Source organism: Balaenoptera acutorostrata, unplaced genomic scaffold, assembly GCF_949987535.1.
Source record: "Balaenoptera acutorostrata unplaced genomic scaffold, mBalAcu1.1 scaffold_818, whole genome shotgun sequence".
NCBI classification, from domain to species: domain Eukaryota; kingdom Metazoa; phylum Chordata; class Mammalia; order Artiodactyla; family Balaenopteridae; genus Balaenoptera; species Balaenoptera acutorostrata.
This window is the reverse complement of record NW_026645613.1, coordinates 49,722-121,136: the sequence shown is the minus strand read 5'-3', so window position 1 is coordinate 121,136 and position 71,415 is coordinate 49,722. Positions and strand designations below refer to the sequence as shown.

The 71,415-nt window shown below is 44.7% G+C and overlaps 11 pseudogenes; all 11 read right to left on the bottom strand.

Annotated features, from left to right (window-relative positions):
• Window positions 1-417: 417 nt before the first annotated feature.
• LOC130706653 (E3 ubiquitin-protein ligase makorin-1-like) lies at window positions 418-1,899 on the bottom strand (annotated as a pseudogene).
• A 5,274-nt stretch (window positions 1,900-7,173) lies between these two features.
• Window positions 7,174-8,601, bottom strand: LOC130706652 (E3 ubiquitin-protein ligase makorin-1-like; annotated as a pseudogene).
• Window positions 8,602-13,880: 5,279 nt separating this feature from the next.
• On the bottom strand, window positions 13,881-15,308 carry LOC130706643 (E3 ubiquitin-protein ligase makorin-1-like; annotated as a pseudogene).
• Window positions 15,309-20,230: 4,922 nt separating this feature from the next.
• LOC130706641 (E3 ubiquitin-protein ligase makorin-1-like) lies at window positions 20,231-21,658 on the bottom strand (annotated as a pseudogene).
• Window positions 21,659-26,938: 5,280 nt separating this feature from the next.
• LOC130706655 (E3 ubiquitin-protein ligase makorin-1-like) lies at window positions 26,939-28,366 on the bottom strand (annotated as a pseudogene).
• Window positions 28,367-33,639: 5,273 nt separating this feature from the next.
• Window positions 33,640-35,067, bottom strand: LOC130706637 (E3 ubiquitin-protein ligase makorin-1-like; annotated as a pseudogene).
• A 4,922-nt stretch (window positions 35,068-39,989) lies between these two features.
• LOC130706642 (E3 ubiquitin-protein ligase makorin-1-like) lies at window positions 39,990-41,417 on the bottom strand (annotated as a pseudogene).
• Window positions 41,418-46,696: 5,279 nt separating this feature from the next.
• Window positions 46,697-48,124, bottom strand: LOC130706640 (E3 ubiquitin-protein ligase makorin-1-like; annotated as a pseudogene).
• Window positions 48,125-53,752: 5,628 nt separating this feature from the next.
• LOC130706638 (E3 ubiquitin-protein ligase makorin-1-like) lies at window positions 53,753-55,180 on the bottom strand (annotated as a pseudogene).
• A 4,921-nt stretch (window positions 55,181-60,101) lies between these two features.
• Window positions 60,102-61,529, bottom strand: LOC130706654 (E3 ubiquitin-protein ligase makorin-1-like; annotated as a pseudogene).
• A 5,276-nt stretch (window positions 61,530-66,805) lies between these two features.
• Window positions 66,806-68,233, bottom strand: LOC130706645 (E3 ubiquitin-protein ligase makorin-1-like; annotated as a pseudogene).
• Between the last annotated feature and the right edge of the window lie 3,182 nt (window positions 68,234-71,415).

Below are 71,415 nucleotides of genomic sequence, written 5' to 3'. Positions count from 1 at the left end.
CCAGAAACCTCAAGCATCCGCCTAAGTCTATAGCAGAAGGCTACATGCCACAGTTCAGATCCTTCACCTAACACCCCAATTCTTGGACCCAAAAGCGGGGCCAATGCTGTTACTTTTGAACCTGGGGTCCTCAAAAATGAGTACTGGAAATCCAGAAATGCTCCCCTTGAACTGTGTGAATCTGGCTGAAAACAGATGACGCAGCAAACCTACACTCTGTCTGACCCTTAAATTCATGTTACAAGAAAACTAACTTTAAGATTCATTTTTGTAACTTTTTTAAACAGAGAAAACAACATACTCCTTGGGGAAAGGTGAGGGATTGAGAAGACAGGCCCTGGGTAAAAATTATTACGACAGCACCTGGAGTTGAGAGGCCTGCCTAGAAGAGAACCACGGGCACTGCTGCCACCAGCGGGGAGGGCTGCCGTCTGAGGCTCAGCAGACCAGTTCACACGCCCAGCAAAGCTGCTATAGATCCAAGTCATAAAAATCTTCCAGCTCATCGTGAAACAAGTCCCACTCGTCTTCAGAGTCTGTCAGGTCGTCGTCCCCACCTGCAGCCAAAAGCACAAGCAACATCTCGCCCAGCTCAAAGGTGACAACCTCTTCTTCGTCGTTGTCAAAGGGGTTGCCGTTCTCTCTTTCCTCAATGAGCTCCCAGAAGTGGTTCCTTCGTTGGGCCCGGTATGTGCTTGATGTTCCCACTGTCTGTCTCTGTGGCTCCTCTCTACGGCATCAGGGTACGCATGCTTGTAAACGCAGTTCCCTCCAAATGGGCAGCTCCTACGTCCTTCGTCAAAATACCTGCACGCCTTGTTGCTCATTGCCTCCTTGTATTTCTGAATGAGTTTCTGCTTCTCTTCTTTCTCCTCCACCCAGTACTCACTTGGAATGACAATGTTAGATGTGATCCGGCATTCTGGGCAGTACTTTATGATCTTGCTCTCAGATTGCTTAGCACTCCTCCACTTGCGAATACACTTGAGACAGTAGGTGTGGTTGCAGTTGGAGAGGATTCCGAAGCGGCGCTCGCGGGGGTTGGCTTTCTCATAGACCACCTCCGTGCAGATCCCACACACCATGTCCTTGCTGTGCTGCACAGCAAACGAGAGCTCCATGTCCTTCTCATGGGCCTCGATGCAAGATTTTATGTGTTGTGATCTTTGGGCAGCATCCACTGGATGGAAGACCTACAGCCCACACATATCACACGCGTCTCCATGGAGATACACACAGTTCTCCCCATATCGGCACTCTCCCACTGCAGCATAGGGGCAGATCTGCTTCTTTGTTTCCACTGCAATTTGCTCCTTCTCTGATTCTTCCTTGGTCACTGAGCCCTGCAGGGGTGCTTCAGTGGAGGAAGGGGCAGTACGGCCACAGTAGGGCTGCCCAGGAACAAACTCAATGGCGTTCACCCAGTCTTCTGAACCCGCTCCTACAGTTGAAAAGTTTGAATTTCTTGACTCAGCTTCGCCCATATGCATTTCACCCATCTGTCCAACTACTGATGAGAGACTTGAGGAAGCAGCAAGGGGTGACTTTGCAGTTAGAGCTGTAGCAGTTGCAATGGCTTGCTGTGTTCATATTTGCAGCGGTCTCCGTAAATACAGTACCCTCGCTGAACATACTTGTACACTACACCATATGGACTGTCAGAGAGGTCACGTGAGTATCGACAGTTATCTCCTTCCTTACAAACCCCATGCATGAAATACCTGCAGGTGACCTGTTTGGTCCAGCCGCCGCCGCTGCCGTCGCTGCCAAATCCCATGCCCCCAGGGACGGGGAGGTGACTGTGGGGATAGGGGTGGGGGAGGCCGCTGCCACCGCCGCCCCTGCCGCTCCTGCTCCTGATGTTGTGGCTGTTGTTCCCGGAGCTGCAGCCTCCGCCATTACTGTTTATCCCACACAGCAGTGGCGCCGGAACTTCCGGGATCACATAATTCCGGTCCGGCTGAGGGGGGAGAAGGTGGCGAGGCGAGGGGTGGGATGGGGAAGGACACTGAGGCGCCCGCTCACTCCCCTCTGCCCCGCGTCGCGTCTCTGAGCGCTCTCGCCGCTCGAACTGCGGGCCGGAGCCCGAGCACCCCCTTCTCATTACTTCTTGTTCGTATTTTTAAGTAAATTTTTATTTGTTATCACAGCAGATTTGATTACAATATTTTGTTTGCTCTAGGTGTGCAAGATGTGGTTCTTTCACACATATACATATATCTATTCTTCTTCGTATCCTTTTCCCATGTAGGTTATGACACAATGTTGAGTAGTCTTCTCTTGGTATTCTATAGGTCTTTGGTGATTCTGTGTTTCACATGTGTTTGTATATCTCTGTTAACCCCAATATCGTAATGTATCCAATCCTCACACCTTTCCATTTGGTGAACCATAAGTTTGCTTAATGAATCTGTGATTGCCTTTCTCTGTGGAAATATCTTCATTGGTATCAATTTTTTGGTAACACCTACAAGCGATAGGATAGGATATGTGTCTTTCGCTTTCTCACTTACTACAAGTTGCGTGATTACTTCTAGACTCATCTATGGTGCTGCAAATGGCATTGTTTCATTTTTTCGCTAGCTAATATTCCATCTCTACATGTAGCAGTTCTTCTTTGTCCCCCCATCTGTTGGTGGACTTTTTGGTTACTTCCATATCTTGGCTATTGTAATACTGTGCAGTGCAGTTTTGCCTGCCTGTGTCTTTCCAGTTCTGTCTTCAGAGGTTATAGGTCCAGGAAGGGGCCTGCTGGATCATATGGTAGCTCAATATTTCCCTTTTAAAGGCACTTCCATTCAGTTCTCATTAGTGGCTCTTTCCAAGTTATGTCCCTCTTAAAGTTGAGCGTATGCATTTCTCCACAACACCTTCAGCATTTATTGTTTATAGTTTTCTTGCTGATGGTTATTCTGACTGGTTTGAGATAATACTGCTTCGTGGTTGAATTTGCATGTGTCTCATAATCCGTTGAAATTGAGCTTTAAGGCACGTGCTTTGATTTTTCAATCTGTGATTACAGCTTAGTTCTTCAAAGTGTTTTCTTAAAGTATGTGTCACATTTTGAAATGCTTTGGCCATTTACCTCCCTCTAAACATTTTGAGGGCAGGTTTCATTTACAGCCCTGCCGTACTTGTTCATATGAAGTGAGCATTAGCACAGGTTTTAAAGCTGCTTTTGCAGGTAACGGCCAGAGGACGGCAGCCTTTCTACGTTCCCCACTCTGGTAACTAGGGAAACAGCCCTCCCGGCCAGTGGTGTTCCTCGGTTATAAATTAGAGTGGAATGTGCCCGGATAAACCCACAACAGCAGATGTCTCCTTACTTTTGTTTGTTTTTTAAATTTAATTAATATTTTTTATTGGAGTAATATTCCATTGTGTACATAGACCACTTCTTCTTGGTGCATTCCTGTATTGATGGGTATTTTCGTTGCTTCCAAGTGTTGGCTATGGTAAATATTGCTGGAGTGCAGGATTGCCAGCCTGTGACTTTTTGATTCTCATTTCTCAGGGGTTACGCCCAGCACTGGGTGTGAATGATTGACTTGTAGCTCAATGTTCAAAGCACCTCCATTGTGTTTTCATTAGTGGCTCTTACCACGTCCCCCATAGAAGAGAGGGTAAGCATCTCTCCACAATCATTTCAGCATTTGTTGTTTGCAGCATTTTTGCTAATGGCCATTCTGACGGCTGTGAGCTGATCGGTTTTTGTAATTTGGGTTTGCATGTCTTTAAAAATTCCTAAAATTCATCATTTTTCCTCGCCTTTTTGTTTTCTGTTAAAAAAAATGTGAGTACAATATACCTCTTGAAATTGTCATCTTGAAAGGTTGCCCTCTTTTGAAATTTTGGTCGATTTTCGACCCCAGGAATTTTTGGAGGGCAGGTGTCATTTAAATAAATGCAAGTTTGGTGAATATTTAGTGACCTTTAGCAATGTGTTTAAAGCTGCTGTTGTGGGAAATGGCCACAAGGAGGCATCATTTCTCCGTTCCCAAATCTGGGTACTAAGGCAGCAGAGCCTTCCAGGAAGTCGTGTTCCTAGGTTTTAAATTAGAATGGAATGTGCCAGGAGAAACCCCCATAAGTTTATGTCTCATTACTTCTTGGTTTTTTTTTTACTTTTTTTAATCTGGGTAAAGATTAGAATATTGTTTGTCCTAGGTGTACAGAATCTGGTTCATTTGTACATTATATATGTCTATTCTTGTACAGATCCTCTTCCCATGTAAAATATTACAGAGTGTTCTGCAGACCTCCCTTGCTATATGGTCGGTCTTTTTGATAAATGTATATAATATGTATTTGTATACGTATAGTAACACTAATCTTAATTTATCCATTCCCCCCACCTTTCCTTTTACATGAGCATAGTTTGTTTTCTAATTCTGTGAGCGTCTTTCTCTGTGGAAATATGTTCATTTGTGTCAGTTATTAGCTAACCCCTGTAAGTGATATCATAGGATATAGGTCTTTTGCTTTCCGACTTACATCATGTTTGGTGATTATCCCCAGGTTCACCTGTGGTGCCTCAAAGAGCAGTGTTTCGTTGTTTTCCATGGCTAATATTCCATTGGGTACATGAACCACTTCTTCTTTATCCATTCACCTGTTGAAGAACATTTTGGTTGCTTCACTGTCTTGGCTATTGTGAATAAGGCTGCAGTGCAGCTTTTGCAGCCTATGTCTTCTCGATTCTGGTCTTCTCAGGTGAGAGGCCCAGTGGCGTGCCTGCTGGATTAAATGGTACCTCAATTTTTACTTTTTAATGCAGCTCCTTTCGGTTCTCGTTGTCGGCTGTTACGACTTTACGTCTCACCAGCAGGTAGAGGGTACACAGTTCTCTAAAGCCCCTTCAGCATTTATTGTTTGTAGAGTTTTTGCTGATGGTCAGGCGACTGGTGTGCGTTGAAACCTTTTTGTAGATTAGATTGCATGAGTCTAATACTTCCTGAGGTTGAGCTTTTATCCATTTTCCTTTTTTTTAAAGAGAGTGAGTAAAACTTAACTCTTCATACTATCTTCTTGAAAAATTTGCCTGTTTTGAATTGTTTTCTCCATTCCTTACCTCAGCACAATTTTTTTTTTTTTTTAAGGATTTTCTTTTTTTAAATTAATTAATTAATTTATTTTTGTCTGTATTGGGTCTTCGGTTCGTGCGAGGGCTTTCTCCAGTTGCGGCAAGCGGGGGCCACTCTTCATCGCGGTGCGGGGACCGCTCTTCATCGCGGTGCGCGGGCCTTTCTCCATCGCGGCCCCTCCCGTTGCGGGGCACAGGCTCCAGACGCGCAGGCTCAGCAATTGTGGCTCACGGGCCCAGCTGCTCCGTGGCATGTGGGATCTTCCCAGACCAGGGCTCGAACCCGTGTCCCCTGCATTAGCAGGCAGATTCTCAACCACTGCGCCACCAGGGAAGCCCTCAGCACAATTTTTGAGGGCAGGTGTCCTTTACGGCCCCGAGTCCTTCTGAACGTTAATGACCTTTAGCTGTGGGTGTAAAGCCGCTCTTGCGGGAAACGGCCACAAGGCGGCAGCATTTCTCCTTTACCAAAACTGGTTACTAATGCAACAGAGCCTTAATGGAAGTGGTGTTCTAGGTTGTAAACTAGAATGGAATGTGCCAGGAAAAAGCCCTTTAAGTTTATGTCTCTTTACTTCTTTTGTGGAGGGGGGGGGGGGAGGGAGGTTTAAAATTGTTTTATATGGGAAAAGTGCGTCTTACAAAAGGGCTGCTGAAAAAGACAGAGACCCCTGCAAGAATTACTTGTCTTTGCTTAACGTGAAAGTATGAGTGGTATCCAAGGAATCAAAGCAGTAGATGGACAAATCAGGGGCATCTCCAAGTTACTTTCAGGAAATAGAGCAACAAAACGCAAATTTATATTTTCTGATCAAGGAATTCTTCTAAGAATTTAACTTTAGCTTACCTCGTGGATTACCACCCCATCCGTCCCCTTTTAGTGGAAAAACATGACTTACTACTGCAAACCAATTACTCCGCTACAGGAAACACCTTAGAAAATAGTTTTCAATCACACCTGTCTAGCTGCAAAGCTCAGGGATGGAATGAGGCAAATACCCACACAAACGGACCCAACAACCCGACAACAAAACCCCTCAAATGAGGACAAAGGTTTGTCAAAAAGTGCCTGGACTAGAAAGTCTAGGAGATCATAAAACATTAAATACAACTGTGTAACTGAGACCCAGTTTGTGTTAATACATGAGATAACCAGATAGTTGAACCTCTATGGCTAAGCCCATTTCCCTATTTATATAGACAGAGCTTGCCCTGCTCTATTAACAGCTACCAATATACTGCTTTGTCCTTTAAGATCTATTTGCCACACGAGGCTGAAACCACTAAACTTGAGTTTTTCCACTAAGGCTACAGACACTGCATCTATGCAGGGATGAGAAGCTTGTTACACACTCCCACGTACCAAGTCTATCAGCCCTTGGGAGTCAACTTCCAACTCTGCATTTATTTTATTCCGCTATATCTTTATATGTGTTCTTTCACAATTTTCCTATCAGGCTAAACACAGCAAAAATCTCAACACAGTCGCACCTGGTTCTGGTTACCCAGCAGTAGTACTTGTGTGCAATTAAACAAGAGATGAAAACCACAGAACGAGTGCACAGGGTGGGGATTCCAGGGCAGGGAACAGATATAAAAACACAGATGTGCAGAATTCACCAGAAACCTCAAGCATCCGCCTAAGTCTATAGCAGAAGGCTACATGCCACAGTTCAGATCCTTCACCTAACACCCCAATTCTTGGACCCAAAAGCGGGGCCAATGCTGTTACTTTTGAACCTGGGGTCCTCAAAAATGAGTACTGGAAATCCAGAAATGCTCCCCTTGAACTGTGTGAATCTGGCTGAAAACAGATGACGCAGCAAACCTACACTCTGTCTGACCCTTAAATTCATGTTACAAGAAAACTAACTTTAAGATTCATTTTTGTAACTTTTTTAAACAGAGAAAACAACATACTCCTTGGGGAAAGGTGAGGGATTGAGAAGACAGGCCCTGGGTAAAAATTATTACGACAGCACCTGGAGTTGAGAGGCCTGCCTAGAAGAGAACCACGGGCACTGCTGCCACCAGCGGGGAGGGCTGCCGTCTGAGGCTCAGCAGACCAGTTCACACGCCCAGCAAAGCTGCTATAGATCCAAGTCATAAAAATCTTCCAGCTCATCGTGAAACAAGTCCCACTCGTCTTCAGAGTCTGTCAGGTCGTCGTCCCCACCTGCAGCCAAAAGCACAAGCAACATCTCGCCCAGCTCAAAGGTGACAACCTCTTCTTCGTCGTTGTCAAAGGGGTTGCCGTTCTCTCTTTCCTCAATGAGCTCCCAGAAGTGGTTCCTTCGTTGGGCCCGGTATGTGCTTGATGTTCCCACTGTCTGTCTCTGTGGCTCCTCTCTACGGCATCAGGGTACGCATGCTTGTAAACGCAGTTCCCTCCAAATGGGCAGCTCCTACGTCCTTCGTCAAAATACCTGCACGCCTTGTTGCTCATTGCCTCCTTGTATTTCTGAATGAGTTTCTGCTTCTCTTCTTTCTCCTCCACCCAGTACTCACTTGGAATGACAATGTTAGATGTGATCCGGCATTCTGGGCAGTACTTTATGATCTTGCTCTCAGATTGCTTAGCACTCCTCCACTTGCGAATACACTTGAGACAGTAGGTGTGGTTGCAGTTGGAGAGGATTCCGAAGCGGCGCTCGCGGGGGTTGGCTTTCTCATAGACCACCTCCGTGCAGATCCCACACACCATGTCCTTGCTGTGCTGCACAGCAAACGAGAGCTCCATGTCCTTCTCATGGGCCTCGATGCAAGATTTTATGTGTTGTGATCTTTGGGCAGCATCCACTGGATGGAAGACCTACAGCCCACACATATCACACGCGTCTCCATGGAGATACACACAGTTCTCCCCATATCGGCACTCTCCCACTGCAGCATAGGGGCAGATCTGCTTCTTTGTTTCCACTGCAATTTGCTCCTTCTCTGATTCTTCCTTGGTCACTGAGCCCTGCAGGGGTGCTTCAGTGGAGGAAGGGGCAGTACGGCCACAGTAGGGCTGCCCAGGAACAAACTCAATGGCGTTCACCCAGTCTTCTGAACCCGCTCCTACAGTTGAAAAGTTTGAATTTCTTGACTCAGCTTCGCCCATATGCATTTCACCCATCTGTCCAACTACTGATGAGAGACTTGAGGAAGCAGCAAGGGGTGACTTTGCAGTTAGAGCTGTAGCAGTTGCAATGGCTTGCTGTGTTCATATTTGCAGCGGTCTCCGTAAATACAGTACCCTCGCTGAACATACTTGTACACTACACCATATGGACTGTCAGAGAGGTCACGTGAGTATCGACAGTTATCTCCTTCCTTACAAACCCCATGCATGAAATACCTGCAGGTGACCTGTTTGGTCCAGCCGCCGCCGCTGCCGTCGCTGCCAAATCCCATGCCCCCAGGGACGGGGAGGTGACTGTGGGGATAGGGGTGGGGGAGGCCGCTGCCACCGCCGCCCCTGCCGCTCCTGCTCCTGATGTTGTGGCTGTTGTTCCCGGAGCTGCAGCCTCCGCCATTACTGTTTATCCCACACAGCAGTGGCGCCGGAACTTCCGGGATCACATAATTCCGGTCCGGCTGAGGGGGGAGAAGGTGGCGAGGCGAGGGGTGGGATGGGGAAGGACACTGAGGCGCCCGCTCACTCCCCTCTGCCCCGCGTCGCGTCTCTGAGCGCTCTCGCCGCTCGAACTGCGGGCCGGAGCCCGAGCACCCCCTTCTCATTACTTCTTGTTCGTATTTTTAAGTAAATTTTTATTTGTTATCACAGCAGATTTGATTACAATATTTTGTTTGCTCTAGGTGTGCAAGATGTGGTTCTTTCACACATATACATATATCTATTCTTCTTCGTATCCTTTTCCCATGTAGGTTATGACACAATGTTGAGTAGTCTTCTCTTGGTATTCTATAGGTCTTTGGTGATTCTGTGTTTCACATGTGTTTGTATATCTCTGTTAACCCCAATATCGTAATGTATCCAATCCTCACACCTTTCCATTTGGTGAACCATAAGTTTGCTTAATGAATCTGTGATTGCCTTTCTCTGTGGAAATATCTTCATTGGTATCAATTTTTTGGTAACACCTACAAGCGATAGGATAGGATATGTGTCTTTCGCTTTCTCACTTACTACAAGTTGCGTGATTACTTCTAGACTCATCTATGGTGCTGCAAATGGCATTGTTTCATTTTTTCGCTAGCTAATATTCCATCTCTACATGTAGCAGTTCTTCTTTGTCCCCCCATCTGTTGGTGGACTTTTTGGTTACTTCCATATCTTGGCTATTGTAATACTGTGCAGTGCAGTTTTGCCTGCCTGTGTCTTTCCAGTTCTGTCTTCAGAGGTTATAGGTCCAGGAAGGGGCCTGCTGGATCATATGGTAGCTCAATATTTCCCTTTTAAAGGCACTTCCATTCAGTTCTCATTAGTGGCTCTTTCCAAGTTATGTCCCTCTTAAAGTTGAGCGTATGCATTTCTCCACAACACCTTCAGCATTTATTGTTTATAGTTTTCTTGCTGATGGTTATTCTGACTGGTTTGAGATAATACTGCTTCGTGGTTGAATTTGCATGTGTCTCATAATCCGTTGAAATTGAGCTTTAAGGCACGTGCTTTGATTTTTCAATCTGTGATTACAGCTTAGTTCTTCAAAGTGTTTTCTTAAAGTATGTGTCACATTTTGAAATGCTTTGGCCATTTACCTCCCTCTAAACATTTTGAGGGCAGGTTTCATTTACAGCCCTGCCGTACTTGTTCATATGAAGTGAGCATTAGCACAGGTTTTAAAGCTGCTTTTGCAGGTAACGGCCAGAGGACGGCAGCCTTTCTACGTTCCCCACTCTGGTAACTAGGGAAACAGCCCTCCCGGCCAGTGGTGTTCCTCGGTTATAAATTAGAGTGGAATGTGCCCGGATAAACCCACAACAGCAGATGTCTCCTTACTTTTGTTTGTTTTTTAAATTTAATTAATATTTTTTATTGGAGTAATATTCCATTGTGTACATAGACCACTTCTTCTTGGTGCATTCCTGTATTGATGGGTATTTTCGTTGCTTCCAAGTGTTGGCTATGGTAAATATTGCTGGAGTGCAGGATTGCCAGCCTGTGACTTTTTGATTCTCATTTCTCAGGGGTTACGCCCAGCACTGGGTGTGAATGATTGACTTGTAGCTCAATGTTCAAAGCACCTCCATTGTGTTTTCATTAGTGGCTCTTACCACGTCCCCCATAGAAGAGAGGGTAAGCATCTCTCCACAATCACTTCAGCATTTATTGTTTGCAGCATTTTTGCTAATGGCCATTCTGACGGCTGTGAGCTGATCGGTTTTTGTAATTTGGGTTTGCATGTCTTTAAAAATTCCTAAAATTCATCATTTTTCCTCGCCTTTTTGTTTTCTGTTAAAAAAAATGTGAGTACAATATACCTCTTGAAATTGTCATCTTGAAAGGTTGCCCTCTTTTGAAATTTTGGTCGATTTTCGACCCCAGGAATTTTTGGAGGGCAGGTGTCATTTATTTTATTTTATTTTTTTTTAAAGGATTTTCTTATTTATTTATTTATTTATTTATTTTTGGCTGTGTTGGGTCTTCGGTTCGTGCGAGGGCTTTCTCCAGTTGCGGCAAGCGGGGGCCACTCTTCATCGCGGTGCGGGGACCGCTCTTCATCGCGGTGCGCGGGCCTTTCTCTATCGCGGCCCCTCCCGTCGCGGGGCACAGGCTCCAGACGCGCAGGCTCAGCAATTGTGGCTCACGGGCCCAGCTGCTCCGTGGCATGTGGGATCTTCCCAGACCAGGGCTCGAACCCGTGTCCCCTGCATTAGCAGGCAGATTCTCAACCACTGCGCCACCAGGGAAGCCCCAGGTGTCATTTAAATAAATGCAAGTTTGGTGAATATTTAGTGACCTTTAGCAATGTGTTTAAAGCTGCTGTTGTGGGAAATGGCCACAAGGAGGCATCATTTCTCCGTTCCCAAATCTGGGTACTAAGGCAGCAGAGCCTTCCAGGAAGTCGTGTTCCTAGGTTTTAAATTAGAATGGAATGTGCCAGGAGAAACCCCCATAAGTTTATGTCTCATTACTTCTTGGTTTTTTTTTTACTTTTTTTAATCTGGGTAAAGATTAGAATATTGTTTGTCCTAGGTGTACAGAATCTGGTTCATTTGTACATTATATATGTCTATTCTTGTACAGATCCTCTTCCCCTGTAAAATATTACAGAGTGTTCTGCAGACCTCCCTTGCTATATGGTCGGTCTTTTTGATAAATGTATATAATATGTATTTGTATACGTATAGTAACACTAATCTTAATTTATCCATTCCCCCCACCTTTCCTTTTACATGAGCATAGTTTGTTTTCTAATTCTGTGAGCGTCTTTCTCTGTGGAAATATGTTCATTTGTGTCAGTTATTAGCTAACCCCTGTAAGTGATATCATAGGATATAGGTCTTTTGCTTTCCGACTTACATCATGTTTGGTGATTATCCCCAGGTTCACCTGTGGTGCCTCAAAGAGCAGTGTTTCATTGTTTTCCATGGCTAATATTCCATTGGGTACATGAACCACTTCTTCTTTATCCATTCACCTGTTGAAGAACATTTTGGTTGCTTCACTGTCTTGGCTATTGTGAATAAGGCTGCAGTGCAGCTTTTGCAGCCTATGTCTTCTCGATTCTGGTCTTCTCAGGTGAGAGGCCCAGTGGCGTGCCTGCTGGATTAAATGGTACCTCAATTTTTACTTTTTAATGCAGCTCCTTTCGGTTCTCGTTGTCGGCTGTTACGACTTTACGTCTCACCAGCAGGTAGAGGGTACACAGTTCTCTAAAGCCCCTTCAGCATTTATTGTTTGTAGAGTTTTTGCTGATGGTCAGGCGACTGGTGTGCGTTGAAACCTTTTTGTAGATTAGATTGCATGAGTCTAATACTTCCTGAGGTTGAGCTTTTATCCATTTTCCTTTTTTTTAAAGAGAGTGAGTAAAACTTAACTCTTCATACTATCTTCTTGAAAAATTTGCCTGTTTTGAATTGTTTTCTCCATTCCTTACCTCAGCACAATTTTTGAGGGCAGGTGTCCTTTACGGCCCCGAGTCCTTCTGAACGTTAATGACCTTTAGCTGTGGGTGTAAAGCCGCTCTTGCGGGAAACGGCCACAAGGCGGCAGCATTTCTCCTTTACCAAAACTGGTTACTAATGCAACAGAGCCTTAATGGAAGTGGTGTTCTAGGTTGTAAACTAGAATGGAATGTGCCAGGAAAAAGCCCTTTAAGTTTATGTCTCTTTACTTCTTTTGTGGAGGGGGGGGGGGAGGGAGGTTTAAAATTGTTTTATATGGGAAAAGTGCGTCTTACAAAAGGGCTGCTGAAAAAGACAGAGACCCCTGCAAGAATTACTTGTCTTTGCTTAACGTGAAAGTATGAGTGGTATCCAAGGAATCAAAGCAGTAGATGGACAAATCAGGGGCATCTCCAAGTTACTTTCAGGAAATAGAGCAACAAAACGCAAATTTATATTTTCTGATCAAGGAATTCTTCTAAGAATTTAACTTTAGCTTACCTCGTGGATTACCACCCCATCCGTCCCCTTTTAGTGGAAAAACATGACTTACTACTGCAAACCAATTACTCCGCTACAGGAAACACCTTAGAAAATAGTTTTCAATCACACCTGTCTAGCTGCAAAGCTCAGGGATGGAATGAGGCAAATACCCACACAAACGGACCCAACAACCCGACAACAAAACCCCTCAAATGAGGACAAAGGTTTGTCAAAAAGTGCCTGGACTAGAAAGTCTAGGAGATCATAAAACATTAAATACAACTGTGTAACTGAGACCCAGTTTGTGTTAATACATGAGATAACCAGATAGTTGAACCTCTATGGCTAAGCCCATTTCCCTATTTATATAGACAGAGCTTGCCCTGCTCTATTAACAGCTACCAATATACTGCTTTGTCCTTTAAGATCTATTTGCCACACGAGGCTGAAACCACTAAACTTGAGTTTTTCCACTAAGGCTACAGACACTGCATCTATGCAGGGATGAGAAGCTTGTTACACACTCCCACGTACCAAGTCTATCAGCCCTTGGGAGTCAACTTCCAACTCTGCATTTATTTTATTCCGCTATATCTTTATATGTGTTCTTTCACAATTTTCCTATCAGGCTAAACACAGCAAAAATCTCAACACAGTCGCACCTGGTTCTGGTTACCCAGCAGTAGTACTTGTGTGCAATTAAACAAGAGATGAAAACCACAGAACGAGTGCACAGGGTGGGGATTCCAGGGCAGGGAACAGATATAAAAACACAGATGTGCAGAATTCACCAGAAACCTCAAGCATCCGCCTAAGTCTATAGCAGAAGGCTACATGCCACAGTTCAGATCCTTCACCTAACACCCCAATTCTTGGACCCAAAAGCGGGGCCAATGCTGTTACTTTTGAACCTGGGGTCCTCAAAAATGAGTACTGGAAATCCAGAAATGCTCCCCTTGAACTGTGTGAATCTGGCTGAAAACAGATGACGCAGCAAACCTACACTCTGTCTGACCCTTAAATTCATGTTACAAGAAAACTAACTTTAAGATTCATTTTTGTAACTTTTTTAAACAGAGAAAACAACATACTCCTTGGGGAAAGGTGAGGGATTGAGAAGACAGGCCCTGGGTAAAAATTATTACGACAGCACCTGGAGTTGAGAGGCCTGCCTAGAAGAGAACCACGGGCACTGCTGCCACCAGCGGGGAGGGCTGCCGTCTGAGGCTCAGCAGACCAGTTCACACGCCCAGCAAAGCTGCTATAGATCCAAGTCATAAAAATCTTCCAGCTCATCGTGAAACAAGTCCCACTCGTCTTCAGAGTCTGTCAGGTCGTCGTCCCCACCTGCAGCCAAAAGCACAAGCAACATCTCGCCCAGCTCAAAGGTGACAACCTCTTCTTCGTCGTTGTCAAAGGGGTTGCCGTTCTCTCTTTCCTCAATGAGCTCCCAGAAGTGGTTCCTTCGTTGGGCCCGGTATGTGCTTGATGTTCCCACTGTCTGTCTCTGTGGCTCCTCTCTACGGCATCAGGGTACGCATGCTTGTAAACGCAGTTCCCTCCAAATGGGCAGCTCCTACGTCCTTCGTCAAAATACCTGCACGCCTTGTTGCTCATTGCCTCCTTGTATTTCTGAATGAGTTTCTGCTTCTCTTCTTTCTCCTCCACCCAGTACTCACTTGGAATGACAATGTTAGATGTGATCCGGCATTCTGGGCAGTACTTTATGATCTTGCTCTCAGATTGCTTAGCACTCCTCCACTTGCGAATACACTTGAGACAGTAGGTGTGGTTGCAGTTGGAGAGGATTCCGAAGCGGCGCTCGCGGGGGTTGGCTTTCTCATAGACCACCTCCGTGCAGATCCCACACACCATGTCCTTGCTGTGCTGCACAGCAAACGAGAGCTCCATGTCCTTCTCATGGGCCTCGATGCAAGATTTTATATGTTGTGATCTTTGGGCAGCATCCACTGGATGGAAGACCTACAGCCCACACATATCACACGCGTCTCCATGGAGATACACACAGTTCTCCCCATATCGGCACTCTCCCACTGCAGCATAGGGGCAGATCTGCTTCTTTGTTTCCACTGCAATTTGCTCCTTCTCTGATTCTTCCTTGGTCACTGAGCCCTGCAGGGGTGCTTCAGTGGAGGAAGGGGCAGTACGGCCACAGTAGGGCTGCCCAGGAACAAACTCAATGGCGTTCACCCAGTCTTCTGAACCCGCTCCTACAGTTGAAAAGTTTGAATTTCTTGACTCAGCTTCGCCCATATGCATTTCACCCATCTGTCCAACTACTGATGAGAGACTTGAGGAAGCAGCAAGGGGTGACTTTGCAGTTAGAGCTGTAGCAGTTGCAATGGCTTGCTGTGTTCATATTTGCAGCGGTCTCCGTAAATACAGTACCCTCGCTGAACATACTTGTACACTACACCATATGGACTGTCAGAGAGGTCACGTGAGTATCGACAGTTATCTCCTTCCTTACAAACCCCATGCATGAAATACCTGCAGGTGACCTGTTTGGTCCAGCCGCCGCCGCTGCCGTCGCTGCCAAATCCCATGCCCCCAGGGACGGGGAGGTGACTGTGGGGATAGGGGTGGGGGAGGCCGCTGCCACCGCCGCCCCTGCCGCTCCTGCTCCTGATGTTGTGGCTGTTGTTCCCGGAGCTGCAGCCTCCGCCATTACTGTTTATCCCACACAGCAGTGGCGCCGGAACTTCCGGGATCACATAATTCCGGTCCGGCTGAGGGGGGAGAAGGTGGCGAGGCGAGGGGTGGGATGGGGAAGGACACTGAGGCGCCCGCTCACTCCCCTCTGCCCCGCGTCGCGTCTCTGAGCGCTCTCGCCGCTCGAACTGCGGGCCGGAGCCCGAGCACCCCCTTCTCATTACTTCTTGTTCGTATTTTTAAGTAAATTTTTATTTGTTATCACAGCAGATTTGATTACAATATTTTGTTTGCTCTAGGTGTGCAAGATGTGGTTCTTTCACACATATACATATATCTATTCTTCTTCGTATCCTTTTCCCATGTAGGTTATGACACAATGTTGAGTAGTCTTCTCTTGGTATTCTATAGGTCTTTGGTGATTCTGTGTTTCACATGTGTTTGTATATCTCTGTTAACCCCAATATCGTAATGTATCCAATCCTCACACCTTTCCATTTGGTGAACCATAAGTTTGCTTAATGAATCTGTGATTGCCTTTCTCTGTGGAAATATCTTCATTGGTATCAATTTTTTGGTAACACCTACAAGCGATAGGATAGGATATGTGTCTTTCGCTTTCTCACTTACTACAAGTTGCGTGATTACTTCTAGACTCATCTATGGTGCTGCAAATGGCATTGTTTCATTTTTTCGCTAGCTAATATTCCATCTCTACATGTAGCAGTTCTTCTTTGTCCCCCCATCTGTTGGTGGACTTTTTGGTTACTTCCATATCTTGGCTATTGTAATACTGTGCAGTGCAGTTTTGCCTGCCTGTGTCTTTCCAGTTCTGTCTTCAGAGGTTATAGGTCCAGGAAGGGGCCTGCTGGATCATATGGTAGCTCAATATTTCCCTTTTAAAGGCACTTCCATTCAGTTCTCATTAGTGGCTCTTTCCAAGTTATGTCCCTCTTAAAGTTGAGCGTATGCATTTCTCCACAACACCTTCAGCATTTATTGTTTATAGTTTTCTTGCTGATGGTTATTCTGACTGGTTTGAGATAATACTGCTTCGTGGTTGAATTTGCATGTGTCTCATAATCCGTTGAAATTGAGCTTTAAGGCACGTGCTTTGATTTTTCAATCTGTGATTACAGCTTAGTTCTTCAAAGTGTTTTCTTAAAGTATGTGTCACATTTTGAAATGCTTTGGCCATTTACCTCCCTCTAAACATTTTGAGGGCAGGTTTCATTTACAGCCCTGCCGTACTTGTTCATATGAAGTGAGCATTAGCACAGGTTTTAAAGCTGCTTTTGCAGGTAACGGCCAGAGGACGGCAGCCTTTCTACGTTCCCCACTCTGGTAACTAGGGAAACAGCCCTCCCGGCCAGTGGTGTTCCTCGGTTATAAATTAGAGTGGAATGTGCCCGGATAAACCCACAACAGCAGATGTCTCCTTACTTTTGTTTGTTTTTTAAATTTAATTAATATTTTTTATTGGAGTAATATTCCATTGTGTACATAGACCACTTCTTCTTGGTGCATTCCTGTATTGATGGGTATTTTCGTTGCTTCCAAGTGTTGGCTATGGTAAATATTGCTGGAGTGCAGGATTGCCAGCCTGTGACTTTTTGATTCTCATTTCTCAGGGGTTACGCCCAGCACTGGGTGTGAATGATTGACTTGTAGCTCAATGTTCAAAGCACCTCCATTGTGTTTTCATTAGTGGCTCTTACCACGTCCCCCATAGAAGAGAGGGTAAGCATCTCTCCACAATCATTTCAGCATTTGTTGTTTGCAGCATTTTTGCTAATGGCCATTCTGACGGCTGTGAGCTGATCGGTTTTTGTAATTTGGGTTTGCATGTCTTTAAAAATTCCTAAAATTCATCATTTTTCCTCGCCTTTTTGTTTTCTGTTAAAAAAAATGTGAGTACAATATACCTCTTGAAATTGTCATCTTGAAAGGTTGCCCTCTTTTGAAATTTTGGTCGATTTTCGACCCCAGGAATTTTTGGAGGGCAGGTGTCATTTAAATAAATGCAAGTTTGGTGAATATTTAGTGACCTTTAGCAATGTGTTTAAAGCTGCTGTTGTGGGAAATGGCCACAAGGAGGCATCATTTCTCCGTTCCCAAATCTGGGTACTAAGGCAGCAGAGCCTTCCAGGAAGTCGTGTTCCTAGGTTTTAAATTAGAATGGAATGTGCCAGGAGAAACCCCCATAAGTTTATGTCTCATTACTTCTTGGTTTTTTTTTTACTTTTTTTAATCTGGGTAAAGATTAGAATATTGTTTGTCCTAGGTGTACAGAATCTGGTTCATTTGTACATTATATATGTCTATTCTTGTACAGATCCTCTTCCCATGTAAAATATTACAGAGTGTTCTGCAGACCTCCCTTGCTATATGGTCGGTCTTTTTGATAAATGTATATAATATGTATTTGTATACGTATAGTAACACTAATCTTAATTTATCCATTCCCCCCACCTTTCCTTTTACATGAGCATAGTTTGTTTTCTAATTCTGTGAGCGTCTTTCTCTGTGGAAATATGTTCATTTGTGTCAGTTATTAGCTAACCCCTGTAAGTGATATCATAGGATATAGGTCTTTTGCTTTCCGACTTACATCATGTTTGGTGATTATCCCCAGGTTCACCTGTGGTGCCTCAAAGAGCAGTGTTTCATTGTTTTCCATGGCTAATATTCCATTGGGTACATGAACCACTTCTTCTTTATCCATTCACCTGTTGAAGAACATTTTGGTTGCTTCACTGTCTTGGCTATTGTGAATAAGGCTGCAGTGCAGCTTTTGCAGCCTATGTCTTCTCGATTCTGGTCTTCTCAGGTGAGAGGCCCAGTGGCGTGCCTGCTGGATTAAATGGTACCTCAATTTTTACTTTTTAATGCAGCTCCTTTCGGTTCTCGTTGTCGGCTGTTACGACTTTACGTCTCACCAGCAGGTAGAGGGTACACAGTTCTCTAAAGCCCCTTCAGCATTTATTGTTTGTAGAGTTTTTGCTGATGGTCAGGCGACTGGTGTGCGTTGAAACCTTTTTGTAGATTAGATTGCATGAGTCTAATACTTCCTGAGGTTGAGCTTTTATCCATTTTCCTTTTTTTTAAAGAGAGTGAGTAAAACTTAACTCTTCATACTATCTTCTTGAAAAATTTGCCTGTTTTGAATTGTTTTCTCCATTCCTTACCTCAGCACAATTTTTGAGGGCAGGTGTCCTTTACGGCCCCGAGTCCTTCTGAACGTTAATGACCTTTAGCTGTGGGTGTAAAGCCGCTCTTGCGGGAAACGGCCACAAGGCGGCCTCATTTCTCCTTTACCAAAACTGGTTACTAATGCAACAGAGCCTTAATGGAAGTGGTGTTCTAGGTTGTAAACTAGAATGGAATGTGCCAGGAAAAAGCCCTTTAAGTTTATGTCTCTTTACTTCTTTTGTGGAGGGGGGGGGGAGGGAGGTTTAAAATTGTTTTATATGGGAAAAGTGCGTCTTACAAAAGGGCTGCTGAAAAAGACAGAGACCCCTGCAAGAATTACTTGTCTTTGCTTAACGTGAAAGTATGAGTGGTATCCAAGGAATCAAAGCAGTAGATGGACAAATCAGGGGCATCTCCAAGTTACTTTCAGGAAATAGAGCAACAAAACGCAAATTTATATTTTCTGATCAAGGAATTCTTCTAAGAATTTAACTTTAGCTTACCTCGTGGATTACCACCCCATCCGTCCCCTTTTAGTGGAAAAACATGACTTACTACTGCAAACCAATTACTCCGCTACAGGAAACACCTTAGAAAATAGTTTTCAATCACACCTGTCTAGCTGCAAAGCTCAGGGATGGAATGAGGCAAATACCCACACAAACGGACCCAACAACCCGACAACAAAACCCCTCAAATGAGGACAAAGGTTTGTCAAAAAGTGCCTGGACTAGAAAGTCTAGGAGATCATAAAACATTAAATACAACTGTGTAACTGAGACCCAGTTTGTGTTAATACATGAGATAACCAGATAGTTGAACCTCTATGGCTAAGCCCATTTCCCTATTTATATAGACAGAGCTTGCCCTGCTCTATTAACAGCTACCAATATACTGCTTTGTCCTTTAAGATCTATTTGCCACACGAGGCTGAAACCACTAAACTTGAGTTTTTCCACTAAGGCTACAGACACTGCATCTATGCAGGGATGAGAAGCTTGTTACACACTCCCACGTACCAAGTCTATCAGCCCTTGGGAGTCAACTTCCAACTCTGCATTTATTTTATTCCGCTATATCTTTATATGTGTTCTTTCACAATTTTCCTATCAGGCTAAACACAGCAAAAATCTCAACACAGTCGCACCTGGTTCTGGTTACCCAGCAGTAGTACTTGTGTGCAATTAAACAAGAGATGAAAACCACAGAACGAGTGCACAGGGTGGGGATTCCAGGGCAGGGAACAGATATAAAAACACAGATGTGCAGAATTCACCAGAAACCTCAAGCATCCGCCTAAGTCTATAGCAGAAGGCTACATGCCACAGTTCAGATCCTTCACCTAACACCCCAATTCTTGGACCCAAAAGCGGGGCCAATGCTGTTACTTTTGAACCTGGGGTCCTCAAAAATGAGTACTGGAAATCCAGAAATGCTCCCCTTGAACTGTGTGAATCTGGCTGAAAACAGATGACGCAGCAAACCTACACTCTGTCTGACCCTTAAATTCATGTTACAAGAAAACTAACTTTAAGATTCATTTTTGTAACTTTTTTAAACAGAGAAAACAACATACTCCTTGGGGAAAGGTGAGGGATTGAGAAGACAGGCCCTGGGTAAAAATTATTACGACAGCACCTGGAGTTGAGAGGCCTGCCTAGAAGAGAACCACGGGCACTGCTGCCACCAGCGGGGAGGGCTGCCGTCTGAGGCTCAGCAGACCAGTTCACACGCCCAGCAAAGCTGCTATAGATCCAAGTCATAAAAATCTTCCAGCTCATCGTGAAACAAGTCCCACTCGTCTTCAGAGTCTGTCAGGTCGTCGTCCCCACCTGCAGCCAAAAGCACAAGCAACATCTCGCCCAGCTCAAAGGTGACAACCTCTTCTTCGTCGTTGTCAAAGGGGTTGCCGTTCTCTCTTTCCTCAATGAGCTCCCAGAAGTGGTTCCTTCGTTGGGCCCGGTATGTGCTTGATGTTCCCACTGTCTGTCTCTGTGGCTCCTCTCTACGGCATCAGGGTACGCATGCTTGTAAACGCAGTTCCCTCCAAATGGGCAGCTCCTACGTCCTTCGTCAAAATACCTGCACGCCTTGTTGCTCATTGCCTCCTTGTATTTCTGAATGAGTTTCTGCTTCTCTTCTTTCTCCTCCACCCAGTACTCACTTGGAATGACAATGTTAGATGTGATCCGGCATTCTGGGCAGTACTTTATGATCTTGCTCTCAGATTGCTTAGCACTCCTCCACTTGCGAATACACTTGAGACAGTAGGTGTGGTTGCAGTTGGAGAGGATTCCGAAGCGGCGCTCGCGGGGGTTGGCTTTCTCATAGACCACCTCCGTGCAGATCCCACACACCATGTCCTTGCTGTGCTGCACAGCAAACGAGAGCTCCATGTCCTTCTCATGGGCCTCGATGCAAGATTTTATATGTTGTGATCTTTGGGCAGCATCCACTGGATGGAAGACCTACAGCCCACACATATCACACGCGTCTCCATGGAGATACACACAGTTCTCCCCATATCGGCACTCTCCCACTGCAGCATAGGGGCAGATCTGCTTCTTTGTTTCCACTGCAATTTGCTCCTTCTCTGATTCTTCCTTGGTCACTGAGCCCTGCAGGGGTGCTTCAGTGGAGGAAGGGGCAGTACGGCCACAGTAGGGCTGCCCAGGAACAAACTCAATGGCGTTCACCCAGTCTTCTGAACCCGCTCCTACAGTTGAAAAGTTTGAATTTCTTGACTCAGCTTCGCCCATATGCATTTCACCCATCTGTCCAACTACTGATGAGAGACTTGAGGAAGCAGCAAGGGGTGACTTTGCAGTTAGAGCTGTAGCAGTTGCAATGGCTTGCTGTGTTCATATTTGCAGCGGTCTCCGTAAATACAGTACCCTCGCTGAACATACTTGTACACTACACCATATGGACTGTCAGAGAGGTCACGTGAGTATCGACAGTTATCTCCTTCCTTACAAACCCCATGCATGAAATACCTGCAGGTGACCTGTTTGGTCCAGCCGCCGCCGCTGCCGTCGCTGCCAAATCCCATGCCCCCAGGGACGGGGAGGTGACTGTGGGGATAGGGGTGGGGGAGGCCGCTGCCACCGCCGCCCCTGCCGCTCCTGCTCCTGATGTTGTGGCTGTTGTTCCCGGAGCTGCAGCCTCCGCCATTACTGTTTATCCCACACAGCAGTGGCGCCGGAACTTCCGGGATCACATAATTCCGGTCCGGCTGAGGGGGGAGAAGGTGGCGAGGCGAGGGGTGGGATGGGGAAGGACACTGAGGCGCCCGCTCACTCCCCTCTGCCCCGCGTCGCGTCTCTGAGCGCTCTCGCCGCTCGAACTGCGGGCCGGAGCCCGAGCACCCCCTTCTCATTACTTCTTGTTCGTATTTTTAAGTAAATTTTTATTTGTTATCACAGCAGATTTGATTACAATATTTTGTTTGCTCTAGGTGTGCAAGATGTGGTTCTTTCACACATATACATATATCTATTCTTCTTCGTATCCTTTTCCCATGTAGGTTATGACACAATGTTGAGTAGTCTTCTCTTGGTATTCTATAGGTCTTTGGTGATTCTGTGTTTCACATGTGTTTGTATATCTCTGTTAACCCCAATATCGTAATGTATCCAATCCTCACACCTTTCCATTTGGTGAACCATAAGTTTGCTTAATGAATCTGTGATTGCCTTTCTCTGTGGAAATATCTTCATTGGTATCAATTTTTTGGTAACACCTACAAGCGATAGGATAGGATATGTGTCTTTCGCTTTCTCACTTACTACAAGTTGCGTGATTACTTCTAGACTCATCTATGGTGCTGCAAATGGCATTGTTTCATTTTTTCGCTAGCTAATATTCCATCTCTACATGTAGCAGTTCTTCTTTGTCCCCCCATCTGTTGGTGGACTTTTTGGTTACTTCCATATCTTGGCTATTGTAATACGGTGCAGTGCAGTTTTGCCTGCCTGTGTCTTTCCAGTTCTGTCTTCAGAGGTTATAGGTCCAGGAAGGGGCCTGCTGGATCATATGGTAGCTCAATATTTCCCTTTTAAAGGCACTTCCATTCAGTTCTCATTAGTGGCTCTTTCCAAGTTATGTCCCTCTTAAAGTTGAGCGTATGCATTTCTCCACAACACCTTCAGCATTTATTGTTTATAGTTTTCTTGCTGATGGTTATTCTGACTGGTTTGAGATAATACTGCTTCGTGGTTGAATTTGCATGTGTCTCATAATCCGTTGAAATTGAGCTTTAAGGCACGTGCTTTGATTTTTCAATCTGTGATTACAGCTTAGTTCTTCAAAGTGTTTTCTTAAAGTATGTGTCACATTTTGAAATGCTTTGGCCATTTACCTCCCTCTAAACATTTTGAGGGCAGGTTTCATTTACAGCCCTGCCGTACTTGTTCATATGAAGTGAGCATTAGCACAGGTTTTAAAGCTGCTTTTGCAGGTAACGGCCAGAGGACGGCAGCCTTTCTACGTTCCCCACTCTGGTAACTAGGGAAACAGCCCTCCCGGCCAGTGGTGTTCCTCGGTTATAAATTAGAGTGGAATGTGCCCGGATAAACCCACAACAGCAGATGTCTCCTTACTTTTGTTTGTTTTTTAAATTTAATTAATATTTTTTATTGGAGTAATATTCCATTGTGTACATAGACCACTTCTTCTTGGTGCATTCCTGTATTGATGGGTATTTTCGTTGCTTCCAAGTGTTGGCTATGGTAAATATTGCTGGAGTGCAGGATTGCCAGCCTGTGACTTTTTGATTCTCATTTCTCAGGGGTTACGCCCAGCACTGGGTGTGAATGATTGACTTGTAGCTCAATGTTCAAAGCACCTCCATTGTGTTTTCATTAGTGGCTCTTACCACGTCCCCCATAGAAGAGAGGGTAAGCATCTCTCCACAATCACTTCAGCATTTATTGTTTGCAGCATTTTTGCTAATGGCCATTCTGACGGCTGTGAGCTGATCGGTTTTTGTAATTTGGGTTTGCATGTCTTTAAAAATTCCTAAAATTCATCATTTTTCCTCGCCTTTTTGTTTTCTGTTAAAAAAAATGTGAGTACAATATACCTCTTGAAATTGTCATCTTGAAAGGTTGCCCTCTTTTGAAATTTTGGTCGATTTTCGACCCCAGGAATTTTTGGAGGGCAGGTGTCATTTATTTTATTTTATTTTTTTTTAAAGGATTTTCTTATTTATTTATTTATTTATTTATTTTTGGCTGTGTTGGGTCTTCGGTTCGTGCGAGGGCTTTCTCCAGTTGCGGCAAGCGGGGGCCACTCTTCATCGCGGTGCGGGGACCGCTCTTCATCGCGGTGCGCGGGCCTTTCTCTATCGCGGCCCCTCCCGTCGCGGGGCACAGGCTCCAGACGCGCAGGCTCAGCAATTGTGGCTCACGGGCCCAGCTGCTCCGTGGCATGTGGGATCTTCCCAGACCAGGGCTCGAACCCGTGTCCCCTGCATTAGCAGGCAGATTCTCAACCACTGCGCCACCAGGGAAGCCCCAGGTGTCATTTAAATAAATGCAAGTTTGGTGAATATTTAGTGACCTTTAGCAATGTGTTTAAAGCTGCTGTTGTGGGAAATGGCCACAAGGAGGCATCATTTCTCCGTTCCCAAATCTGGGTACTAAGGCAGCAGAGCCTTCCAGGAAGTCGTGTTCCTAGGTTTTAAATTAGAATGGAATGTGCCAGGAGAAACCCCCATAAGTTTATGTCTCATTACTTCTTGGTTTTTTTTTTACTTTTTTTAATCTGGGTAAAGATTAGAATATTGTTTGTCCTAGGTGTACAGAATCTGGTTCATTTGTACATTATATATGTCTATTCTTGTACAGATCCTCTTCCCCTGTAAAATATTACAGAGTGTTCTGCAGACCTCCCTTGCTATATGGTCGGTCTTTTTGATAAATGTATATAATATGTATTTGTATACGTATAGTAACACTAATCTTAATTTATCCATTCCCCCCACCTTTCCTTTTACATGAGCATAGTTTGTTTTCTAATTCTGTGAGCGTCTTTCTCTGTGGAAATATGTTCATTTGTGTCAGTTATTAGCTAACCCCTGTAAGTGATATCATAGGATATAGGTCTTTTGCTTTCCGACTTACATCATGTTTGGTGATTATCCCCAGGTTCACCTGTGGTGCCTCAAAGAGCAGTGTTTCATTGTTTTCCATGGCTAATATTCCATTGGGTACATGAACCACTTCTTCTTTATCCATTCACCTGTTGAAGAACATTTTGGTTGCTTCACTGTCTTGGCTATTGTGAATAAGGCTGCAGTGCAGCTTTTGCAGCCTATGTCTTCTCGATTCTGGTCTTCTCAGGTGAGAGGCCCAGTGGCGTGCCTGCTGGATTAAATGGTACCTCAATTTTTACTTTTTAATGCAGCTCCTTTCGGTTCTCATTGTCGGCTGTTACGACTTTACGTCTCACCAGCAGGTAGAGGGTACACAGTTCTCTAAAGCCCCTTCAGCATTTATTGTTTGTAGAGTTTTTGCTGATGGTCAGGCGACTGGTGTGCGTTGAAACCTTTTTGTAGATTAGATTGCATGAGTCTAATACTTCCTGAGGTTGAGCTTTTATCCATTTTCCTTTTTTTTAAAGAGAGTGAGTAAAACTTAACTCTTCATACTATCTTCTTGAAAAATTTGCCTGTTTTGAATTGTTTTCTCCATTCCTTACCTCAGCACAATTTTTGAGGGCAGGTGTCCTTTACGGCCCCGAGTCCTTCTGAACGTTAATGACCTTTAGCTGTGGGTGTAAAGCCGCTCTTGCGGGAAACGGCCACAAGGCGGCAGCATTTCTCCTTTACCAAAACTGGTTACTAATGCAACAGAGCCTTAATGGAAGTGGTGTTCTAGGTTGTAAACTAGAATGGAATGTGCCAGGAAAAAGCCCTTTAAGTTTATGTCTCTTTACTTCTTTTGTGGAGGGGGGGGGGGGAGGGAGGTTTAAAATTGTTTTATATGGGAAAAGTGCGTCTTACAAAAGGGCTGCTGAAAAAGACAGAGACCCCTGCAAGAATTACTTGTCTTTGCTTAACGTGAAAGTATGAGTGGTATCCAAGGAATCAAAGCAGTAGATGGACAAATCAGGGGCATCTCCAAGTTACTTTCAGGAAATAGAGCAACAAAACGCAAATTTATATTTTCTGATCAAGGAATTCTTCTAAGAATTTAACTTTAGCTTACCTCGTGGATTACCACCCCATCCGTCCCCTTTTAGTGGAAAAACATGACTTACTACTGCAAACCAATTACTCCGCTACAGGAAACACCTTAGAAAATAGTTTTCAATCACACCTGTCTAGCTGCAAAGCTCAGGGATGGAATGAGGCAAATACCCACACAAACGGACCCAACAACCCGACAACAAAACCCCTCAAATGAGGACAAAGGTTTGTCAAAAAGTGCCTGGACTAGAAAGTCTAGGAGATCATAAAACATTAAATACAACTGTGTAACTGAGACCCAGTTTGTGTTAATACATGAGATAACCAGATAGTTGAACCTCTATGGCTAAGCCCATTTCCCTATTTATATAGACAGAGCTTGCCCTGCTCTATTAACAGCTACCAATATACTGCTTTGTCCTTTAAGATCTATTTGCCACACGAGGCTGAAACCACTAAACTTGAGTTTTTCCACTAAGGCTACAGACACTGCATCTATGCAGGGATGAGAAGCTTGTTACACACTCCCACGTACCAAGTCTATCAGCCCTTGGGAGTCAACTTCCAACTCTGCATTTATTTTATTCCGCTATATCTTTATATGTGTTCTTTCACAATTTTCCTATCAGGCTAAACACAGCAAAAATCTCAACACAGTCGCACCTGGTTCTGGTTACCCAGCAGTAGTACTTGTGTGCAATTAAACAAGAGATGAAAACCACAGAACGAGTGCACAGGGTGGGGATTCCAGGGCAGGGAACAGATATAAAAACACAGATGTGCAGAATTCACCAGAAACCTCAAGCATCCGCCTAAGTCTATAGCAGAAGGCTACATGCCACAGTTCAGATCCTTCACCTAACACCCCAATTCTTGGACCCAAAAGCGGGGCCAATGCTGTTACTTTTGAACCTGGGGTCCTCAAAAATGAGTACTGGAAATCCAGAAATGCTCCCCTTGAACTGTGTGAATCTGGCTGAAAACAGATGACGCAGCAAACCTACACTCTGTCTGACCCTTAAATTCATGTTACAAGAAAACTAACTTTAAGATTCATTTTTGTAACTTTTTTAAACAGAGAAAACAACATACTCCTTGGGGAAAGGTGAGGGATTGAGAAGACAGGCCCTGGGTAAAAATTATTACGACAGCACCTGGAGTTGAGAGGCCTGCCTAGAAGAGAACCACGGGCACTGCTGCCACCAGCGGGGAGGGCTGCCGTCTGAGGCTCAGCAGACCAGTTCACACGCCCAGCAAAGCTGCTATAGATCCAAGTCATAAAAATCTTCCAGCTCATCGTGAAACAAGTCCCACTCGTCTTCAGAGTCTGTCAGGTCGTCGTCCCCACCTGCAGCCAAAAGCACAAGCAACATCTCGCCCAGCTCAAAGGTGACAACCTCTTCTTCGTCGTTGTCAAAGGGGTTGCCGTTCTCTCTTTCCTCAATGAGCTCCCAGAAGTGGTTCCTTCGTTGGGCCCGGTATGTGCTTGATGTTCCCACTGTCTGTCTCTGTGGCTCCTCTCTACGGCATCAGGGTACGCATGCTTGTAAACGCAGTTCCCTCCAAATGGGCAGCTCCTACGTCCTTCGTCAAAATACCTGCACGCCTTGTTGCTCATTGCCTCCTTGTATTTCTGAATGAGTTTCTGCTTCTCTTCTTTCTCCTCCACCCAGTACTCACTTGGAATGACAATGTTAGATGTGATCCGGCATTCTGGGCAGTACTTTATGATCTTGCTCTCAGATTGCTTAGCACTCCTCCACTTGCGAATACACTTGAGACAGTAGGTGTGGTTGCAGTTGGAGAGGATTCCGAAGTGGCGCTCGCGGGGGTTGGCTTTCTCATAGACCACCTCCGTGCAGATCCCACACACCATGTCCTTGCTGTGCTGCACAGCAAACGAGAGCTCCATGTCCTTCTCATGGGCCTCGATGCAAGATTTTATATGTTGTGATCTTTGGGCAGCATCCACTGGATGGAAGACCTACAGCCCACACATATCACACGCGTCTCCATGGAGATACACACAGTTCTCCCCATATCGGCACTCTCCCACTGCAGCATAGGGGCAGATCTGCTTCTTTGTTTCCACTGCAATTTGCTCCTTCTCTGATTCTTCCTTGGTCACTGAGCCCTGCAGGGGTGCTTCAGTGGAGGAAGGGGCAGTACGGCCACAGTAGGGCTGCCCAGGAACAAACTCAATGGCGTTCACCCAGTCTTCTGAACCCGCTCCTACAGTTGAAAAGTTTGAATTTCTTGACTCAGCTTCGCCCATATGCATTTCACCCATCTGTCCAACTACTGATGAGAGACTTGAGGAAGCAGCAAGGGGTGACTTTGCAGTTAGAGCTGTAGCAGTTGCAATGGCTTGCTGTGTTCATATTTGCAGCGGTCTCCGTAAATACAGTACCCTCGCTGAACATACTTGTACACTACACCATATGGACTGTCAGAGAGGTCACGTGAGTATCGACAGTTATCTCCTTCCTTACAAACCCCATGCATGAAATACCTACAGGTGACCTGTTTGGTCCAGCCGCCGCCGCTGCCGTCGCTGCCAAATCCCATGCCCCCAGGGACGGGGAGGTGACTGTGGGGATAGGGGTGGGGGAGGCCGCTGCCACCGCCGCCCCTGCCGCTCCTGCTCCTGATGTTGTGGCTGTTGTTCCCGGAGCTGCAGCCTCCGCCATTACTGTTTATCCCACACAGCAGTGGCGCCGGAACTTCCGGGATCACATAATTCCGGTCCGGCTGAGGGGGGAGAAGGTGGCGAGGCGAGGGGTGGGATGGGGAAGGACACTGAGGCGCCCGCTCACTCCCCTCTGCCCCGCGTCGCGTCTCTGAGCGCTCTCGCCGCTCGAACTGTGGGCCGGAGCCCGAGCACCCCCTTCTCATTACTTCTTGTTCGTATTTTTAAGTAAATTTTTATTTGTTATCACAGCAGATTTGATTACAATATTTTGTTTGCTCTAGGTGTGCAAGATGTGGTTCTTTCACACATATACATATATCTATTCTTCTTCGTATCCTTTTCCCATGTAGGTTATGACACAATGTTGAGTAGTCTTCTCTTGGTATTCTATAGGTCTTTGGTGATTCTGTGTTTCACATGTGTTTGTATATCTCTGTTAACCCCAATATCGTAATGTATCCAATCCTCACACCTTTCCATTTGGTGAACCATAAGTTTGCTTAATGAATCTGTGATTGCCTTTCTCTGTGGAAATATCTTCATTGGTATCAATTTTTTGGTAACACCTACAAGCGATAGGATAGGATATGTGTCTTTCGCTTTCTCACTTACTACAAGTTGCGTGATTACTTCTAGACTCATCTATGGTGCTGCAAATGGCATTGTTTCATTTTTTCGCTAGCTAATATTCCATCTCTACATGTAGCAGTTCTTCTTTGTCCCCCCATCTGTTGGTGGACTTTTTGGTTACTTCCATATCTTGGCTATTGTAATACTGTGCAGTGCAGTTTTGCCTGCCTGTGTCTTTCCAGTTCTGTCTTCAGAGGTTATAGGTCCAGGAAGGGGCCTGCTGGATCATATGGTAGCTCAATATTTCCCTTTTAAAGGCACTTCCATTCAGTTCTCATTAGTGGCTCTTTCCAAGTTATGTCCCTCTTAAAGTTGAGCGTATGCATTTCTCCACAACACCTTCAGCATTTATTGTTTATAGTTTTCTTGCTGATGGTTATTCTGACTGGTTTGAGATAATACTGCTTCGTGGTTGAATTTGCATGTGTCTCATAATCCGTTGAAATTGAGCTTTAAGGCACGTGCTTTGATTTTTCAATCTGTGATTACAGCTTAGTTCTTCAAAGTGTTTTCTTAAAGTATGTGTCACATTTTGAAATGCTTTGGCCATTTACCTCCCTCTAAACATTTTGAGGGCAGGTTTCATTTACAGCCCTGCCGTACTTGTTCATATGAAGTGAGCATTAGCACAGGTTTTAAAGCTGCTTTTGCAGGTAACGGCCAGAGGACGGCAGCCTTTCTACGTTCCCCACTCTGGTAACTAGGGAAACAGCCCTCCCGGCCAGTGGTGTTCCTCGGTTATAAATTAGAGTGGAATGTGCCCGGATAAACCCACAACAGCAGATGTCTCCTTACTTTTGTTTGTTTTTTAAATTTAATTAATATTTTTTATTGGAGTAATATTCCATTGTGTACATAGACCACTTCTTCTTGGTGCATTCCTGTATTGATGGGTATTTTCGTTGCTTCCAAGTGTTGGCTATGGTAAATATTGCTGGAGTGCAGGATTGCCAGCCTGTGACTTTTTGATTCTCATTTCTCAGGGGTTACGCCCAGCACTGGGTGTGAATGATTGACTTGTAGCTCAATGTTCAAAGCACCTCCATTGTGTTTTCATTAGTGGCTCTTACCACGTCCCCCATAGAAGAGAGGGTAAGCATCTCTCCACAATCATTTCAGCATTTGTTGTTTGCAGCATTTTTGCTAATGGCCATTCTGACGGCTGTGAGCTGATCGGTTTTTGTAATTTGGGTTTGCATGTCTTTAAAAATTCCTAAAATTCATCATTTTTCCTCGCCTTTTTGTTTTCTGTTAAAAAAAATGTGAGTACAATATACCTCTTGAAATTGTCATCTTGAAAGGTTGCCCTCTTTTGAAATTTTGGTCGATTTTCGACCCCAGGAATTTTTGGAGGGCAGGTGTCATTTAAATAAATGCAAGTTTGGTGAATATTTAGTGACCTTTAGCAATGTGTTTAAAGCTGCTGTTGTGGGAAATGGCCACAAGGAGGCATCATTTCTCCGTTCCCAAATCTGGGTACTAAGGCAGCAGAGCCTTCCAGGAAGTCGTGTTCCTAGGTTTTAAATTAGAATGGAATGTGCCAGGAGAAACCCCCATAAGTTTATGTCTCATTACTTCTTGGTTTTTTTTTTACTTTTTTTAATCTGGGTAAAGATTAGAATATTGTTTGTCCTAGGTGTACAGAATCTGGTTCATTTGTACATTATATATGTCTATTCTTGTACAGATCCTCTTCCCATGTAAAATATTACAGAGTGTTCTGCAGACCTCCCTTGCTATATGGTCGGTCTTTTTGATAAATGTATATAATATGTATTTGTATACGTATAGTAACACTAATCTTAATTTATCCATTCCCCCCACCTTTCCTTTTACATGAGCATAGTTTGTTTTCTAATTCTGTGAGCGTCTTTCTCTGTGGAAATATGTTCATTTGTGTCAGTTATTAGCTAACCCCTGTAAGTGATATCATAGGATATAGGTCTTTTGCTTTCCGACTTACATCATGTTTGGTGATTATCCCCAGGTTCACCTGTGGTGACTCAAAGAGCAGTGTTTCATTGTTTTCCATGGCTAATATTCCATTGGGTACATGAACCACTTCTTCTTTATCCATTCACCTGTTGAAGAACATTTTGGTTGCTTCACTGTCTTGGCTATTGTGAATAAGGCTGCAGTGCAGCTTTTGCAGCCTATGTCTTCTCGATTCTGGTCTTCTCAGGTGAGAGGCCCAGTGGCGTGCCTGCTGGATTAAATGGTACCTCAATTTTTACTTTTTAATGCAGCTCCTTTCGGTTCTCGTTGTCGGCTGTTACGACTTTACGTCTCACCAGCAGGTAGAGGGTACACAGTTCTCTAAAGCCCCTTCAGCATTTATTGTTTGTAGAGTTTTTGCTGATGGTCAGGCGACTGGTGTGCGTTGAAACCTTTTTGTAGATTAGATTGCATGAGTCTAATACTTCCTGAGGTTGAGCTTTTATCCATTTTCCTTTTTTTTAAAGAGAGTGAGTAAAACTTAACTCTTCATACTATCTTCTTGAAAAATTTGCCTGTTTTGAATTGTTTTCTCCATTCCTTACCTCAGCACAATTTTTTTTTTTTTTTAAGGATTTTCTTTTTTTTAATTAATTAATTAATTTATTTTTGTCTGTATTGGGTCTTCGGTTCGTGCGAGGGCTTTCTCCAGTTGCGGCAAGCGGGGGCCACTCTTCATCGCGGTGCGGGGACCGCTCTTCATCGCGGTGCGCGGGCCTTTCTCCATCGCGGCCCCTCCCGTTGCGGGGCACAGGCTCCAGACGCGCAGGCTCAGCAATTGTGGCTCACGGGCCCAGCTGCTCCGTGGCATGTGGGATCTTCCCAGACCAGGGCTCGAACCCGTGTCCCCTGCATTAGCAGGCAGATTCTCAACCACTGCGCCACCAGGGAAGCCCTCAGCACAATTTTTGAGGGCAGGTGTCCTTTACGGCCCCGAGTCCTTCTGAACGTTAATGACCTTTAGCTGTGGGTGTAAAGCCGCTCTTGCGGGAAACGGCCACAAGGCGGCAGCATTTCTCCTTTACCAAAACTGGTTACTAATGCAACAGAGCCTTAATGGAAGTGGTGTTCTAGGTTGTAAACTAGAATGGAATGTGCCAGGAAAAAGCCCTTTAAGTTTATGTCTCTTTACTTCTTTTGTGGAGGGGGGGGGGGGAGGGAGGTTTAAAATTGTTTTATATGGGAAAAGTGCGTCTTACAAAAGGGCTGCTGAAAAAGACAGAGACCCCTGCAAGAATTACTTGTCTTTGCTTAACGTGAAAGTATGAGTGGTATCCAAGGAATCAAAGCAGTAGATGGACAAATCAGGGGCATCTCCAAGTTACTTTCAGGAAATAGAGCAACAAAACGCAAATTTATATTTTCTGATCAAGGAATTCTTCTAAGAATTTAACTTTAGCTTACCTCGTGGATTACCACCCCTCCGTCCCCTTTTAGTGGAAAAACATGACTTACTACTGCAAACCAATTACTCCGCTACAGGAAACACCTTAGAAAATAGTTTTCAATCACACCTGTCTAGCTGCAAAGCTCAGGGATGGAATGAGGCAAATACCCACACAAACGGACCCAACAACCCGACAACAAAACCCCTCAAATGAGGACAAAGGTTTGTCAAAAAGTGCCTGGACTAGAAAGTCTAGGAGATCATAAAACATTAAATACAACTGTGTAACTGAGACCCAGTTTGTGTTAATACATGAGATAACCAGATAGTTGAACCTCTATGGCTAAGCCCATTTCCCTATTTATATAGACAGAGCTTGCCCTGCTCTATTAACAGCTACCAATATACTGCTTTGTCCTTTAAGATCTATTTGCCACACGAGGCTGAAACCACTAAACTTGAGTTTTTCCACTAAGGCTACAGACACTGCATCTATGCAGGGATGAGAAGCTTGTTACACACTCCCACGTACCAAGTCTATCAGCCCTTGGGAGTCAACTTCCAACTCTGCATTTATTTTATTCCGCTATATCTTTATATGTGTTCTTTCACAATTTTCCTATCAGGCTAAACACAGCAAAAATCTCAACACAGTCGCACCTGGTTCTGGTTACCCAGCAGTAGTACTTGTGTGCAATTAAACAAGAGATGAAAACCACAGAACGAGTGCACAGGGTGGGGATTCCAGGGCAGGGAACAGATATAAAAACACAGATGTGCAGAATTCACCAGAAACCTCAAGCATCCGCCTAAGTCTATAGCAGAAGGCTACATGCCACAGTTCAGATCCTTCACCTAACACCCCAATTCTTGGACCCAAAAGCGGGGCCAATGCTGTTACTTTTGAACCTGGGGTCCTCAAAAATGAGTACTGGAAATCCAGAAATGCTCCCCTTGAACTGTGTGAATCTGGCTGAAAACAGATGACGCAGCAAACCTACACTCTGTCTGACCCTTAAATTCATGTTACAAGAAAACTAACTTTAAGATTCATTTTTGTAACTTTTTTAAACAGAGAAAACAACATACTCCTTGGGGAAAGGTGAGGGATTGAGAAGACAGGCCCTGGGTAAAAATTATTACGACAGCACCTGGAGTTGAGAGGCCTGCCTAGAAGAGAACCACGGGCACTGCTGCCACCAGCGGGGAGGGCTGCCGTCTGAGGCTCAGCAGACCAGTTCACACGCCCAGCAAAGCTGCTATAGATCCAAGTCATAAAAATCTTCCAGCTCATCGTGAAACAAGTCCCACTCGTCTTCAGAGTCTGTCAGGTCGTCGTCCCCACCTGCAGCCAAAAGCACAAGCAACATCTCGCCCAGCTCAAAGGTGACAACCTCTTCTTCGTCGTTGTCAAAGGGGTTGCCGTTCTCTCTTTCCTCAATGAGCTCCCAGAAGTGGTTCCTTCGTTGGGCCCGGTATGTGCTTGATGTTCCCACTGTCTGTCTCTGTGGCTCCTCTCTACGGCATCAGGGTACGCATGCTTGTAAACGCAGTTCCCTCCAAATGGGCAGCTCCTACGTCCTTCGTCAAAATACCTGCACGCCTTGTTGCTCATTGCCTCCTTGTATTTCTGAATGAGTTTCTGCTTCTCTTCTTTCTCCTCCACCCAGTACTCACTTGGAATGACAATGTTAGATGTGATCCGGCATTCTGGGCAGTACTTTATGATCTTGCTCTCAGATTGCTTAGCACTCCTCCACTTGCGAATACACTTGAGACAGTAGGTGTGGTTGCAGTTGGAGAGGATTCCGAAGCGGCGCTCGCGGGGGTTGGCTTTCTCATAGACCACCTCCGTGCAGATCCCACACACCATGTCCTTGCTGTGCTGCACAGCAAACGAGAGCTCCATGTCCTTCTCATGGGCCTCGATGCAAGATTTTATATGTTGTGATCTTTGGGCAGCATCCACTGGATGGAAGACCTACAGCCCACACATATCACACGCGTCTCCATGGAGATACACACAGTTCTCCCCATATCGGCACTCTCCCACTGCAGCATAGGGGCAGATCTGCTTCTTTGTTTCCACTGCAATTTGCTCCTTCTCTGATTCTTCCTTGGTCACTGAGCCCTGCAGGGGTGCTTCAGTGGAGGAAGGGGCAGTACGGCCACAGTAGGGCTGCCCAGGAACAAACTCAATGGCGTTCACCCAGTCTTCTGAACCCGCTCCTACAGTTGAAAAGTTTGAATTTCTTGACTCAGCTTCGCCCATATGCATTTCACCCATCTGTCCAACTACTGATGAGAGACTTGAGGAAGCAGCAAGGGGTGACTTTGCAGTTAGAGCTGTAGCAGTTGCAATGGCTTGCTGTGTTCATATTTGCAGCGGTCTCCGTAAATACAGTACCCTCGCTGAACATACTTGTACACTACACCATATGGACTGTCAGAGAGGTCACGTGAGTATCGACAGTTATCTCCTTCCTTACAAACCCCATGCATGAAATACCTGCAGGTGACCTGTTTGGTCCAGCCGCCGCCGCTGCCGTCGCTGCCAAATCCCATGCCCCCAGGGACGGGGAGGTGACTGTGGGGATAGGGGTGGGGGAGGCCGCTGCCACCGCCGCCCCTGCCGCTCCTGCTCCTGATGTTGTGGCTGTTGTTCCCGGAGCTGCAGCCTCCGCCATTACTGTTTATCCCACACAGCAGTGGCGCCGGAACTTCCGGGATCACATAATTCCGGTCCGGCTGAGGGGGGAGAAGGTGGCGAGGCGAGGGGTGGGATGGGGAAGGACACTGAGGCGCCCGCTCACTCCCCTCTGCCCCGCGTCGCGTCTCTGAGCGCTCTCGCCGCTCGAACTGCGGGCCGGAGCCCGAGCACCCCCTTCTCATTACTTCTTGTTCGTATTTTTAAGTAAATTTTTATTTGTTATCACAGCAGATTTGATTACAATATTTTGTTTGCTCTAGGTGTGCAAGATGTGGTTCTTTCACACATATACATATATCTATTCTTCTTCGTATCCTTTTCCCATGTAGGTTATGACACAATGTTGAGTAGTCTTCTCTTGGTATTCTATAGGTCTTTGGTGATTCTGTGTTTCACATGTGTTTGTATATCTCTGTTAACCCCAATATCGTAATGTATCCAATCCTCACACCTTTCCATTTGGTGAACCATAAGTTTGCTTAATGAATCTGTGATTGCCTTTCTCTGTGGAAATATCTTCATTGGTATCAATTTTTTGGTAACACCTACAAGCGATAGGATAGGATATGTGTCTTTCGCTTTCTCACTTACTACAAGTTGCGTGATTACTTCTAGACTCATCTATGGTGCTGCAAATGGCATTGTTTCATTTTTTCGCTAGCTAATATTCCATCTCTACATGTAGCAGTTCTTCTTTGTCCCCCCATCTGTTGGTGGACTTTTTGGTTACTTCCATATCTTGGCTATTGTAATACTGTGCAGTGCAGTTTTGCCTGCCTGTGTCTTTCCAGTTCTGTCTTCAGAGGTTATAGGTCCAGGAAGGGGCCTGCTGGATCATATGGTAGCTCAATATTTCCCTTTTAAAGGCACTTCCATTCAGTTCTCATTAGTGGCTCTTTCCAAGTTATGTCCCTCTTAAAGTTGAGCGTATGCATTTCTCCACAACACCTTCAGCATTTATTGTTTATAGTTTTCTTGCTGATGGTTATTCTGACTGGTTTGAGATAATACTGCTTCGTGGTTGAATTTGCATGTGTCTCATAATCCGTTGAAATTGAGCTTTAAGGCACGTGCTTTGATTTTTCAATCTGTGATTACAGCTTAGTTCTTCAAAGTGTTTTCTTAAAGTATGTGTCACATTTTGAAATGCTTTGGCCATTTACCTCCCTCTAAACATTTTGAGGGCAGGTTTCATTTACAGCCCTGCCGTACTTGTTCATATGAAGTGAGCATTAGCACAGGTTTTAAAGCTGCTTTTGCAGGTAACGGCCAGAGGACGGCAGCCTTTCTACGTTCCCCACTCTGGTAACTAGGGAAACAGCCCTCCCGGCCAGTGGTGTTCCTCGGTTATAAATTAGAGTGGAATGTGCCCGGATAAACCCACAACAGCAGATGTCTCCTTACTTTTGTTTGTTTTTTAAATTTAATTAATATTTTTTATTGGAGTAATATTCCATTGTGTACATAGACCACTTCTTCTTGGTGCATTCCTGTATTGATGGGTATTTTCGTTGCTTCCAAGTGTTGGCTATGGTAAATATTGCTGGAGTGCAGGATTGCCAGCCTGTGACTTTTTGATTCTCATTTCTCAGGGGTTACGCCCAGCACTGGGTGTGAATGATTGACTTGTAGCTCAATGTTCAAAGCACCTCCATTGTGTTTTCATTAGTGGCTCTTACCACGTCCCCCATAGAAGAGAGGGTAAGCATCTCTCCACAATCACTTCAGCATTTGTTGTTTGCAGCATTTTTGCTAATGGCCATTCTGACGGCTGTGAGCTGATCGGTTTTTGTAATTTGGGTTTGCATGTCTTTAAAAATTCCTAAAATTCATCATTTTTCCTCGCCTTTTTGTTTTCTGTTAAAAAAAATGTGAGTACAATATACCTCTTGAAATTGTCATCTTGAAAGGTTGCCCTCTTTTGAAATTTTGGTCGATTTTCGACCCCAGGAATTTTTGGAGGGCAGGTGTCATTTAAATAAATGCAAGTTTGGTGAATATTTAGTGACCTTTAGCAATGTGTTTAAAGCTGCTGTTGTGGGAAATGGCCACAAGGAGGCATCATTTCTCCATTCCCAAATCTGGGTACTAAGGCAGCAGAGCCTTCCAGGAAGTCGTGTTCCTAGGTTTTAAATTAGAATGGAATGTGCCAGGAGAAACCCCCATAAGTTTATGTCTCATTACTTCTTGGTTTTTTTTTTACTTTTTTTAATCTGGGTAAAGATTAGAATATTGTTTGTCCTAGGTGTACAGAATCTGGTTCATTTGTACATTATATATGTCTATTCTTGTACAGATCCTCTTCCCATGTAAAATATTACAGAGTGTTCTGCAGACCTCCCTTGCTATATGGTCGGTCTTTTTGATAAATGTATATAATATGTATTTGTATACGTATAGTAACACTAATCTTAATTTATCCATTCCCCCCACCTTTCCTTTTACATGAGCATAGTTTGTTTTCTAATTCTGTGAGCGTCTTTCTCTGTGGAAATATGTTCATTTGTGTCAGTTATTAGCTAACCCCTGTAAGTGATATCATAGGATATAGGTCTTTTGCTTTCCGACTTACATCATGTTTGGTGATTATCCCCAGGTTCACCTGTGGTGACTCAAAGAGCAGTGTTTCATTGTTTTCCATGGCTAATATTCCATTGGGTACATGAACCACTTCTTCTTTATCCATTCACCTGTTGAAGAACATTTTGGTTGCTTCACTGTCTTGGCTATTGTGAATAAGGCTGCAGTGCAGCTTTTGCAGCCTATGTCTTCTCGATTCTGGTCTTCTCAGGTGAGAGGCCCAGTGGCGTGCCTGCTGGATTAAATGGTACCTCAATTTTTACTTTTTAATGCAGCTCCTTTCGGTTCTCGTTGTCGGCTGTTACGACTTTACGTCTCACCAGCAGGTAGAGGGTACACAGTTCTCTAAAGCCCCTTCAGCATTTATTGTTTGTAGAGTTTTTGCTGATGGTCAGGCGACTGGTGTGCGTTGAAACCTTTTTGTAGATTAGATTGCATGAGTCTAATACTTCCTGAGGTTGAGCTTTTATCCATTTTCCTTTTTTTTAAAGAGAGTGAGTAAAACTTAACTCTTCATACTATCTTCTTGAAAAATTTGCCTGTTTTGAATTGTTTTCTCCATTCCTTACCTCAGCACAATTTTTGAGGGCAGGTGTCCTTTACGGCCCCGAGTCCTTCTGAACGTTAATGACCTTTAGCTGTGGGTGTAAAGCCGCTCTTGCGGGAAACGGCCACAAGGCGGCCTCATTTCTCCTTTACCAAAACTGGTTACTAATGCAACAGAGCCTTAATGGAAGTGGTGTTCTAGGTTGTAAACTAGAATGGAATGTGCCAGGAAAAAGCCCTTTAAGTTTATGTCTCTTTACTTCTTTTGTGGAGGGGGGGGGGAGGGAGGTTTAAAATTGTTTTATATGGGAAAAGTGCGTCTTACAAAAGGGCTGCTGAAAAAGACAGAGACCCCTGCAAGAATTACTTGTCTTTGCTTAACGTGAAAGTATGAGTGGTATCCAAGGAATCAAAGCAGTAGATGGACAAATCAGGGGCATCTCCAAGTTACTTTCAGGAAATAGAGCAACAAAACGCAAATTTATATTTTCTGATCAAGGAATTCTTCTAAGAATTTAACTTTAGCTTACCTCGTGGATTACCACCCCATCCGTCCCCTTTTAGTGGAAAAACATGACTTACTACTGCAAACCAATTACTCCGCTACAGGAAACACCTTAGAAAATAGTTTTCAATCACACCTGTCTAGCTGCAAAGCTCAGGGATGGAATGAGGCAAATACCCACACAAACGGACCCAACAACCCGACAACAAAACCCCTCAAATGAGGACAAAGGTTTGTCAAAAAGTGCCTGGACTAGAAAGTCTAGGAGATCATAAAACATTAAATACAACTGTGTAACTGAGACCCAGTTTGTGTTAATACATGAGATAACCAGATAGTTGAACCTCTATGGCTAAGCCCATTTCCCTATTTATATAGACAGAGCTTGCCCTGCTCTATTAACAGCTACCAATATACTGCTTTGTCCTTTAAGATCTATTTGCCACACGAGGCTGAAACCACTAAACTTGAGTTTTTCCACTAAGGCTACAGACACTGCATCTATGCAGGGATGAGAAGCTTGTTACACACTCCCACGTACCAAGTCTATCAGCCCTTGGGAGTCAACTTCCAACTCTGCATTTATTTTATTCCGCTATATCTTTATATGTGTTCTTTCACAATTTTCCTATCAGGCTAAACACAGCAAAAATCTCAACACAGTCGCACCTGGTTCTGGTTACCCAGCAGTAGTACTTGTGTGCAATTAAACAAGAGATGAAAACCACAGAACGAGTGCACAGGGTGGGGATTCCAGGGCAGGGAACAGATATAAAAACACAGATGTGCAGAATTCACCAGAAACCTCAAGCATCCGCCTAAGTCTATAGCAGAAGGCTACATGCCACAGTTCAGATCCTTCACCTAACACCCCAATTCTTGGACCCAAAAGCGGGGCCAATGCTGTTACTTTTGAACCTGGGGTCCTCAAAAATGAGTACTGGAAATCCAGAAATGCTCCCCTTGAACTGTGTGAATCTGGCTGAAAACAGATGACGCAGCAAACCTACACTCTGTCTGACCCTTAAATTCATGTTACAAGAAAACTAACTTTAAGATTCATTTTTGTAACTTTTTTAAACAGAGAAAACAACATACTCCTTGGGGAAAGGTGAGGGATTGAGAAGACAGGCCCTGGGTAAAAATTATTACGACAGCACCTGGAGTTGAGAGGCCTGCCTAGAAGAGAACCACGGGCACTGCTGCCACCAGCGGGGAGGGCTGCCGTCTGAGGCTCAGCAGACCAGTTCACACGCCCAGCAAAGCTGCTATAGATCCAAGTCATAAAAATCTTCCAGCTCATCGTGAAACAAGTCCCACTCGTCTTCAGAGTCTGTCAGGTCGTCGTCCCCACCTGCAGCCAAAAGCACAAGCAACATCTCGCCCAGCTCAAAGGTGACAACCTCTTCTTCGTCGTTGTCAAAGGGGTTGCCGTTCTCTCTTTCCTCAATGAGCTCCCAGAAGTGGTTCCTTCGTTGGGCCCGGTATGTGCTTGATGTTCCCACTGTCTGTCTCTGTGGCTCCTCTCTACGGCATCAGGGTACGCATGCTTGTAAACGCAGTTCCCTCCAAATGGGCAGCTCCTACGTCCTTCGTCAAAATACCTGCACGCCTTGTTGCTCATTGCCTCCTTGTATTTCTGAATGAGTTTCTGCTTCTCTTCTTTCTCCTCCACCCAGTACTCACTTGGAATGACAATGTTAGATGTGATCCGGCATTCTGGGCAGTACTTTATGATCTTGCTCTCAGATTGCTTAGCACTCCTCCACTTGCGAATACACTTGAGACAGTAGGTGTGGTTGCAGTTGGAGAGGATTCCGAAGCGGCGCTCGCGGGGGTTGGCTTTCTCATAGACCACCTCCGTGCAGATCCCACACACCATGTCCTTGCTGTGCTGCACAGCAAACGAGAGCTCCATGTCCTTCTCATGGGCCTCGATGCAAGATTTTATATGTTGTGATCTTTGGGCAGCATCCACTGGATGGAAGACCTACAGCCCACACATATCACACGCGTCTCCATGGAGATACACACAGTTCTCCCCATATCGGCACTCTCCCACTGCAGCATAGGGGCAGATCTGCTTCTTTGTTTCCACTGCAATTTGCTCCTTCTCTGATTCTTCCTTGGTCACTGAGCCCTGCAGGGGTGCTTCAGTGGAGGAAGGGGCAGTACGGCCACAGTAGGGCTGCCCAGGAACAAACTCAATGGCGTTCACCCAGTCTTCTGAACCCGCTCCTACAGTTGAAAAGTTTGAATTTCTTGACTCAGCTTCGCCCATATGCATTTCACCCATCTGTCCAACTACTGATGAGAGACTTGAGGAAGCAGCAAGGGGTGACTTTGCAGTTAGAGCTGTAGCAGTTGCAATGGCTTGCTGTGTTCATATTTGCAGCGGTCTCCGTAAATACAGTACCCTCGCTGAACATACTTGTACACTACACCATATGGACTGTCAGAGAGGTCACGTGAGTATCGACAGTTATCTCCTTCCTTACAAACCCCATGCATGAAATACCTGCAGGTGACCTGTTTGGTCCAGCCGCCGCCGCTGCCGTCGCTGCCAAATCCCATGCCCCCAGGGACGGGGAGGTGACTGTGGGGATAGGGGTGGGGGAGGCCGCTGCCACCGCCGCCCCTGCCGCTCCTGCTCCTGATGTTGTGGCTGTTGTTCCCGGAGCTGCAGCCTCCGCCATTACTGTTTATCCCACACAGCAGTGGCGCCGGAACTTCCGGGATCACATAATTCCGGTCCGGCTGAGGGGGGAGAAGGTGGCGAGGCGAGGGGTGGGATGGGGAAGGACACTGAGGCGCCCGCTCACTCCCCTCTGCCCCGCGTCGCGTCTCTGAGCGCTCTCGCCGCTCGAACTGCGGGCCGGAGCCCGAGCACCCCCTTCTCATTACTTCTTGTTCGTATTTTTAAGTAAATTTTTATTTGTTATCACAGCAGATTTGATTACAATATTTTGTTTGCTCTAGGTGTGCAAGATGTGGTTCTTTCACACATATACATATATCTATTCTTCTTCGTATCCTTTTCCCATGTAGGTTATGACACAATGTTGAGTAGTCTTCTCTTGGTATTCTATAGGTCTTTGGTGATTCTGTGTTTCACATGTGTTTGTATATCTCTGTTAACCCCAATATCGTAATGTATCCAATCCTCACACCTTTCCATTTGGTGAACCATAAGTTTGCTTAATGAATCTGTGATTGCCTTTCTCTGTGGAAATATCTTCATTGGTATCAATTTTTTGGTAACACCTACAAGCGATAGGATAGGATATGTGTCTTTCGCTTTCTCACTTACTACAAGTTGCGTGATTACTTCTAGACTCATCTATGGTGCTGCAAATGGCATTGTTTCATTTTTTCGCTAGCTAATATTCCATCTCTACATGTAGCAGTTCTTCTTTGTCCCCCCATCTGTTGGTGGACTTTTTGGTTACTTCCATATCTTGGCTATTGTAATACTGTGCAGTGCAGTTTTGCCTGCCTGTGTCTTTCCAGTTCTGTCTTCAGAGGTTATAGGTCCAGGAAGGGGCCTGCTGGATCATATGGTAGCTCAATATTTCCCTTTTAAAGGCACTTCCATTCAGTTCTCATTAGTGGCTCTTTCCAAGTTATGTCCCTCTTAAAGTTGAGCGTATGCATTTCTCCACAACACCTTCAGCATTTATTGTTTATAGTTTTCTTGCTGATGGTTATTCTGACTGGTTTGAGATAATACTGCTTCGTGGTTGAATTTGCATGTGTCTCATAATCCGTTGAAATTGAGCTTTAAGGCACGTGCTTTGATTTTTCAATCTGTGATTACAGCTTAGTTCTTCAAAGTGTTTTCTTAAAGTATGTGTCACATTTTGAAATGCTTTGGCCATTTACCTCCCTCTAAACATTTTGAGGGCAGGTTTCATTTACAGCCCTGCCGTACTTGTTCATATGAAGTGAGCATTAGCACAGGTTTTAAAGCTGCTTTTGCAGGTAACGGCCAGAGGACGGCAGCCTTTCTACGTTCCCCACTCTGGTAACTAGGGAAACAGCCCTCCCGGCCAGTGGTGTTCCTCGGTTATAAATTAGAGTGGAATGTGCCCGGATAAACCCACAACAGCAGATGTCTCCTTACTTTTGTTTGTTTTTTAAATTTAATTAATATTTTTTATTGGAGTAATATTCCATTGTGTACATAGACCACTTCTTCTTGGTGCATTCCTGTATTGATGGGTATTTTCGTTGCTTCCAAGTGTTGGCTATGGTAAATATTGCTGGAGTGCAGGATTGCCAGCCTGTGACTTTTTGATTCTCATTTCTCAGGGGTTACGCCCAGCACTGGGTGTGAATGATTGACTTGTAGCTCAATGTTCAAAGCACCTCCATTGTGTTTTCATTAGTGGCTCTTACCACGTCCCCCATAGAAGAGAGGGTAAGCATCTCTCCACAATCACTTCAGCATTTATTGTTTGCAGCATTTTTGCTAATGGCCATTCTGACGGCTGTGAGCTGATCGGTTTTTGTAATTTGGGTTTGCATGTCTTTAAAAATTCCTAAAATTCATCATTTTTCCTCGCCTTTTTGTTTTCTGTTAAAAAAAATGTGAGTACAATATACCTCTTGAAATTGTCATCTTGAAAGGTTGCCCTCTTTTGAAATTTTGGTCGATTTTCGACCCCAGGAATTTTTGGAGGGCAGGTGTCATTTATTTTATTTTATTTTTTTTTAAAGGATTTTCTTATTTATTTATTTATTTATTTATTTTTGGCTGTGTTGGGTCTTCGGTTCGTGCGAGGGCTTTCTCCAGTTGCGGCAAGCGGGGGCCACTCTTCATCGCGGTGCGGGGACCGCTCTTCATCGCGGTGCGCGGGCCTTTCTCTATCGCGGCCCCTCCCGTCGCGGGGCACAGGCTCCAGACGCGCAGGCTCAGCAATTGTGGCTCACGGGCCCAGCTGCTCCGTGGCATGTGGGATCTTCCCAGACCAGGGCTCGAACCCGTGTCCCCTGCATTAGCAGGCAGATTCTCAACCACTGCGCCACCAGGGAAGCCCCAGGTGTCATTTAAATAAATGCAAGTTTGGTGAATATTTAGTGACCTTTAGCAATGTGTTTAAAGCTGCTGTTGTGGGAAATGGCCACAAGGAGGCATCATTTCTCCGTTCCCAAATCTGGGTACTAAGGCAGCAGAGCCTTCCAGGAAGTCGTGTTCCTAGGTTTTAAATTAGAATGGAATGTGCCAGGAGAAACCCCCATAAGTTTATGTCTCATTACTTCTTGGTTTTTTTTTTACTTTTTTTAATCTGGGTAAAGATTAGAATATTGTTTGTCCTAGGTGTACAGAATCTGGTTCATTTGTACATTATATATGTCTATTCTTGTACAGATCCTCTTCCCCTGTAAAATATTACAGAGTGTTCTGCAGACCTCCCTTGCTATATGGTCGGTCTTTTTGATAAATGTATATAATATGTATTTGTATACGTATAGTAACACTAATCTTAATTTATCCATTCCCCCCACCTTTCCTTTTACATGAGCATAGTTTGTTTTCTAATTCTGTGAGCGTCTTTCTCTGTGGAAATATGTTCATTTGTGTCAGTTATTAGCTAACCCCTGTAAGTGATATCATAGGATATAGGTCTTTTGCTTTCCGACTTACATCATGTTTGGTGATTATCCCCAGGTTCACCTGTGGTGCCTCAAAGAGCAGTGTTTCATTGTTTTCCATGGCTAATATTCCATTGGGTACATGAACCACTTCTTCTTTATCCATTCACCTGTTGAAGAACATTTTGGTTGCTTCACTGTCTTGGCTATTGTGAATAAGGCTGCAGTGCAGCTTTTGCAGCCTATGTCTTCTCGATTCTGGTCTTCTCAGGTGAGAGGCCCAGTGGCGTGCCTGCTGGATTAAATGGTACCTCAATTTTTACTTTTTAATGCAGCTCCTTTCGGTTCTCGTTGTCGGCTGTTACGACTTTACGTCTCACCAGCAGGTAGAGGGTACACAGTTCTCTAAAGCCCCTTCAGCATTTATTGTTTGTAGAGTTTTTGCTGATGGTCAGGCGACTGGTGTGCGTTGAAACCTTTTTGTAGATTAGATTGCATGAGTCTAATACTTCCTGAGGTTGAGCTTTTATCCATTTTCCTTTTTTTTAAAGAGAGTGAGTAAAACTTAACTCTTCATACTATCTTCTTGAAAAATTTGCCTGTTTTGAATTGTTTTCTCCATTCCTTACCTCAGCACAATTTTTGAGGGCAGGTGTCCTTTACGGCCCCGAGTCCTTCTGAACGTTAATGACCTTTAGCTGTGGGTGTAAAGCCGCTCTTGCGGGAAACGGCCACAAGGCGGCAGCATTTCTCCTTTACCAAAACTGGTTACTAATGCAACAGAGCCTTAATGGAAGTGGTGTTCTAGGTTGTAAACTAGAATGGAATGTGCCAGGAAAAAGCCCTTTAAGTTTATGTCTCTTTACTTCTTTTGTGGAGGGGGGGGGGGAGGGAGGTTTAAAATTGTTTTATATGGGAAAAGTGCGTCTTACAAAAGGGCTGCTGAAAAAGACAGAGACCCCTGCAAGAATTACTTGTCTTTGCTTAACGTGAAAGTATGAGTGGTATCCAAGGAATCAAAGCAGTAGATGGACAAATCAGGGGCATCTCCAAGTTACTTTCAGGAAATAGAGCAACAAAACGCAAATTTATATTTTCTGATCAAGGAATTCTTCTAAGAATTTAACTTTAGCTTACCTCGTGGATTACCACCCCATCCGTCCCCTTTTAGTGGAAAAACATGACTTACTACTGCAAACCAATTACTCCGCTACAGGAAACACCTTAGAAAATAGTTTTCAATCACACCTGTCTAGCTGCAAAGCTCAGGGATGGAATGAGGCAAATACCCACACAAACGGACCCAACAACCCGACAACAAAACCCCTCAAATGAGGACAAAGGTTTGTCAAAAAGTGCCTGGACTAGAAAGTCTAGGAGATCATAAAACATTAAATACAACTGTGTAACTGAGACCCAGTTTGTGTTAATACATGAGATAACCAGATAGTTGAACCTCTATGGCTAAGCCCATTTCCCTATTTATATAGACAGAGCTTGCCCTGCTCTATTAACAGCTACCAATATACTGCTTTGTCCTTTAAGATCTATTTGCCACACGAGGCTGAAACCACTAAACTTGAGTTTTTCCACTAAGGCTACAGACACTGCATCTATGCAGGGATGAGAAGCTTGTTACACACTCCCACGTACCAAGTCTATCAGCCCTTGGGAGTCAACTTCCAACTCTGCATTTATTTTATTCCGCTATATCTTTATATGTGTTCTTTCACAATTTTCCTATCAGGCTAAACACAGCAAAAATCTCAACACAGTCGCACCTGGTTCTGGTTACCCAGCAGTAGTACTTGTGTGCAATTAAACAAGAGATGAAAACCACAGAACGAGTGCACAGGGTGGGGATTCCAGGGCAGGGAACAGATATAAAAACACAGATGTGCAGAATTCACCAGAAACCTCAAGCATCCGCCTAAGTCTATAGCAGAAGGCTACATGCCACAGTTCAGATCCTTCACCTAACACCCCAATTCTTGGACCCAAAAGCGGGGCCAATGCTGTTACTTTTGAACCTGGGGTCCTCAAAAATGAGTACTGGAAATCCAGAAATGCTCCCCTTGAACTGTGTGAATCTGGCTGAAAACAGATGACGCAGCAAACCTACACTCTGTCTGACCCTTAAATTCATGTTACAAGAAAACTAACTTTAAGATTCATTTTTGTAACTTTTTTAAACAGAGAAAACAACATACTCCTTGGGGAAAGGTGAGGGATTGAGAAGACAGGCCCTGGGTAAAAATTATTACGACAGCACCTGGAGTTGAGAGGCCTGCCTAGAAGAGAACCACGGGCACTGCTGCCACCAGCGGGGAGGGCTGCCGTCTGAGGCTCAGCAGACCAGTTCACACGCCCAGCAAAGCTGCTATAGATCCAAGTCATAAAAATCTTCCAGCTCATCGTGAAACAAGTCCCACTCGTCTTCAGAGTCTGTCAGGTCGTCGTCCCCACCTGCAGCCAAAAGCACAAGCAACATCTCGCCCAGCTCAAAGGTGACAACCTCTTCTTCGTCGTTGTCAAAGGGGTTGCCGTTCTCTCTTTCCTCAATGAGCTCCCAGAAGTGGTTCCTTCGTTGGGCCCGGTATGTGCTTGATGTTCCCACTGTCTGTCTCTGTGGCTCCTCTCTACGGCATCAGGGTACGCATGCTTGTAAACGCAGTTCCCTCCAAATGGGCAGCTCCTACGTCCTTCGTCAAAATACCTGCACGCCTTGTTGCTCATTGCCTCCTTGTATTTCTGAATGAGTTTCTGCTTCTCTTCTTTCTCCTCCACCCAGTACTCACTTGGAATGACAATGTTAGATGTGATCCGGCATTCTGGGCAGTACTTTATGATCTTGCTCTCAGATTGCTTAGCACTCCTCCACTTGCGAATACACTTGAGACAGTAGGTGTGGTTGCAGTTGGAGAGGATTCCGAAGCGGCGCTCGCGGGGGTTGGCTTTCTCATAGACCACCTCCGTGCAGATCCCACACACCATGTCCTTGCTGTGCTGCACAGCAAACGAGAGCTCCATGTCCTTCTCATGGGCCTCGATGCAAGATTTTATATGTTGTGATCTTTGGGCAGCATCCACTGGATGGAAGACCTACAGCCCACACATATCACACGCGTCTCCATGGAGATACACACAGTTCTCCCCATATCGGCACTCTCCCACTGCAGCATAGGGGCAGATCTGCTTCTTTGTTTCCACTGCAATTTGCTCCTTCTCTGATTCTTCCTTGGTCACTGAGCCCTGCAGGGGTGCTTCAGTGGAGGAAGGGGCAGTACGGCCACAGTAGGGCTGCCCAGGAACAAACTCAATGGCGTTCACCCAGTCTTCTGAACCCGCTCCTACAGTTGAAAAGTTTGAATTTCTTGACTCAGCTTCGCCCATATGCATTTCACCCATCTGTCCAACTACTGATGAGAGACTTGAGGAAGCAGCAAGGGGTGACTTTGCAGTTAGAGCTGTAGCAGTTGCAATGGCTTGCTGTGTTCATATTTGCAGCGGTCTCCGTAAATACAGTACCCTCGCTGAACATACTTGTACACTACACCATATGGACTGTCAGAGAGGTCACGTGAGTATCGACAGTTATCTCCTTCCTTACAAACCCCATGCATGAAATACCTGCAGGTGACCTGTTTGGTCCAGCCGCCGCCGCTGCCGTCGCTGCCAAATCCCATGCCCCCAGGGACGGGGAGGTGACTGTGGGGATAGGGGTGGGGGAGGCCGCTGCCACCGCCGCCCCTGCCGCTCCTGCTCCTGATGTTGTGGCTGTTGTTCCCGGAGCTGCAGCCTCCGCCATTACTGTTTATCCCACACAGCAGTGGCGCCGGAACTTCCGGGATCACATAATTCCGGTCCGGCTGAGGGGGGAGAAGGTGGCGAGGCGAGGGGTGGGATGGGGAAGGACACTGAGGCGCCCGCTCACTCCCCTCTGCCCCGCGTCGCGTCTCTGAGCGCTCTCGCCGCTCGAACTGCGGGCCGGAGCCCGAGCACCCCCTTCTCATTACTTCTTGTTCGTATTTTTAAGTAAATTTTTATTTGTTATCACAGCAGATTTGATTACAATATTTTGTTTGCTCTAGGTGTGCAAGATGTGGTTCTTTCACACATATACATATATCTATTCTTCTTCGTATCCTTTTCCCATGTAGGTTATGACACAATGTTGAGTAGTCTTCTCTTGGTATTCTATAGGTCTTTGGTGATTCTGTGTTTCACATGTGTTTGTATATCTCTGTTAACCCCAATATCGTAATGTATCCAATCCTCACACCTTTCCATTTGGTGAACCATAAGTTTGCTTAATGAATCTGTGATTGCCTTTCTCTGTGGAAATATCTTCATTGGTATCAATTTTTTGGTAACACCTACAAGCGATAGGATAGGATATGTGTCTTTCGCTTTCTCACTTACTACAAGTTGCGTGATTACTTCTAGACTCATCTATGGTGCTGCAAATGGCATTGTTTCATTTTTTCGCTAGCTAATATTCCATCTCTACATGTAGCAGTTCTTCTTTGTCCCCCCATCTGTTGGTGGACTTTTTGGTTACTTCCATATCTTGGCTATTGTAATACTGTGCAGTGCAGTTTTGCCTGCCTGTGTCTTTCCAGTTCTGTCTTCAGAGGTTATAGGTCCAGGAAGGGGCCTGCTGGATCATATGGTAGCTCAATATTTCCCTTTTAAAGGCACTTCCATTCAGTTCTCATTAGTGGCTCTTTCCAAGTTATGTCCCTCTTAAAGTTGAGCGTATGCATTTCTCCACAACACCTTCAGCATTTATTGTTTATAGTTTTCTTGCTGATGGTTATTCTGACTGGTTTGAGATAATACTGCTTCGTGGTTGAATTTGCATGTGTCTCATAATCCGTTGAAATTGAGCTTTAAGGCACGTGCTTTGATTTTTCAATCTGTGATTACAGCTTAGTTCTTCAAAGTGTTTTCTTAAAGTATGTGTCACATTTTGAAATGCTTTGGCCATTTACCTCCCTCTAAACATTTTGAGGGCAGGTTTCATTTACAGCCCTGCCGTACTTGTTCATATGAAGTGAGCATTAGCACAGGTTTTAAAGCTGCTTTTGCAGGTAACGGCCAGAGGACGGCAGCCTTTCTACGTTCCCCACTCTGGTAACTAGGGAAACAGCCCTCCCGGCCAGTGGTGTTCCTCGGTTATAAATTAGAGTGGAATGTGCCCGGATAAACCCACAACAGCAGATGTCTCCTTACTTTTGTTTGTTTTTTAAATTTAATTAATATTTTTTATTGGAGTAATATTCCATTGTGTACATAGACCACTTCTTCTTGGTGCATTCCTGTATTGATGGGTATTTTCGTTGCTTCCAAGTGTTGGCTATGGTAAATATTGCTGGAGTGCAGGATTGCCAGCCTGTGACTTTTTGATTCTCATTTCTCAGGGGTTACGCCCAGCACTGGGTGTGAATGATTGACTTGTAGCTCAATGTTCAAAGCACCTCCATTGTGTTTTCATTAGTGGCTCTTACCACGTCCCCCATAGAAGAGAGGGTAAGCATCTCTCCACAATCACTTCAGCATTTATTGTTTGCAGCATTTTTGCTAATGGCCATTCTGACGGCTGTGAGCTGATCGGTTTTTGTAATTTGGGTTTGCATGTCTTTAAAAATTCCTAAAATTCATCATTTTTCCTCGCCTTTTTGTTTTCTGTTAAAAAAAATGTGAGTACAATATACCTCTTGAAATTGTCATCTTGAAAGGTTGCCCTCTTTTGAAATTTTGGTCGATTTTCGACCCCAGGAATTTTTGGAGGGCAGGTGTCATTTATTTTATTTTATTTTTTTTTAAAGGATTTTCTTATTTATTTATTTATTTATTTATTTTTGGCTGTGTTGGGTCTTCGGTTCGTGCGAGGGCTTTCTCCAGTTGCGGCAAGCGGGGGCCACTCTTCATCGCGGTGCGGGGACCGCTCTTCATCGCGGTGCGCGGGCCTTTCTCTATCGCGGCCCCTCCCGTCGCGGGGCACAGGCTCCAGACGCGCAGGCTCAGCAATTGTGGCTCACGGGCCCAGCTGCTCCGTGGCATGTGGGATCTTCCCAGACCAGGGCTCGAACCCGTGTCCCCTGCATTAGCAGGCAGATTCTCAACCACTGCGCCACCAGGGAAGCCCCAGGTGTCATTTAAATAAATGCAAGTTTGGTGAATATTTAGTGACCTTTAGCAATGTGTTTAAAGCTGCTGTTGTGGGAAATGGCCACAAGGAGGCATCATTTCTCCGTTCCCAAATCTGGGTACTAAGGCAGCAGAGCCTTCCAGGAAGTCGTGTTCCTAGGTTTTAAATTAGAATGGAATGTGCCAGGAGAAACCCCCATAAGTTTATGTCTCATTACTTCTTGGTTTTTTTTTTACTTTTTTTAATCTGGGTAAAGATTAGAATATTGTTTGTCCTAGGTGTACAGAATCTGGTTCATTTGTACATTATATATGTCTATTCTTGTACAGATCCTCTTCCCATGTAAAATATTACAGAGTGTTCTGCAGACCTCCCTTGCTATATGGTCGGTCTTTTTGATAAATGTATATAATATGTATTTGTATACGTATAGTAACACTAATCTTAATTTATCCATTCCCCCCACCTTTCCTTTTACATGAGCATAGTTTGTTTTCTAATTCTGTGAGCGTCTTTCTCTGTGGAAATATGTTCATTTGTGTCAGTTATTAGCTAACCCCTGTAAGTGATATCATAGGATATAGGTCTTTTGCTTTCCGACTTACATCATGTTTGGTGATTATCCCCAGGTTCACCTGTGGTGCCTCAAAGAGCAGTGTTTCATTGTTTTCCATGGCTAATATTCCATTGGGTACATGAACCACTTCTTCTTTATCCATTCACCTGTTGAAGAACATTTTGGTTGCTTCACTGTCTTGGCTATTGTGAATAAGGCTGCAGTGCAGCTTTTGCAGCCTATGTCTTCTCGATTCTGGTCTTCTCAGGTGAGAGGCCCAGTGGCGTGCCTGCTGGATTAAATGGTACCTCAATTTTTACTTTTTAATGCAGCTCCTTTCGGTTCTCGTTGTCGGCTGTTACGACTTTACGTCTCACCAGCAGGTAGAGGGTACACAGTTCTCTAAAGCCCCTTCAGCATTTATTGTTTGTAGAGTTTTTGCTGATGGTCAGGCGACTGGTGTGCGTTGAAACCTTTTTGTAGATTAGATTGCATGAGTCTAATACTTCCTGAGGTTGAGCTTTTATCCATTTTCCTTTTTTTTAAAGAGAGTGAGTAAAACTTAACTCTTCATACTATCTTCTTGAAAAATTTGCCTGTTTTGAATTGTTTTCTCCATTCCTTACCTCAGCACAATTTTTTTTTTTTTTTTAAGGATTTTCTTTTTTTTAATTAATTAATTAATTTATTTTTGTCTGTATTGGGTCTTCGGTTCGTGCGAGGGCTTTCTCCAGTTGCGGCAAGCGGGGGCCACTCTTCATCGCGGTGCGGGGACCGCTCTTCATCGCGGTGCGCGGGCCTTTCTCCATCGCGGCCCCTCCCGTTGCGGGGCACAGGCTCCAGACGCGCAGGCTCAGAAATTGTGGCTCACGGGCCCAGCTGCTCCGTGGCATGTGGGATCTTCCCAGACCAGGGCTCAAACCCGTGTCCCCTGCATTAGCAGGCAGATTCTCAACCACTGCGCCACCAGGGAAGCCCTCAGCACAATTTTTGAGGGCAGGTGTCCTTTACGGCCCCGAGTCCTTCTGAACGTTAATGACCTTTAGCTGTGGGTGTAAAGCCGCTCTTGCGGGAAACGGCCACAAGGCGGCAGCATTTCTCCTTTACCAAAACTGGTTACTAATGCAACAGAGCCTTAATGGAAGTGGTGTTCTAGGTTGTAAACTAGAATGGAATGTGCCAGGAAAAAGCCCTTTAAGTTTATGTCTCTTTACTTCTTTTGTGGAGGGGGGGGGGAGGGAGGTTTAAAATTGTTTTATATGGGAAAAGTGCGTCTTACAAAAGGGCTGCTGAAAAAGACAGAGACCCCTGCAAGAATTACTTGTCTTTGCTTAACGTGAAAGTATGAGTGGTATCCAAGGAATCAAAGCAGTAGATGGACAAATCAGGGGCATCTCCAAGTTACTTTCAGGAAATAGAGCAACAAAACGCAAATTTATATTTTCTGATCAAGGAATTCTTCTAAGAATTTAACTTTAGCTTACCTCGTGGATTACCACCCCTCCGTCCCCTTTTAGTGGAAAAACATGACTTACTACTGCAAACCAATTACTCCGCTACAGGAAACACCTTAGAAAATAGTTTTCAATCACACCTGTCTAGCTGCAAAGCTCAGGGATGGAATGAGGCAAATACCCACACAAACGGACCCAACAACCCGACAACAAAACCCCTCAAATGAGGACAAAGGTTTGTCAAAAAGTGCCTGGACTAGAAAGTCTAGGAGATCATAAAACATTAAATACAACTGTGTAACTGAGACCCAGTTTGTGTTAATACATGAGATAACCAGATAGTTGAACCTCTATGGCTAAGCCCATTTCCCTATTTATATAGACAGAGCTTGCCCTGCTCTATTAACAGCTACCAATATACTGCTTTGTCCTTTAAGATCTATTTGCCACACGAGGCTGAAACCACTAAACTTGAGTTTTTCCACTAAGGCTACAGACACTGCATCTATGCAGGGATGAGAAGCTTGTTACACACTCCCACGTACCAAGTCTATCAGCCCTTGGGAGTCAACTTCCAACTCTGCATTTATTTTATTCCGCTATATCTTTATATGTGTTCTTTCACAATTTTCCTATCAGGCTAAACACAGCAAAAATCTCAACACAGTCGCACCTGGTTCTGGTTACCCAGCAGTAGTACTTGTGTGCAATTAAACAAGAGATGAAAACCACAGAACGAGTGCACAGGGTGGGGATTCCAGGGCAGGGAACAGATATAAAAACACAGATGTGCAGAATTCACCAGAAACCTCAAGCATCCGCCTAAGTCTATAGCAGAAGGCTACATGCCACAGTTCAGATCCTTCACCTAACACCCCAATTCTTGGACCCAAAAGCGGGGCCAATGCTGTTACTTTTGAACCTGGGGTCCTCAAAAATGAGTACTGGAAATCCAGAAATGCTCCCCTTGAACTGTGTGAATCTGGCTGAAAACAGATGACGCAGCAAACCTACACTCTGTCTGACCCTTAAATTCATGTTACAAGAAAACTAACTTTAAGATTCATTTTTGTAACTTTTTTAAACAGAGAAAACAACATACTCCTTGGGGAAAGGTGAGGGATTGAGAAGACAGGCCCTGGGTAAAAATTATTACGACAGCACCTGGAGTTGAGAGGCCTGCCTAGAAGAGAACCACGGGCACTGCTGCCACCAGCGGGGAGGGCTGCCGTCTGAGGCTCAGCAGACCAGTTCACACGCCCAGCAAAGCTGCTATAGATCCAAGTCATAAAAATCTTCCAGCTCATCGTGAAACAAGTCCCACTCGTCTTCAGAGTCTGTCAGGTCGTCGTCCCCACCTGCAGCCAAAAGCACAAGCAACATCTCGCCCAGCTCAAAGGTGACAACCTCTTCTTCGTCGTTGTCAAAGGGGTTGCCGTTCTCTCTTTCCTCAATGAGCTCCCAGAAGTGGTTCCTTCGTTGGGCCCGGTATGTGCTTGATGTTCCCACTGTCTGTCTCTGTGGCTCCTCTCTACGGCATCAGGGTACGCATGCTTGTAAACGCAGTTCCCTCCAAATGGGCAGCTCCTACGTCCTTCGTCAAAATACCTGCACGCCTTGTTGCTCATTGCCTCCTTGTATTTCTGAATGAGTTTCTGCTTCTCTTCTTTCTCCTCCACCCAGTACTCACTTGGAATGACAATGTTAGATGTGATCCGGCATTCTGGGCAGTACTTTATGATCTTGCTCTCAGATTGCTTAGCACTCCTCCACTTGCGAATACACTTGAGACAGTAGGTGTGGTTGCAGTTGGAGAGGATTCCGAAGCGGCGCTCGCGGGGGTTGGCTTTCTCATAGACCACCTCCGTGCAGATCCCACACACCATGTCCTTGCTGTGCTGCACAGCAAACGAGAGCTCCATGTCCTTCTCATGGGCCTCGATGCAAGATTTTATATGTTGTGATCTTTGGGCAGCATCCACTGGATGGAAGACCTACAGCCCACACATATCACACGCGTCTCCATGGAGATACACACAGTTCTCCCCATATCGGCACTCTCCCACTGCAGCATAGGGGCAGATCTGCTTCTTTGTTTCCACTGCAATTTGCTCCTTCTCTGATTCTTCCTTGGTCACTGAGCCCTGCAGGGGTGCTTCAGTGGAGGAAGGGGCAGTACGGCCACAGTAGGGCTGCCCAGGAACAAACTCAATGGCGTTCACCCAGTCTTCTGAACCCGCTCCTACAGTTGAAAAGTTTGAATTTCTTGACTCAGCTTCGCCCATATGCATTTCACCCATCTGTCCAACTACTGATGAGAGACTTGAGGAAGCAGCAAGGGGTGACTTTGCAGTTAGAGCTGTAGCAGTTGCAATGGCTTGCTGTGTTCATATTTGCAGCGGTCTCCGTAAATACAGTACCCTCGCTGAACATACTTGTACACTACACCATATGGACTGTCAGAGAGGTCACGTGAGTATCGACAGTTATCTCCTTCCTTACAAACCCCATGCATGAAATACCTGCAGGTGACCTGTTTGGTCCAGCCGCCGCCGCTGCCGTCGCTGCCAAATCCCATGCCCCCAGGGACGGGGAGGTGACTGTGGGGATAGGGGTGGGGGAGGCCGCTGCCACCGCCGCCCCTGCCGCTCCTGCTCCTGATGTTGTGGCTGTTGTTCCCGGAGCTGCAGCCTCCGCCATTACTGTTTATCCCACACAGCAGTGGCGCCGGAACTTCCGGGATCACATAATTCCGGTCCGGCTGAGGGGGGAGAAGGTGGAGAGGCGAGGGGTGGGATGGGGAAGGACACTGAGGCGCCCGCTCACTCCCCTCTGCCCCGCGTCGCGTCTCTGAGCGCTCTCGCCGCTCGAACTGCAGGCCGGAGCCCGAGCACCCCCTTCTCATTACTTCTTGTTCGTATTTTTAAGTAAATTTTTATTTGTTATCACAGCAGATTTGATTACAATATTTTGTTTGCTCTAGGTGTGCAAGATGTGGTTCTTTCACACATATACATATATCTATTCTTCTTCGTATCCTTTTCCCATGTAGGTTATGACACAATGTTGAGTAGTCTTCTCTTGGTATTCTATAGGTCTTTGGTGATTCTGTGTTTCACATGTGTTTGTATATCTCTGTTAACCCCAATATCGTAATGTATCCAATCCTCACACCTTTCCATTTGGTGAACCATAAGTTTGCTTAATGAATCTGTGATTGCCTTTCTCTGTGGAAATATCTTCATTGGTATCAATTTTTTGGTAACACCTACAAGCGATAGGATAGGATATGTGTCTTTCGCTTTCTCACTTACTACAAGTTGCGTGATTACTTCTAGACTCATCTATGGTGCTGCAAATGGCATTGTTTCATTTTTTCGCTAGCTAATATTCCATCTCTACATGTAGCAGTTCTTCTTTGTCCCCCCATCTGTTGGTGGACTTTTTGGTTACTTCCATATCTTGGCTATTGTAATACTGTGCAGTGCAGTTTTGCCTGCCTGTGTCTTTCCAGTTCTGTCTTCAGAGGTTATAGGTCCAGGAAGGGGCCTGCTGGATCATATGGTAGCTCAATATTTCCCTTTTAAAGGCACTTCCATTCAGTTCTCATTAGTGGCTCTTTCCAAGTTATGTCCCTCTTAAAGTTGAGCGTATGCATTTCTCCACAACACCTTCAGCATTTATTGTTTATAGTTTTCTTGCTGATGGTTATTCTGACTGGTTTGAGATAATACTGCTTCGTGGTTGAATTTGCATGTGTCTCATAATCCGTTGAAATTGAGCTTTAAGGCACGTGCTTTGATTTTTCAATCTGTGATTACAGCTTAGTTCTTCAAAGTGTTTTCTTAAAGTATGTGTCACATTTTGAAATGCTTTGGCCATTTACCTCCCTCTAAACATTTTGAGGGCAGGTTTCATTTACAGCCCTGCCGTACTTGTTCATATGAAGTGAGCATTAGCACAGGTTTTAAAGCTGCTTTTGCAGGTAACGGCCAGAGGACGGCAGCCTTTCTACGTTCCCCACTCTGGTAACTAGGGAAACAGCCCTCCCGGCCAGTGGTGTTCCTCGGTTATAAATTAGAGTGGAATGTGCCCGGATAAACCCACAACAGCAGATGTCTCCTTACTTTTGTTTGTTTTTTAAATTTAATTAATATTTTTTATTGGAGTAATATTCCATTGTGTACATAGACCACTTCTTCTTGGTGCATTCCTGTATTGATGGGTATTTTCGTTGCTTCCAAGTGTTGGCTATGGTAAATATTGCTGGAGTGCAGGATTGCCAGCCTGTGACTTTTTGATTCTCATTTCTCAGGGGTTACGCCCAGCACTGGGTGTGAATGATTGACTTGTAGCTCAATGTTCAAAGCACCTCCATTGTGTTTTCATTAGTGGCTCTTACCACGTCCCCCATAGAAGAGAGGGTAAGCATCTCTCCACAATCATTTCAGCATTTGTTGTTTGCAGCATTTTTGCTAATGGCCATTCTGACGGCTGTGAGCTGATCGGTTTTTGTAATTTGGGTTTGCATGTCTTTAAAAATTCCTAAAATTCATCATTTTTCCTCGCCTTTTTGTTTTCTGTTAAAAAAAATGTGAGTACAATATACCTCTTGAAATTGTCATCTTGAAAGGTTGCCCTCTTTTGAAATTTTGGTCGATTTTCGACCCCAGGAATTTTTGGAGGGCAGGTGTCATTTAAATAAATGCAAGTTTGGTGAATATTTAGTGACCTTTAGCAATGTGTTTAAAGCTGCTGTTGTGGGAAATGGCCACAAGGAGGCATCATTTCTCCGTTCCCAAATCTGGGTACTAAGGCAGCAGAGCCTTCCAGGAAGTCGTGTTCCTAGGTTTTAAATTAGAATGGAATGTGCCAGGAGAAACCCCCATAAGTTTATGTCTCATTACTTCTTGGTTTTTTTTTTACTTTTTTTAATCTGGGTAAAGATTAGAATATTGTTTGTCCTAGGTGTACAGAATCTGGTTCATTTGTACATTATATATGTCTATTCTTGTACAGATCCTCTTCCCATGTAAAATATTACAGAGTGTTCTGCAGACCTCCCTTGCTATATGGTCGGTCTTTTTGATAAATGTATATAATATGTATTTGTATACGTATAGTAACACTAATCTTAATTTATCCATTCCCCCCACCTTTCCTTTTACATGAGCATAGTTTGTTTTCTAATTCTGTGAGCGTCTTTCTCTGTGGAAATATGTTCATTTGTGTCAGTTATTAGCTAACCCCTGTAAGTGATATCATAGGATATAGGTCTTTTGCTTTCCGACTTACATCATGTTTGGTGATTATCCCCAGGTTCACCTGTGGTGCCTCAAAGAGCAGTGTTTCATTGTTTTCCATGGCTAATATTCCATTGGGTACATGAACCACTTCTTCTTTATCCATTCACCTGTTGAAGAACATTTTGGTTGCTTCACTGTCTTGGCTATTGTGAATAAGGCTGCAGTGCAGCTTTTGCAGCCTATGTCTTCTCGATTCTGGTCTTCTCAGGTGAGAGGCCCAGTGGCGTGCCTGCTGGATTAAATGGTACCTCAATTTTTACTTTTTAATGCAGCTCCTTTCGGTTCTCGTTGTCGGCTGTTACGACTTTACGTCTCACCAGCAGGTAGAGGGTACACAGTTCTCTAAAGCCCCTTCAGCATTTATTGTTTGTAGAGTTTTTGCTGATGGTCAGGCGACTGGTGTGCGTTGAAACCTTTTTGTAGATTAGATTGCATGAGTCTAATACTTCCTGAGGTTGAGCTTTTATCCATTTTCCTTTTTTTTAAAGAGAGTGAGTAAAACTTAACTCTTCATACTATCTTCTTGAAAAATTTGCCTGTTTTGAATTGTTTTCTCCATTCCTTACCTCAGCACAATTTTTGAGGGCAGGTGTCCTTTACGGCCCCGAGTCCTTCTGAACGTTAATGACCTTTAGCTGTGGGTGTAAAGCCGCTCTTGCGGGAAACGGCCACAAGGCGGCAGCATTTCTCCTTTACCAAAACTGGTTACTAATGCAACAGAGCCTTATTGGAAGTGGTGTTCTAGGTTGTAAACTAGAATGGAATGTGCCAGGAAAAAGCCCTTTAAGTTTATGTCTCTTTACTTCTTTTGTGGAGGGGGGGGGGAGGGAGGTTTAAAATTGTTTTATATGGGAAAAGTGCGTCTTACAAAAGGGCTGCTGAAAAAGACAGAGACCCCTGCAAGAATTACTTGTCTTTGCTTAACGTGAAAGTATGAGTGGTATCCAAGGAATCAAAGCAGTAGATGGACAAATCAGGGGCATCTCCAAGTTACTTTCAGGAAATAGAGCAACAAAACGCAAATTTATATTTTCTGATCAAGGAATTCTTCTAAGAATTTAACTTTAGCTTACCTCGTGGATTACCACCCCTCCGTCCCCTTTTAGTGGAAAAACATGACTTACTACTGCAAACCAATTACTCCGCTACAGGAAACACCTTAGAAAATAGTTTTCAATCACACCTGTCTAGCTGCAAAGCTCAGGGATGGAATGAGGCAAATACCCACACAAACGGACCCAACAACCCGACAACAAAACCCCTCAAATGAGGACAAAGGTTTGTCAAAAAGTGCCTGGACTAGAAAGTCTAGGAGATCATAAAACATTAAATACAACTGTGTAACTGAGACCCAGTTTGTGTTAATACATGAGATAACCAGATAGTTGAACCTCTATGGCTAAGCCCATTTCCCTATTTATATAGACAGAGCTTGCCCTGCTCTATTAACAGCTACCAATATACTGCTTTGTCCTTTAAGATCTATTTGCCACACGAGGCTGAAACCACTAAACTTGAGTTTTTCCACTAAGGCTACAGACACTGCATCTATGCAGGGATGAGAAGCTTGTTACACACTCCCACGTACCAAGTCTATCAGCCCTTGGGAGTCAACTTCCAACTCTGCATTTATTTTATTCCGCTATATCTTTATATGTGTTCTTTCACAATTTTCCTATCAGGCTAAACACAGCAAAAATCTCAACACAGTCGCACCTGGTTCTGGTTACCCAGCAGTAGTACTTGTGTGCAATTAAACAAGAGATGAAAACCACAGAACGAGTGCACAGGGTGGGGATTCCAGGGCAGGGAACAGATATAAAAACACAGATGTGCAGAATTCACCAGAAACCTCAAGCATCCGCCTAAGTCTATAGCAGAAGGCTACATGCCACAGTTCAGATCCTTCACCTAACACCCCAATTCTTGGACCCAAAAGCGGGGCCAATGCTGTTACTTTTGAACCTGGGGTCCTCAAAAATGAGTACTGGAAATCCAGAAATGCTCCCCTTGAACTGTGTGAATCTGGCTGAAAACAGATGACGCAGCAAACCTACACTCTGTCTGACCCTTAAATTCATGTTACAAGAAAACTAACTTTAAGATTCATTTTTGTAACTTTTTTAAACAGAGAAAACAACATACTCCTTGGGGAAAGGTGAGGGATTGAGAAGACAGGCCCTGGGTAAAAATTATTACGACAGCACCTGGAGTTGAGAGGCCTGCCTAGAAGAGAACCACGGGCACTGCTGCCACCAGCGGGGAGGGCTGCCGTCTGAGGCTCAGCAGACCAGTTCACACGCCCAGCAAAGCTGCTATAGATCCAAGTCATAAAAATCTTCCAGCTCATCGTGAAACAAGTCCCACTCGTCTTCAGAGTCTGTCAGGTCGTCGTCCCCACCTGCAGCCAAAAGCACAAGCAACATCTCGCCCAGCTCAAAGGTGACAACCTCTTCTTCGTCGTTGTCAAAGGGGTTGCCGTTCTCTCTTTCCTCAATGAGCTCCCAGAAGTGGTTCCTTCGTTGGGCCCGGTATGTGCTTGATGTTCCCACTGTCTGTCTCTGTGGCTCCTCTCTACGGCATCAGGGTACGCATGCTTGTAAACGCAGTTCCCTCCAAATGGGCAGCTCCTACGTCCTTCGTCAAAATACCTGCACGCCTTGTTGCTCATTGCCTCCTTGTATTTCTGAATGAGTTTCTGCTTCTCTTCTTTCTCCTCCACCCAGTACTCACTTGGAATGACAATGTTAGATGTGATCCGGCATTCTGGGCAGTACTTTATGATCTTGCTCTCAGATTGCTTAGCACTCCTCCACTTGCGAATACACTTGAGACAGTAGGTGTGGTTGCAGTTGGAGAGGATTCCGAAGTGGCGCTCGCGGGGGTTGGCTTTCTCATAGACCACCTCCGTGCAGATCCCACACACCATGTCCTTGCTGTGCTGCACAGCAAACGAGAGCTCCATGTCCTTCTCATGGGCCTCGATGCAAGATTTTATATGTTGTGATCTTTGGGCAGCATCCACTGGATGGAAGACCTACAGCCCACACATATCACACGCGTCTCCATGGAGATACACACAGTTCTCCCCATATCGGCACTCTCCCACTGCAGCATAGGGGCAGATCTGCTTCTTTGTTTCCACTGCAATTTGCTCCTTCTCTGATTCTTCCTTGGTCACTGAGCCCTGCAGGGGTGCTTCAGTGGAGGAAGGGGCAGTACGGCCACAGTAGGGCTGCCCAGGAACAAACTCAATGGCGTTCACCCAGTCTTCTGAACCCGCTCCTACAGTTGAAAAGTTTGAATTTCTTGACTCAGCTTCGCCCATATGCATTTCACCCATCTGTCCAACTACTGATGAGAGACTTGAGGAAGCAGCAAGGGGTGACTTTGCAGTTAGAGCTGTAGCAGTTGCAATGGCTTGCTGTGTTCATATTTGCAGCGGTCTCCGTAAATACAGTACCCTCGCTGAACATACTTGTACACTACACCATATGGACTGTCAGAGAGGTCACGTGAGTATCGACAGTTATCTCCTTCCTTACAAACCCCATGCATGAAATACCTGCAGGTGACCTGTTTGGTCCAGCCGCCGCCGCTGCCGTCGCTGCCAAATCCCATGCCCCCAGGGACGGGGAGGTGACTGTGGGGATAGGGGTGGGGGAGGCCGCTGCCACCGCCGCCCCTGCCGCTCCTGCTCCTGATGTTGTGGCTGTTGTTCCCGGAGCTGCAGCCTCCGCCATTACTGTTTATCCCACACAGCAGTGGCGCCGGAACTTCCGGGATCACATAATTCCGGTCCGGCTGAGGGGGGAGAAGGTGGCGAGGCGAGGGGTGGGATGGGGAAGGACACTGAGGCGCCCGCTCACTCCCCTCTGCCCCGCGTCGCGTCTCTGAGCGCTCTCGCCGCTCGAACTGCGGGCCGGAGCCCGAGCACCCCCTTCTCATTACTTCTTGTTCGTATTTTTAAGTAAATTTTTATTTGTTATCACAGCAGATTTGATTACAATATTTTGTTTGCTCTAGGTGTGCAAGATGTGGTTCTTTCACACATATACATATATCTATTCTTCTTCGTATCCTTTTCCCATGTAGGTTATGACACAATGTTGAGTAGTCTTCTCTTGGTATTCTATAGGTCTTTGGTGATTCTGTGTTTCACATGTGTTTGTATATCTCTGTTAACCCCAATATCGTAATGTATCCAATCCTCACACCTTTCCATTTGGTGAACCATAAGTTTGCTTAATGAATCTGTGATTGCCTTTCTCTGTGGAAATATCTTCATTGGTATCAATTTTTTGGTAACACCTACAAGCGATAGGATAGGATATGTGTCTTTCGCTTTCTCACTTACTACAAGTTGCGTGATTACTTCTAGACTCATCTATGGTGCTGCAAATGGCATTGTTTCATTTTTTCGCTAGCTAATATTCCATCTCTACATGTAGCAGTTCTTCTTTGTCCCCCCATCTGTTGGTGGACTTTTTGGTTACTTCCATATCTTGGCTATTGTAATACTGTGCAGTGCAGTTTTGCCTGCCTGTGTCTTTCCAGTTCTGTCTTCAGAGGTTATAGGTCCAGGAAGGGGCCTGCTGGATCATATGGTAGCTCAATATTTCCCTTTTAAAGGCACTTCCATTCAGTTCTCATTAGTGGCTCTTTCCAAGTTATGTCCCTCTTAAAGTTGAGCGTATGCATTTCTCCACAACACCTTCAGCATTTATTGTTTATAGTTTTCTTGCTGATGGTTATTCTGACTGGTTTGAGATAATACTGCTTCGTGGTTGAATTTGCATGTGTCTCATAATCCGTTGAAATTGAGCTTTAAGGCACGTGCTTTGATTTTTCAATCTGTGATTACAGCTTAGTTCTTCAAAGTGTTTTCTTAAAGTATGTGTCACATTTTGAAATGCTTTGGCCATTTACCTCCCTCTAAACATTTTGAGGGCAGGTTTCATTTACAGCCCTGCCGTACTTGTTCATATGAAGTGAGCATTAGCACAGGTTTTAAAGCTCCTTTTGCAGGTAACGGCCAGAGGACGGCAGCCTTTCTACGTTCCCCACTCTGGTAACTAGGGAAACAGCCCTCCCGGCCAGTGGTGTTCCTCGGTTATAAATTAGAGTGGAATGTGCCCGGATAAACCCACAACAGCAGATGTCTCCTTACTTTTGTTTGTTTTTTAAATTTAATTAATATTTTTTATTGGAGTAATATTCCATTGTGTACATAGACCACTTCTTCTTGGTGCATTCCTGTATTGATGGGTATTTTCGTTGCTTCCAAGTGTTGGCTATGGTAAATATTGCTGGAGTGCAGGATTGCCAGCCTGTGACTTTTTGATTCTCATTTCTCAGGGGTTACGCCCAGCACTGGGTGTGAATGATTGACTTGTAGCTCAATGTTCAAAGCACCTCCATTGTGTTTTCATTAGTGGCTCTTACCACGTCCCCCATAGAAGAGAGGGTAAGCATCTCTCCACAATCACTTCAGCATTTATTGTTTGCAGCATTTTTGCTAATGGCCATTCTGACGGCTGTGAGCTGATCGGTTTTTGTAATTTGGGTTTGCATGTCTTTAAAAATTCCTAAAATTCATCATTTTTCCTCGCCTTTTTGTTTTCTGTTAAAAAAAATGTGAGTACAATATACCTCTTGAAATTGTCATCTTGAAAGGTTGCCCTCTTTTGAAATTTTGGTCGATTTTCGACCCCAGGAATTTTTGGAGGGCAGGTGTCATTTATTTTATTTTATTTTTTTTAAAGGATTTTCTTATTTATTTATTTATTTATTTATTTTTGGCTGTGTTGGGTCTTCGGTTCGTGCGAGGGCTTTCTCCAGTTGCGGCAAGCGGGGGCCACTCTTCATCGCGGTGCGGGGACCGCTCTTCATCGCGGTGCGCGGGCCTTTCTCTATCGCGGCCCCTCCCGTCGCGGGGCACAGGCTCCAGACGCGCAGGCTCAGCAATTGTGGCTCACGGGCCCAGCTGCTCCGTGGCATGTGGGATCTTCCCAGACCAGGGCTCGAACCCGTGTCCCCTGCATTAGCAGGCAGATTCTCAACCACTGCGCCACCAGGGAAGCCCCAGGTGTCATTTAAATAAATGCAAGTTTGGTGAATATTTAGTGACCTTTAGCAATGTGTTTAAAGCTGCTGTTGTGGGAAATGGCCACAAGGAGGCATCATTTCTCCGTTCCCAAATCTGGGTACTAAGGCAGCAGAGCCTTCCAGGAAGTCGTGTTCCTAGGTTTTAAATTAGAATGGAATGTGCCAGGAGAAACCCCCATAAGTTTATGTCTCATTACTTCTTGGTTTTTTTTTTACTTTTTTTAATCTGGGTAAAGATTAGAATATTGTTTGTCCTAGGTGTACAGAATCTGGTTCATTTGTACATTATATATGTCTATTCTTGTACAGATCCTCTTCCCATGTAAAATATTACAGAGTGTTCTGCAGACCTCCCTTGCTATATGGTCGGTCTTTTTGATAAATGTATATAATATGTATTTGTATACGTATAGTAACACTAATCTTAATTTATCCATTCCCCCCACCTTTCCTTTTACATGAGCATAGTTTGTTTTCTAATTCTGTGAGCGTCTTTCTCTGTGGAAATATGTTCATTTGTGTCAGTTATTAGCTAACCCCTGTAAGTGATATCATAGGATATAGGTCTTTTGCTTTCCGACTTACATCATGTTTGGTGATTATCCCCAGGTTCACCTGTGGTGCCTCAAAGAGCAGTGTTTCATTGTTTTCCATGGCTAATATTCCATTGGGTACATGAACCACTTCTTCTTTATCCATTCACCTGTTGAAGAACATTTTGGTTGCTTCACTGTCTTGGCTATTGTGAATAAGGCTGCAGTGCAGCTTTTGCAGCCTATGTCTTCTCGATTCTGGTCTTCTCAGGTGAGAGGCCCAGTGGCGTGCCTGCTGGATTAAATGGTACCTCAATTTTTACTTTTTAATGCAGCTCCTTTCGGTTCTCGTTGTCGGCTGTTACGACTTTACGTCTCACCAGCAGGTAGAGGGTACACAGTTCTCTAAAGCCCCTTCAGCATTTATTGTTTGTAGAGTTTTTGCTGATGGTCAGGCGACTGGTGTGCGTTGAAACCTTTTTGTAGATTAGATTGCATGAGTCTAATACTTCCTGAGGTTGAGCTTTTATCCATTTTCCTTTTTTTTAAAGAGAGTGAGTAAAACTTAACTCTTCATACTATCTTCTTGAAAAATTTGCCTGTTTTGAATTGTTTTCTCCATTCCTTACCTCAGCACAATTTTTGAGGGCAGGTGTCCTTTACGGCCCCGAGTCCTTCTGAACGTTAATGACCTTTAGCTGTGGGTGTAAAGCCGCTCTTGCGGGAAACGGCCACAAGGCGGCAGCATTTCTCCTTTACCAAAACTGGTTACTAATGCAACAGAGCCTTATTGGAAGTGGTGTTCTAGGTTGTAAACTAGAATGGAATGTGCCAGGAAAAAGCCCTTTAAGTTTATGTCTCTTTACTTCTTTTGTGGAGGGGGGGGGGAGGGAGGTTTAAAATTGTTTTATATGGGAAAAGTGCGTCTTACAAAAGGGCTGCTGAAAAAGACAGAGACCCCTGCAAGAATTACTTGTCTTTGCTTAACGTGAAAGTATGAGTGGTATCCAAGGAATCAAAGCAGTAGATGGACAAATCAGGGGCATCTCCAAGTTACTTTCAGGAAATAGAGCAACAAAACGCAAATTTATATTTTCTGATCAAGGAATTCTTCTAAGAATTTAACTTTAGCTTACCTCGTGGATTACCACCCCTCCGTCCCCTTTTAGTGGAAAAACATGACTTACTACTGCAAACCAATTACTCCGCTACAGGAAACACCTTAGAAAATAGTTTTCAATCACACCTGTCTAGCTGCAAAGCTCAGGGATGGAATGAGGCAAATACCCACACAAACGGACCCAACAACCCGACAACAAAACCCCTCAAATGAGGACAAAGGTTTGTCAAAAAGTGCCTGGACTAGAAAGTCTAGGAGATCATAAAACATTAAATACAACTGTGTAACTGAGACCCAGTTTGTGTTAATACATGAGATAACCAGATAGTTGAACCTCTATGGCTAAGCCCATTTCCCTATTTATATAGACAGAGCTTGCCCTGCTCTATTAACAGCTACCAATATACTGCTTTGTCCTTTAAGATCTATTTGCCACACGAGGCTGAAACCACTAAACTTGAGTTTTTCCACTAAGGCTACAGACACTGCATCTATGCAGGGATGAGAAGCTTGTTACACACTCCCACGTACCAAGTCTATCAGCCCTTGGGAGTCAACTTCCAACTCTGCATTTATTTTATTCCGCTATATCTTTATATGTGTTCTTTCACAATTTTCCTATCAGGCTAAACACAGCAAAAATCTCAACACAGTCGCACCTGGTTCTGGTTACCCAGCAGTAGTACTTGTGTGCAATTAAACAAGAGATGAAAACCACAGAACGAGTGCACAGGGTGGGGATTCCAGGGCAGGGAACAGATATAAAAACACAGATGTGCAGAATTCACCAGAAACCTCAAGCATCCGCCTAAGTCTATAGCAGAAGGCTACATGCCACAGTTCAGATCCTTCACCTAACACCCCAATTCTTGGACCCAAAAGCGGGGCCAATGCTGTTACTTTTGAACCTGGGGTCCTCAAAAATGAGTACTGGAAATCCAGAAATGCTCCCCTTGAACTGTGTGAATCTGGCTGAAAACAGATGACGCAGCAAACCTACACTCTGTCTGACCCTTAAATTCATGTTACAAGAAAACTAACTTTAAGATTCATTTTTGTAACTTTTTTAAACAGAGAAAACAACATACTCCTTGGGGAAAGGTGAGGGATTGAGAAGACAGGCCCTGGGTAAAAATTATTACGACAGCACCTGGAGTTGAGAGGCCTGCCTAGAAGAGAACCACGGGCACTGCTGCCACCAGCGGGGAGGGCTGCCGTCTGAGGCTCAGCAGACCAGTTCACACGCCCAGCAAAGCTGCTATAGATCCAAGTCATAAAAATCTTCCAGCTCATCGTGAAACAAGTCCCACTCGTCTTCAGAGTCTGTCAGGTCGTCGTCCCCACCTGCAGCCAAAAGCACAAGCAACATCTCGCCCAGCTCAAAGGTGACAACCTCTTCTTCGTCGTTGTCAAAGGGGTTGCCGTTCTCTCTTTCCTCAATGAGCTCCCAGAAGTGGTTCCTTCGTTGGGCCCGGTATGTGCTTGATGTTCCCACTGTCTGTCTCTGTGGCTCCTCTCTACGGCATCAGGGTACGCATGCTTGTAAACGCAGTTCCCTCCAAATGGGCAGCTCCTACGTCCTTCGTCAAAATACCTGCACGCCTTGTTGCTCATTGCCTCCTTGTATTTCTGAATGAGTTTCTGCTTCTCTTCTTTCTCCTCCACCCAGTACTCACTTGGAATGACAATGTTAGATGTGATCCGGCATTCTGGGCAGTACTTTATGATCTTGCTCTCAGATTGCTTAGCACTCCTCCACTTGCGAATACACTTGAGACAGTAGGTGTGGTTGCAGTTGGAGAGGATTCCGAAGTGGCGCTCGCGGGGGTTGGCTTTCTCATAGACCACCTCCGTGCAGATCCCACACACCATGTCCTTGCTGTGCTGCACAGCAAACGAGAGCTCCATGTCCTTCTCATGGGCCTCGATGCAAGATTTTATATGTTGTGATCTTTGGGCAGCATCCACTGGATGGAAGACCTACAGCCCACACATATCACACGCGTCTCCATGGAGATACACACAGTTCTCCCCATATCGGCACTCTCCCACTGCAGCATAGGGGCAGATCTGCTTCTTTGTTTCCACTGCAATTTGCTCCTTCTCTGATTCTTCCTTGGTCACTGAGCCCTGCAGGGGTGCTTCAGTGGAGGAAGGGGCAGTACGGCCACAGTAGGGCTGCCCAGGAACAAACTCAATGGCGTTCACCCAGTCTTCTGAACCCGCTCCTACAGTTGAAAAGTTTGAATTTCTTGACTCAGCTTCGCCCATATGCATTTCACCCATCTGTCCAACTACTGATGAGAGACTTGAGGAAGCAGCAAGGGGTGACTTTGCAGTTAGAGCTGTAGCAGTTGCAATGGCTTGCTGTGTTCATATTTGCAGCGGTCTCCGTAAATACAGTACCCTCGCTGAACATACTTGTACACTACACCATATGGACTGTCAGAGAGGTCACGTGAGTATCGACAGTTATCTCCTTCCTTACAAACCCCATGCATGAAATACCTGCAGGTGACCTGTTTGGTCCAGCCGCCGCCGCTGCCGTCGCTGCCAAATCCCATGCCCCCAGGGACGGGGAGGTGACTGTGGGGATAGGGGTGGGGGAGGCCGCTGCCACCGCCGCCCCTGCCGCTCCTGCTCCTGATGTTGTGGCTGTTGTTCCCGGAGCTGCAGCCTCCGCCATTACTGTTTATCCCACACAGCAGTGGCGCCGGAACTTCCGGGATCACATAATTCCGGTCCGGCTGAGGGGGGAGAAGGTGGCGAGGCGAGGGGTGGGATGGGGAAGGACACTGAGGCGCCCGCTCACTCCCCTCTGCCCCGCGTCGCGTCTCTGAGCGCTCTCGCCGCTCGAACTGCGGGCCGGAGCCCGAGCACCCCCTTCTCATTACTTCTTGTTCGTATTTTTAAGTAAATTTTTATTTGTTATCACAGCAGATTTGATTACAATATTTTGTTTGCTCTAGGTGTGCAAGATGTGGTTCTTTCACACATATACATATATCTATTCTTCTTCGTATCCTTTTCCCATGTAGGTTATGACACAATGTTGAGTAGTCTTCTCTTGGTATTCTATAGGTCTTTGGTGATTCTGTGTTTCACATGTGTTTGTATATCTCTGTTAACCCCAATATCGTAATGTATCCAATCCTCACACCTTTCCATTTGGTGAACCATAAGTTTGCTTAATGAATCTGTGATTGCCTTTCTCTGTGGAAATATCTTCATTGGTATCAATTTTTTGGTAACACCTACAAGCGATAGGATAGGATATGTGTCTTTCGCTTTCTCACTTACTACAAGTTGCGTGATTACTTCTAGACTCATCTATGGTGCTGCAAATGGCATTGTTTCATTTTTTCGCTAGCTAATATTCCATCTCTACATGTAGCAGTTCTTCTTTGTCCCCCCATCTGTTGGTGGACTTTTTGGTTACTTCCATATCTTGGCTATTGTAATACTGTGCAGTGCAGTTTTGCCTGCCTGTGTCTTTCCAGTTCTGTCTTCAGAGGTTATAGGTCCAGGAAGGGGCCTGCTGGATCATATGGTAGCTCAATATTTCCCTTTTAAAGGCACTTCCATTCAGTTCTCATTAGTGGCTCTTTCCAAGTTATGTCCCTCTTAAAGTTGAGCGTATGCATTTCTCCACAACACCTTCAGCATTTATTGTTTATAGTTTTCTTGCTGATGGTTATTCTGACTGGTTTGAGATAATACTGCTTCGTGGTTGAATTTGCATGTGTCTCATAATCCGTTGAAATTGAGCTTTAAGGCACGTGCTTTGATTTTTCAATCTGTGATTACAGCTTAGTTCTTCAAAGTGTTTTCTTAAAGTATGTGTCACATTTTGAAATGCTTTGGCCATTTACCTCCCTCTAAACATTTTGAGGGCAGGTTTCATTTACAGCCCTGCCGTACTTGTTCATATGAAGTGAGCATTAGCACAGGTTTTAAAGCTGCTTTTGCAGGTAACGGCCAGAGGACGGCAGCCTTTCTACGTTCCCCACTCTGGTAACTAGGGAAACAGCCCTCCCGGCCAGTGGTGTTCCTCGGTTATAAATTAGAGTGGAATGTGCCCGGATAAACCCACAACAGCAGATGTCTCCTTACTTTTGTTTGTTTTTTAAATTTAATTAATATTTTTTATTGGAGTAATATTCCATTGTGTACATAGACCACTTCTTCTTGGTGCATTCCTGTATTGATGGGTATTTTCGTTGCTTCCAAGTGTTGGCTATGGTAAATATTGCTGGAGTGCAGGATTGCCAGCCTGTGACTTTTTGATTCTCATTTCTCAGGGGTTACGCCCAGCACTGGGTGTGAATGATTGACTTGTAGCTCAATGTTCAAAGCACCTCCATTGTGTTTTCATTAGTGGCTCTTACCACGTCCCCCATAGAAGAGAGGGTAAGCATCTCTCCACAATCATTTCAGCATTTGTTGTTTGCAGCATTTTTGCTAATGGCCATTCTGACGGCTGTGAGCTGATCGGTTTTTGTAATTTGGGTTTGCATGTCTTTAAAAATTCCTAAAATTCATCATTTTTCCTCGCCTTTTTGTTTTCTGTTAAAAAAAATGTGAGTACAATATACCTCTTGAAATTGTCATCTTGAAAGGTTGCCCTCTTTTGAAATTTTGGTCGATTTTCGACCCCAGGAATTTTTGGAGGGCAGGTGTCATTTAAATAAATGCAAGTTTGGTGAATATTTAGTGACCTTTAGCAATGTGTTTAAAGCTGCTGTTGTGGGAAATGGCCACAAGGAGGCATCATTTCTCCATTCCCAAATCTGGGTACTAAGGCAGCAGAGCCTTCCAGGAAGTCGTGTTCCTAGGTTTTAAATTAGAATGGAATGTGCCAGGAGAAACCCCCATAAGTTTATGTCTCATTACTTCTTGGTTTTTTTTTTACTTTTTTTAATCTGGGTAAAGATTAGAATATTGTTTGTCCTAGGTGTACAGAATCTGGTTCATTTGTACATTATATATGTCTATTCTTGTACAGATCCTCTTCCCATGTAAAATATTACAGAGTGTTCTGCAGACCTCCCTTGCTATATGGTCGGTCTTTTTGATAAATGTATATAATATGTATTTGTATACGTATAGTAACACTAATCTTAATTTATCCATTCCCCCCACCTTTCCTTTTACATGAGCATAGTTTGTTTTCTAATTCTGTGAGCGTCTTTCTCTGTGGAAATATGTTCATTTGTGTCAGTTATTAGCTAACCCCTGTAAGTGATATCATAGGATATAGGTCTTTTGCTTTCCGACTTACATCATGTTTGGTGATTATCCCCAGGTTCACCTGTGGTGCCTCAAAGAGCAGTGTTTCATTGTTTTCCATGGCTAATATTCCATTGGGTACATGAACCACTTCTTCTTTATCCATTCACCTGTTGAAGAACATTTTGGTTGCTTCACTGTCTTGGCTATTGTGAATAAGGCTGCAGTGCAGCTTTTGCAGCCTATGTCTTCTCGATTCTGGTCTTCTCAGGTGAGAGGCCCAGTGGCGTGCCTGCTGGATTAAATGGTACCTCAATTTTTACTTTTTAATGCAGCTCCTTTCGGTTCTCGTTGTCGGCTGTTACGACTTTACGTCTCACCAGCAGGTAGAGGGTACACAGTTCTCTAAAGCCCCTTCAGCATTTATTGTTTGTAGAGTTTTTGCTGATGGTCAGGCGACTGGTGTGCGTTGAAACCTTTTTGTAGATTAGATTGCATGAGTCTAATACTTCCTGAGGTTGAGCTTTTATCCATTTTCCTTTTTTTTAAAGAGAGTGAGTAAAACTTAACTCTTCATACTATCTTCTTGAAAAATTTGCCTGTTTTGAATTGTTTTCTCCATTCCTTACCTCAGCACAA